Source organism: Phyllobates terribilis, unplaced genomic scaffold (assembly GCF_046119375.1).
Source record: "Phyllobates terribilis strain yellow unplaced genomic scaffold, ASM4611937v1 Scaffold_2__4_contigs__length_985480577, whole genome shotgun sequence".
Lineage (NCBI taxonomy): Eukaryota > Metazoa > Chordata > Amphibia > Anura > Dendrobatidae > Phyllobates > Phyllobates terribilis.
Window position 1 is genome coordinate 865232175 of NW_027362762.1, and position 56553 is coordinate 865288727.

Here is a 56553-nt window from a genome sequence, read left to right on the forward strand (position 1 = left end):
CTCCCACAGTCGAAATCCATCTTATCTCTCTGGAATTTGTGTTTCTTCCTATTAATAATCTCCTTCTCAAACTGATCAATGGACACTTTCAGGCGCTCTTTAAACGGGGTAACCAAGTTCTCATTATCAAAGTTCTTCAATTTATCCTCATGTCCTCTAATGTCCTATTTCAATTTATTGAGCACTACCTGATCGTGCTCAATTAGCATGTCGATCAGGATGGTAGAACATTTTAGGAGCCCGGTTTCCCAGATTTTTTGGAAAGGTTCAGTTACCGCCCAAGCAGGGAAGATCTGCACCCGAAGGCCCCGGGGTACCAACCCTAGTCTTTTATATTCCTCCAGACTCCTCACATTCCACCATACTTTAGTTAGAGATTTATGCAGATTAGTCAATTCTTTAGTAAGCGTATGAAAATCTGAGTCACCTGTATCTGTGCCAGAGTTCTGCTGCGGTCCAGCTTCAAACACACCTAACGCCCGGTTACTCCAGGCCGTCTCCCTAGCTGACAGATCCATAAGGCCAAAGATGTGCCAACACTCCAGAAGTTGGAAGGTAAACGGGCCAAAAGAGGGCCCCTTCCCAATAAATCAATTCACAAACTCCAGACTATGGAGGGCACCATCCAATCAATATGGGATCAACATGCAGCATACCAAATATATATAAACATCAACCGAAGGAAAAAGAGGTATGCTAATGTACAGTGATCACCCAATATAAACAATGCACCAATAGTTTACAAAAAATGCACCTATAAATTTTATTTATGTAAATACAAACAATGTCACAAATATATCCAATTCATTAAAACACAAGTAAAAATTATTATAGTGGAATTAACCACTGTTAAAGAACCCACCTTCCATCTGCCTTGATGTCTTTGTTATGTCTTGGTGGAAGCGTTCTTTTTGCTCTTCACTCATAGCTCCAAGACTTGAGGGGAAGTAGTCTAGATGGCTGTGAAGGAAATTCCGCTTGGCCCAACAGAGACTTTTCCTACAGCCTTGAACCCTTTAACTCTGCTGATGACTTTGGTAGATCAAGATCTGGTACAAGATCATTTATCTTAGCTTGAGTCAATGGCTTGTACTTTTCGACATCAACTCATGAGGCCACACAATCATCAACGGTTTCTTCGGGCATATGGAAGGATTCATCCTATTTTGAACTCTCCATTGTAGTGAAGGTGGGTATATGGACTTCATCATGGTGAACAACCGGTCTTAGAGCTAAGGGGAGATTTAAGTACTCCATTTAATGTTTTATCTTTCTTGTGAAGCCAGTGATATTTATTGTGCAAAATTAGCAGTCATCAACATGGTTTTGAGGTTCTCACCAGACCATTGGAGCACAAAAGCTGAGAGTTTTTCTCTAACCTTTTGTCCACTGTTTGATATGTTCAACACATGTCCTGCACTCTTTATGTGGTGCCCATGATGTCCTAATAGTGCTCTTCTTGTACGCAATCAATGAAAGATGAATTTTGAAGTTACCAAAAAATGACCAGCATCTGATTGGAATTATTGGATGTGATATTTAGATTCAGCACCCCAAAATTTATAAAAATCAGGTGTTATTCTACAGTCACCTAAATTGGGGTATATCAGTATTTTTTTTTACTAGGGGCTGTTAGAATAGAACCAATTCTGTTATTTTTTGAATTTTTCAATTTAGGGATAAATTAAGTTTATCGATTATTACTTATTTTGAGGAAAGGTGAGTTGTTAACATGACATCAATTCTGTTATTGTTTCTTTGGGAATTATTATTCTAGTTAAATGACATGTCAACAGTATACAATGGGTTGTTGAAATTAATCTGAAATAAAATATATATTTTTTAATTTGTTCTTTCATGTCACCAGATTCCAGTAGCCACAACTTTTTTTTTTGTTAATATCAGCAATTGTTGTTATTTATTTCACATTTCTTATCTCTGCTACAAGAGAACTTGAACCTAATAGATGGTAAAGAAAATCCTTTAATTAAATGTCTAAAATGCTGAAATATTTTTTTTTAAATGGAAATGGAGAACTAACTCATGTGCATTCTTAGGCTACATTCCCACAACGAGTTTTTGGAGAGTTTTTGATGTTGCACATTTTCTGCACCTTTTATGTAAATTAGGTTACTTTTGCTGCGGAAATGCACTAAAAAGGCATATGCAATTTTTTTCCTGTGGATTTTCCGCACCTAGTAGAAGTCTATGAGAAAAATCTGCACAGAATACTCAGCGTATCGGCATGAGAAATTAACATGTTGCGGAATGGAAACACGCACCGCAGGTCAGTTTACACTGCGTAAAAAAAAGCACAGCGAGCAGGAGATTTTTATAAATCCCATTCACTTTGCTGGAACTGTAAGACGCTGCAATTTTGACGCAGCAAAAATATGCAGCGTCAAAAACTCATCATGGGCACACAGCCTAATGGTACTGAAAGGAGAAAGTAACAACACAATCTTCTACAACTACGGCAACACAAATTATGATTGTTGAATGCAAGTAAGTAAAAGCAAAACAATAAAATCATATGGGCCAAAAAATGTCTATAACTTATTAACAAACTGAATCCAATAAGATTGTGCTCCAAAGTGTGAACTGTATCAAGAAACCAACACAAAAAATTGCTAAATGTAACAGATTTATAACGGCTTGACCAAGAACTGTCATTTAAAAGCCGTTCCTGGTTGGGGAACACACGTGACTATGGATTTTATGTCTTTGATTTTTACTGCTGCACACATGAAATAACGATTTATTACATCATTGATATTAATATATAACAACTAATTTATTCCTTGTCTTGTTTGTACATATATTTGTAGTCTATTACTGTTTTTACTATGAACAGTTGGATTTTATCTTCTTAATGACATGCCACATTATTCCAAATTCTCTCAAATCAAAACAACAACAGAGTGTGGAGGTAATACCGAGTGACTGCAATCTGCCTAAAATAAGACACAGATCTGGAATAACCGGTATTACTGCCTTGTCGTAGCTGTTCCACATCATCTACAGTCACCTGTGCCAGCATTTTCTACATCCATGAGGCTGTCGTTAGGACAGATGTAGGATTCATCCTTATGGAATGAGTTCAAAATGCTACGACTCTTCATTAGTGCCGTGATATGTGCCAGGAGACACGTGTGATGTTCTATAGTACAGTATGTCTGTCCCTGTAATCTACATTGTGTACTGTACAAATGTGGAATGTGCAATTCTCCATTGTGCTGCATACATGTATCACAGAGCCTCAGTCTCCTAAACGGATTTTGTTGTTTTATTATAAAACTAGAATCCAATCTTGCTACTCCAGCACCTCCATTCTGGTGGCCCCCCACTGGTTCTGCAGTAATGACCCACCAATCATCCATCGAAAGGAGTTATTCAGCCTTAGGCTACAAGTCTGCAGCCACTCTTTGACCGCTAGGAGCGGGCAGCCATGTGACCACAAGTATACAATTTGCATATTTCCGGCCACATTCCAACTAGACTGTATTGTGCCCAACTAGTCTGCATGTGACCGTTTGTATGTAAATCACATAGTTGCGATCACGCACCCACCGCTTCAAGGACTGGCAATGGAGAATCGTCACAGTACGCGCGATGTAAGGATTCACAATTCTGCAGTGACATAGAGTGACTGCAGACTTGTAGCCTTAGACTGGAGAACCCCTTTAACCCATGCAGACCTTCACTGGCCTAAACATTAATGCATGTTCTTGTGACCACTAAGTAATTGGTCACATGATTATGGATGGCACGTCATCACCGCATGACCAGTGGGGACTACCAGAGTGACAGTGCTGGAGTAGAGGGGGGTCCATGGAGGGGGTTTCATTACTTTAAAACATTCCCTAAGCTTTGATAACTTTTGAAGAATTCCAGAAAAACCCTATTAATTATAGTAAATTCAAGATGTAAATGAGGACCATTGAATCAAATATCCCCACAAATATTTCCATATTTATTGGGTATTAGTGAACCCAGCAGTTTTGCATTCGTGTGAGATTCAAAGCTTTCCTTACTAAATCAATGGATCAAGCAAACACTTTATAGTCCTATGTACTGAAAGGACAGACAATGGTGTAACTATATTGGGTTAAAGCTGTAGGAGTTACACCTAGGCAAAAGATGTCTCTGTACTATAACTGGAGACCAGTATAATATGATGCATAAAAGAAAAATAATAATAAGAAAAAAGTGACAAGAAGATTCGTAGCACATCTTGTGTATAAAAGAGCTCCTCATTATTAAAGTATAATAGCTATACTCAGGGGGCGTACATAGAAATCATGGGGACATAAAGCAGAAATCCTATTTGAGGCCCCTCTCAAAAAAAAATATTCGGCGTGGTCACAGAAGAGCATATCTCACAACTTGCAGCCCTTACAAAGTAATTTTCCACTTATTGAAGCCCCATAGTTGTTCCACACATTAAGATGCCCCACAAATACAGTATGATACCCCCACAGTGAATTCCTATGGAGTACCCGCCGCACACACAGTAAGATGGCTCTACACTAAACCCCACCCCACAAAGTGTGATACCCCACAGTGACCCCAAAACAGTATGATGGCCCCGACACAGCCTTCATACAGTACAATGGCTCTCCATACAGTTTACAGCCATATAATGGCTTTTACACCACTCCACACAGTATGATGGCCCGTATAGAACCCTATACACTGTATGATGGCCCCAACACAACTCTCCACATTGCATAATGGCTTGCACAGAGCATGATGGAATGCATATAGCCCTCCAAACAGTATAATTGACCCCGCATAGCCCTCCAAACAGTATAATGACCCACACATAGCCCTCCAAACAGTATAATGACCCCCACATAGCCCTGTAAACAGTGTACTGGCCAACAATAGCCCACCAAGCCGTATAATGGCTCCCACATAGTCTTCCAAGCAATATAATGGTCCCCACATAGCCCTCAAAACCGTATAATGGCCCCCACATAGCCCTGCAAACTGTACAATGGCCCACACATATCCCTCCAAACAGTATAATGGCTCCCGCATAGCCGTGTAAATTGTAAAATGGCCCCCAGATAATCATCTAAATTGTATAATGGCCCCTACAAAGCTATACTCACAAGATGGAGCTGTGCTCAGTGGACATAACACATTAGATTTGATGATTTGGGGATTGAAGAAGGAAATGATACAATATTAATGACTGCATAGGATTAAATTGCAATAAGAAGAGAAACACCAAGGATGGAACATTGCTTTATACTTCTTCCACATGACTTTGAATGGAAACTTCATGTAATACCGCTGAGAGAAGATAATATAGTGAAAGGTTAATTAAATTTAACTCAATTATTTAAAAGTTGATTTGCCCATTTGTAAGGGGTGGTGAAGGGAGACAGTTGCAGAGTAGATTAAACAAGAAGATCTTACATTTCTTTTGTACACTAAAGTGGTTTTCTAATTAACTACTTTGGGTAAAATTGTAAAGTGCTTATAAAAACAAGAAACTTTGCCTGTTACTTGGCGATGTCTTGATGACAAGTTAAACCTGTGGGTCCAAAGAACGTACACCAAGTGATCCACTACGCAGTGTTTCCACAGGTTCTCTGTCACTCACTTTGGCCTCCAGTTCACAGTTTTTTCCGATGAACATGCCTCTAATCCACTGCCACTTTCTAAAGAATAGGCCACTCTAGCCTCCCACTTAAGGGACATTTCGGCAGGCCGCTCTTAGGCTATGAAACATCCATCAATTAAATATAAACTTGTCATTCGACGCTCCTTTACTGGCCACATGGCAACAAAAAATGGGAACAGAACGATCGCTAATACGATAGTTCTATCAATATAAAAGATCATGCAATCAGCAGCACATCCACAGTCTATATGGAGTGATGTGCTACCATTAATGATCATTTTTATGCCAGCATAAACTATACAATCTCCCGCTAAACAAGTATTTTGCTCATTCATGTTTATACCGACTGATAATCGGCCACCACAAACGAATGAATGCTGGTTATTGTTTTGCCTAAATGGGTCTTAATGAATGTACCACTGATGCGCAAGACTAACCCTAATCATCGCATAAGTTAATGGCATATTTTTCAGGCACCACATATAGACTATTCCCATCAAACTCCTTGACACCAAACTGCTTTAATTTATTAGCTTCTCTCTGCCCCTCTTACCAACTGCTCAAAAGTTTCTCGCCACTTCATCCCCTATTGTTGCCACACAACTTTCTCTGATGAAAACCTATTGGACATAAAGGGGCAATCAAGCATTCTCCAGATAATCTGAGTGGAGATAACAGAAGGCAAAATGCCAAAGCGGTTTCCTCGTGGCACAGTCACTTTCTTACATCAATCCAATCGATATGCCATCAATGTTTGTTCTAGGACAACTCCTTTAAAGGGAACTTGTCATGTAAAGAAACATTATTAATCTGCAGATATGGGGTTAATCTGTGTGCTAATAGCGTTGTGACACTGTGCAGCCGCCGCACTGAGAGCCCCTCTGCCGGGAGAAAATGAACTTTATTTCCCACGGTAGACTTGGGCTTTCAGTCATACGAGTTCTGCTAGCACTGCTTCAGTCCCCACCTAATCCTGAGCCGGCTGTCAGTCACTGTCGGGCATGGTTACAGCCACTACTCTCTATATACTGAGAGCCCTGGCAGAGGGGCTCTCAGAGCGGTGGCTGCATGGTGTCAGAACGCTATTAACCTGGAGATTAACCCCATAGCTGCAGGTTAATAGCGTTTTGTTTTTTTTACATTTCAGTTTCCCTTTATTACAGGTTTCCATTGTTCTGTAAAGCTGTTGTGAAAATAACAATGATATAATAATAATTTTAATCGTATAGCACCAACATATTCCGTAGCACTTTACAATTAAGCGAAGGACATGTCCAAACAATAAAAACATCACAACAGTTACAGGAGTGAGGACCCTGCTTGCAAGCTTACAATCTATACGTTATGATATAAAATTACCTTAAAAAATATTCTAGTCTTTATTTCATTTATTATTTATATATATATATATATATATATATATATATATATATATATATATATATATATTTTATTTTTCATTTATTCAGCTACTTATACTTACCTATTAAAAAAAAAAATATGTTCCAATAATTTGCTGCCCGATAAGTCTTGTGGGACAACTAAAAGGCCACTTTTGAGATTTGCTGAATTTGGGACACATTGTGTTCAAAAGTATAACCACCAAAAATTTCAGCAGTCTCTACCAGAAAAACAGCATCAGTGTTTTTTTTTGGATGAAATTGCCATAAATTATGATTTATTGACTTGAATAATTCCTGAAATAGAATTATGAGTGAGTCCTGACTGAATAGTACTTCTCTAGTTATTAGTGGTCTACAATTTTTACTCCCTGAATGGCTTAAATCCCTGCAAGATCTGAGACTTAAAGGTTTTTTTTTTAACATGTTCAAAATGACAGAAAATGCCATGAAAAAGGTTGGAAGCCTAACGTATTACTATAATAAATAACAAACACATACCAAATAAACAGTAAGAAGAATTGTAGGAATGGTGTGGGGCTTTGACACACTACATTAGAATCTTAATAAGCACAACCTGCAAGACTAGAAATGGAAAGGATGGATGGGAGGAGCGTGTTTTACTGTTACGCTGCATAAGGTAATAATTATATCATATTTAAGCAGGCCTCTAAGTCACTTGTCATCATTACAAAGAAATATCCTCAGGATCACTGGAGGCAATCATTTGTCCACGGGATATTTGGAAGGAATACATTTCATTCTACTTGCATGGAAACACAACCTGACTTGGTAAGGTTCACAATCTTTCCTAGTCTACTTGTCACAAGCATGGTCATGTCTACTGTATTTTATGAAATGTTAGCTATTGATGATGACCCTTATGTTAGATATAGATGTATAGATATATACACCCATTATCGGGGTGTTGTGACTGTCATTTGGATGGAAAAGTGGTTGAAACTTTTGAGACATATAAGAGCTTTTTGTCTGGCACTAATGGGGCATCGTAGATTTCACTCTTATCTAGAAACTCACCACAATGTGCATGTGTATGTATAGTTGAGTTATACCTATCTTTGGTTTGGAATGTTGGAATCGAGGTACAGGTTGCCATTTTAACAAATTTGGTTATTTTTCACATTGGGGAGGACACTTTTTGGATGACAGGCTTCAAGGATAATTTGTAGACGTGAAAAGTTTTGAATCCTACAAAGTATAAAAATGGCTATAAAATAAATAGGCATTGGGCTTCGTAAGGGACCAAGCATGGTCTGGCTGTTTGATGATATCTCCTTGAATCTCCCAAGAAGGTTTTAAAATGTGATAATCTCCAAATATAGGTTCAAAGCAACAATCTACAGAATTGTGGGAAGTAGAAGAAAAAAAACATTTGATAGAGTGTATGAGCATATACTATAGAAGAGAGAAAAACTGCTGAACATAATTTGGGAAGAGAATAATTATCAGATATTTTCTCTTTGGTCATTATTCATTAATGATGGAAAGTCTTAGAGGCTAAAAAAAACAACTTAAACTCATAAATTATTAGTCTCTTGGAAATCTAAAACTCTGGTTGTACGAATAGACTGACAGGTCATTTAATGTCCAACACAAATTTGATGACTACGATGAGATGAGGATCCAATGTAAACCCTTAATCTTTTCATGGCTGAAAAAGAGTCTGGCTCTTAATATTTTATGAAAATCACTTCCCTAACTGGAAATATCAGATATTTTTTCATACTACCAGGAGCATAACTATAGGGGTAAAGAAGTAGTAATTGCAACTGGATCCTGGTATTAGAGAAGGATTAATACCTCTTTGCCATATAAGAGTCTATGGGCCAGATTCATCAAAACTTTTACCCCAGTATTCTGGTGTAAAAAGCTTTTAAAATTCCCAGATTTTGCACTTTTGGTGTTCTCACGCCATTTTCGCAAAGCTCCGAAAGTAGGTGGACCTGTGGTGGGACTAGGTCATGGCTGGTAAAATTCACGATGAGCAGGGGAGTACGCTACGCCACAAATCTTACACTAGCAGAGACTAGAGTAGGATTTGTGGCGACGTGCACACAGAGGTTTACGCCACTCAGACGCTTCTGAATCATAAAGTGTATGATCTTTCATGAATCAGGAGCATCTGACTCCAGCACAGTTCCTCAAGACTGGTGTGAGCAACACCGGTCTTCATGATTCGGGCCCTGTGCTCACACTGCTCTTCAGGGTTCTGTGTTGAGACTCCATTAGCATTTCTGTCACATTTGATCAAAAGTAAAGTGCAGAATATCAGAGACTACAAAGAAACCATGACAGACCCCATAGTACGTCAATGTGGTCCATCAGGTGCCGATAGAATCCATTCTAGAATAGGTTTGACATAGCAACATGATTTTGGGTATGAAGAGAAAACACAAGACAAATATGCTCAGAGACACCTGGTGGAGGGGGAGTCCAGGAGTATCGAGTTTGTGCTGCTTCCCACTAATCAACACTTTTTATAAGTTGTAAAAAGCTATAAAAATATGGGCCGCATAATGTAAGAGAGTACAATTTATTACCATGTTTGTAAAAGTATCTCCAAATTCTTCTGGAATTCCTCCAGTCTGTATGCAAAAGAACTCTTAATTAGAAAAATAAGCTTGGTAATACTTTGTATTCTGTAAGACACATGGCAGGAATGAAGATAGACATGTGACACAATGACTGCGAGGTGCTGGAGACATGACTGGCACACGAGTGCCACTGTCTGTCATTGTACGCCTATAATTACTCCCATAATTATAGTCCTGTGTATGGCACGATTAACCAGGAAATAAAAGATCACGATTGCAGAGATTTATAATCAGAGATAACATAACCTGAGGGAAATTTACCTGGCAGAGTATTTTCTACTTAAAGAGGACCTGTCACTAGGTCAAAAGTGGCCAGGTTTCGCTCTTATTTTTTTCACGCTGCTCCCCAGAGTATTCCATTGTTTGGTTGTTTGTAAACCCATAATACGGTTCCAGAGATATCGGGCTTTTTAGTTCGTGCTCATATTTCTGGTTTGTACCAAGGGGGCGTGGCTCACAGGATTCTCTGGGGCATGTCTTTAGGCTGAACTGCACTATTATCCTGTGAGCAACGCCCCTTTGGTAGAGACAAGAAAAGTTAGCACTAAATAAAGAGTCCCTCATCTCTGGAATCCTATGACAGATTTAAAAAAAACTAAATATGATATACTCAAGGGAGCAGCTGGAATAATAGAAGAACAGAACCTGGCTACTTTTGACCTGGTGACAGGGTCTCTTTAAGTGATACATGCTTTGTATCCGAGTGTGGTCAGCCACAAAAAAACAGTGGCTTTCACAACTAGAGGCTTCCACTGTTTTTTTTTAACTTTTACCTGTATAATGACAGCTGGATCTAACTGATTGACAAAAAAAAAGTTTTTCTTGTGCATAAAAAAGGACCTATTTTTTTCAGTGTGCTAGATTCATTCTTGGTCAGGGTGACAATTTTTACTATCCCTCTTGCATTCGTTTTTGTTATATGCAATAAAAAAAAAAAAGCACTTGTGAAAAGCACATTAATTGTAATGGGTGCATGATCTTATTGGAAAAAATGGATTAAAAAGAGTTCTTAAGGTAATAAAATTCAGTCAGACAGATAAAAGTTCCTTTAATATCACCTGCATTGAGTTCCTGATATAGTGGTACTTTTTGATTAGTTATTTAGTGATCCAATGAATGCACTCACTGCTCTCATAAAAATTCTAAGTTGTTTTATATGATTTATTTAGTCATTTCCTATTGCTTATATTGCACCAACATATTCCAGATTTGAGATTGTCTTCATATACATGTCCCTGTCCGAAATGAAGCTTACACACACTAGTGTCTATTTCACAGGAAGTAAATTAGTCTGTTAGTATTACTTTTAGAGTATGTAATTAAACCAAAGAACATAGAGGCAACACAGGCAAACTCAAAAAGAAAATACAAATATACTTAATGCAAATGCTGGTGTCAGGCTCACTAGGTGAGGTGGATCTTCTAAGCCCGAGGTCTAGGTGGGCACATGGGCAACGGTTATCGGTCCAGAAGGCAGCAAAAGCACATGGAAAACAAACAGCAGAGGTCCTGGAAGCCGCAGGCAGATAGCAGAGGTCCTGGAAGCCACAGGCGGACAAGTAGCAGAGGTTCTAGAAGACCGGGAACAAGTAGTAGAGTTCATGGAAGTACCAGGTGGACATTAGACGTCCTGGAAGCTGAAGGCGGACACGTAGCACAAGTCCTGGAAGCTGTCGGTTGAACAGGAGATGTCCTAGAAGCTGCAGCCAGACACATACCAGAGGTCCTGAAAGACCGGGAACACTTAGCAGACATCCCAAAAGCTGCAGGCGGACAGGAGATATCTTAAAAGCCACAGGCGAACACGTAGCAGAGGTCCATAAAGACTGAGAACAGGTAGCAGAGGTCCTGAAAGACATCCCAAAAGCTGCAGGCGGACAGGAGATATCTTAAAAGCCACAGGCGAACACGTAGCAGAGGTCCATAAAGACTGAGAACAGGTAGCAGAGGTCCTGAAAGACGGGGAACAAGTAGCAGAGGACCTGGAAGACCGGGAACAGGTAGCAGAGGTCCTGGTAGACCAGGAACAGGTAGCAGAGGTCCGGTAAGATTGGGAACAGGTAACAGAGGTCTTGGAAGTCGTAGGCACACAGGAGACATCCTGGAAGCCACAGGCGGATACATAGTAGAGGTCTTGGAAGGCAGGGAACAGGTAGCAGACAGAACTATGGAGCAAATAGAAAGTCTAAATAGAAAGTCTTGGTAGGCCTTACATAGCCCCAGACAGATGATTATGTCGCGCCCCCAGGGCAATGGGGTACTCGGAGTCTGGGCCGATAGATGCTGGGGGAAAGGGATATGTCACAGTGGCTGGCCCGGTCCGTGGCTTAGGGCGGTCAACTAAAACGGGGGAAAGTTTATATGGGGTTTATAGTTTGATCGTGACGCCACCTGTGGTTTCTGGTAATTTGTACCAGCGCTGCTGCAGACCTCTGAGGCAGTTAATAAGGCAGCTGGGGTGGAACGGCTCCCCACAGGTGGAGCGGGCCTCAGGGCAGGGTAGAGTTTGATGGTGGGTGGTGATGCTGGGGCTTGTAGTGCAGAGGGAGAGATGGCGCAGCTGAAATAATGGACGGAGGCAGTGCAGTGCAGTCATCTGAGTTTTTACTCACAGTTCTTATGTAAGTTCCACAGGTGCACTGTACAGGTGTCAGCCTCCCACGTCGCGCTGCGATCACCAGACCGGGGGTTCAGTTCTTCCTCAGATGTGTCAGGAGTGCCTGACAGAACCCCGCTTTCTTATGTTCCTTTCCTTGACCAACTTCACGCTGGGTCTTCTCCCTCCTGCCCTGCGCTTCCCCACTCACAGTCCCGCTCAGGTGCTCTGAAGTCCCTCTGGGCAACCTGGAGTTCCTGGACCTACTTGACCCTCACGGTGACTAGGATGAGGCTGTGGCAACTGCACTATAAAAGTCAGAAGCCTCCGGTTTTTCCCGCCGAGACCTGGAGTAACACGGCTGGCCCAGGGGCCGGTCCCCTTCTTGCGGCCTGATCCCTCTGACAACTGGCAGATTCAGGGCATACGGGTGCCGTCCTGAAATCGCCGTACCCCCTGGGATCCCTTCTATAGAACGGAGCCTTTCTCCTCTGCTCCCCTCCTGGGCCTCTATCACTAGGCCCCACTTGTGGAGCAGAGCTCCTGACGAAACTCTGCTCCCTGACTGACTGTCCTCTCTCACTCATCTGCCACCCTAAGATGGCCTCCCTTTTTATATACCTCCTACTATGGTGCTCCCCTACTCTAATTCCTCCACCCACACCCACTACTGGTTCCCCCTACCTTAGGTTCCCCTCACTCCAGCCAGGGACAGGGCTCAGCATCTTGCCCTTCCAGCGGGCCTGGAGCAGTGTAGTGTTGAATGCGGGTGTTGGGGTTCTGGGCAGCACTCCCTCCTTACCTGAGAGAAGGAGACAGCACACCTCTGGGTGAGGTGCAGTACCTCTGTGGTGACTGAACCCTCAGGGGCGCCACAATCACATGGGATCACACCATGCCATCTATAAAGCCCGACATGGAGCACAACAGAGTTCAGTGGACCGGGGTGAGGGGAGCAAAGCTGAGACAGGAGCATAACAGTTGGTTAGATTGGAACCCAGAAACTGCAAAGCTTAGCATAAAAGCTAATAATAATAATAATAATAAGAAGAAGAAACATTGACAAGTAATTCTGATTACTTTCATATCTTGCTATAAAATAAATGAAATACTTAAGAAATATTCCTGAAATTGATTTTTTATTTTCATCAAAGGAGTATAATAATTACAAATATTGATCAATAGCAAAGAAAAAACGCAATTCGTTTAGGGGGTCCATTTTTAGATTTTTAGTTTGGTTTGTTGTACAAACAATAATTGTGCTGTCTATTTTTGTGGCTTTGCATAGTGTTGGTGCTTTTTTGGAATTTTTTTTTCATGCTAATTTGTCATAGGTCAAAAGCCAGGAGGGTACGTCATAGATAGAGGGGTAAGACAAAGGCGTAGTTAGGTAACAGTCCTAGGTCAAAATTACAAGAAGGTAGCAGATCACGACAAAAGGGCTAGGCGAACAGATAGTCAAGGCAAATCCAAAGTCAAGTTGCTAGACCTGCAGTTGAATTCAGCTACTACGACAGAATGAACTAGGCAGACAAACCATCACTTTCAGGACGGTGTTATAGACAGAAGGAAGCAAAATATGGTAATGGAGTTTATTACAAAAATTCATAACATTACAAAAGTTGATCAATAATATTTAAAAAAAAAAAAAAGAGTTCCCTCTGAAATTTAACTCTATAGAGATTTACTAACCAAAATGTACAACCGTCCTTGTACAATTTGCACCAAAAAGTATATTTTATGACTTGTACCCTATTTATGTGATTTAAATACTTTCTGCACCTTGTCTGTCAAGGGGGCAGGGCTTTACTGAAAAGGTGGCTTAGAGGAAAGGGGAGTGTTTTAATATGTGACACCATACACAAAAAAAATCGCATAATTTTAGCTAATTTTTCTGGCACAAAGTAAAACAACAATTAAGTTGTGTAAACTTAGACTAGACAGTCTATAGTTATGTCAGATTTATCAAACAGCATAAACTACTATGTTAAAATAATATTAATAAATATGCCCCTATGTTCTTTGCTTAAAGGGGTTTTCCGATTGCAGAAAATTTTTGTCCCCAGGCAAAGTTTGTTGTAAGAAACCAAACTTTTCTTCTTAGCACCCTCCTCGGGTCCAGCGCTCAGTCTCCACCACTTCCCCGATTTATGTTGTTCGCGGTGCTGACATCTCATCAACAGCACAGCAGTCAATCACTGATCTCAACAGCCTGAGAATATAGATGGCATAAATTGATGAGCTCGGACATTAGGTCAGTCCTAAACTTAAAGGGAATCTATCACCAGGTTTTCCCAGTATGGCCACCACCTTTAAGGCCTATTTTACAGTAGCCTGTACATAAGTCCCCAATTCCCTCTGCATAGTACAAAGAATAACTTTTATTATACTCCTTCAAGGTGTGGACAGGCCCGGTGGGCGTCGCTGGTCTTCCTTTGGCACCTCCGCTCTCATCGCAACTGCCATCTTCCTTTCCTGCTTCATGTGGATGACACATCCTAAGTAATCCACACAGTGTCCCCCAATCGCGCTCCTGCGCAGGTGCACTTTGCTCTACCCTTCTGAAAGCATGTTCAACAAATGCAGCTTCCCGCTGCTAGATTTTCCCATGAAGTTACTCTAAAATGACGTGATGATTTCTTAGATCAGCTCACTGTCTGCTCCCTAGTCACAAACTTCAGATCTTTCTAGGAGATTCCCGATTACACCTCTCACCCTAGAGTAGACCTGCTGGCTCCACAGGTCGTTTTCTTCTCACTCTTGCCTCCAGCCCACTAACTTTCTCTTGCAATGAACAATTTACTCCAAAGTTCTGGTACCAAGGAAAAACAAAAAAAAACGAGGGAGCAGATTAAGTCATATATGTAGAAAATAGATATTGACCGCATCCAAATATTATTCATTGATCTACTGAGGCTAAACAAAATTTTGAAACCTGAACGTAAGGTTCTTAGTTAACATTTTTATCAAAATGTATAAGCCCACTGCCATATCAGATAGCAGCAAACCTCTGGAGTGGGTTCCTGCTCTATTAGGTATGGCACTATGCGGCGACCACCACAGCCAGTGCTTTACCGAGCAGCATGGGTGTTGTTGGGCACTCGGGTTGCTCCCCCCCACTGGGGAAGTGTCACAACTGTGGTTGCCGCACAGTGCCATATGTAAAGAGGTACTGTCAACTAGTGTAAAGTGGGCAGTTTTTGCTCATATTTTATTCCTGTTGACCCCCTAAGTATGGCATTTTTTTTTAATCCACCATGATGACCACCTCAAGAGATATGGGCCTTTTAGTGCTATTTTTGCCTATTTTTTTATGGTCTTTGCCAAAGGAGCATTGCTCACAGGATAATAATGCAAACCAGCATAAAGACACGGCCTCTGAGAATCCTGTGAGCCACGCCCACTTAGTAAAGATCATTAAAATGAGCGCTGAATGTAAAGACCTCAAATGCAGGATTTAACAATAAAACAACATTTAGATATTTAGGGAAGCAGTAGAACTACAATAACCAGGGAACCACTACGGAGGTTGGCATGATGTGGCAGTGGGCTCATATACTTTGATGAAAATGTTCCCTAAGAACCTCATGTTCAGTTTTGAAATTTTTTCACGTACATGTTTGCCACTCACTGCTTTGTGGTCATTTAATAAAAAGAGCAAAACTATTCTACACCGCTGTAAAATTAGTAAAAATCTTCCATATCTCCTATAGCAATAAAGCAATAACATTGTTTGGAGAGGAGGAGTTTAGTTTCGTGCAGGATTCTTTACAATCTCGCATGCATGGGCCGTTCTGCCCTGACTACAAGGTGTTTACTGTCTTGTTTGGTTCTTACTCACAACGTGACGATGACGGGGATTTAGCAGTGACACAATGATACTCGATAAACAATTAAATGTCGTACACGTTCGATGAGTAAAATGCAAAAAACTGTAGAAAAACTGCAGCTCTTACTCTGTCACCTTCACACCACGGTCTGAGCACGTCTTTGCTGTGAGATGATGGTGCTAATCACTTCCAATATCTTCCCAGCCCGTAGGTTTTGTTTTGTTACATTCCGCATCATGAGTAGCCTCAGTATCTTTTACGCTTCTACAAACCATTAAGGTGAAAAAAACACAGTTAAAAATGGCAACAGTGTTTTCCTGCCCAGGTCTCAGAACTAATGCACTACCAGGATGCAGCAAACCCATATAATAAAGATGGCGGCAAAACACGTGCAAAATACTGATGAGACAACCACTCACATCCTACCAGTTCATGGAGGGGGTGATTGCTTAGTATTAAAATTGCATACAAAAAAAGGCTCGTATAGGGCGCTGTTCACACATGGGTAGTGCACAGTGTCTGGCTTACAGCCTATTAGTGAAGCCCATACTATTAGATTTAGGCGGGCCGCCCAGTACTATCTGAGTGCACCCCATGAGCACAGACACCGTAGTTTATAATGCCAATACCGATGGGCCTGGCTGCCCCCTGGAATAAAAAGTGCAAAAAAAAAATATATATATATATATATATATATATATATATATATATATATATATATATATATATATATATATATATATATATATATATATATATATATATAAAAGGTATTGGTCACTATTTTTGCCTGGTAGTGCATTAGTTCTGAGATCTGGGCAGATAAACACTGTTGCCCTTTTTTGCTGTGTTTTTTCCTAAATCATCGGGGCTTAAGTCCAAACTTCCGGTATGCTTATACACCTACTGGAGTCAGGCACTCAGACACAGTCTACTACAATTAGCACAATTTATGATTTCATTCAACATATATTTTACTTTGAACATTACATTAAGTGGAAAGTATTCTGGCTGCAGATATAATTGTGGAAATGCTATGGATTTGTTGCAGTGAAAAAATCCAAAGCAGAAATTGACATATTGCAGATTTCCAATCCGCAGCACAGGTCCATTTCCACAGCCGATTTTCTCTACAGATTTTCTTAAACTGACATCCTCTTTGCTGACCTTTTCGCATGCAGAACATTACTGTAAGGCTATGTGCCCACGATGCAGAAATGCTCCGGATTTTTCCTGAGCGTTTCTGCATCTCCCTGGCAGAAAAAAACGCATGCGGATTGTACATGCGGATTGTACATGCAGATTGTACATGCGGATTGTACATGCGGATTGTACATGCGGATTGTACATGCGGATTGTAGATGCGTTTTTCCTGCCAGGGACATGCGGATGTGAAGCGTTCTTCACTTGCATTTCCGCATGCGGGTTGTCAAGCGCTTTCCAAGCGATTTTAGCATCACTTGGAAAGTGCTTGTCAACTTGGTCACACTATATAAATCCATGCAACCGGCATGGATTTATATAGTGTGACCGTAAAAGAATGGTAGAAAATAAATCTATACTTACCTTCTGATGGCCCCCGCAGTCTTGCTTCGCTCCATTCTCCCTTACCGGCAGCTCGCGGTACACTGAAGGACCTGCCGTCACATGACTTTGACGTCAGTGCAGGTCCTTCAGTCCACCACGATCTGCCGGCAAGGGAGGACGAGCGCACCGGGGGCCATCAAAAAGGTAAATATAACATTTATTTTTTATTTATTTATTTTTTTCACAGGTTCTATGGTACCCGGGTCCGGAGGAGAGTCTCCTATCCTCCAGACCCAGGTACCATCCGCACATTGAAACGCATGGAATGCGCATCTACAGATCCAGTGATGCGGATTCCATGCGTTCCAATGCAAGTCAATGGCGGCGAAAACGCAGCACTTCCGCAAAATAATTGGTAGTGCTGTGTTTTTTTCCGCAATGATAATCTGCAGCGGAAATTTCTGCAGCATGTGCACAGCACATGCGGATTATCATTGGGGAACATGGCAGGCCTTCTACCATGCGTTTTTAAACGTTTCTGCAGCGTTTTGCCGCTGCGGAAGCGCTTAAAAAACGCATCGTGGGCACACAGCCTTAGTCACAAGTTTGCATGCTCAGATTATTTATGCAGGTTACAAAACTCTGAAGTTACATCACTATTTTTTGCATTTGCAGTGGTGGTAGAATTTTCCATAGTCGGACTGGGGTGCCTAGAGCCAATGGGTAGAATTGACTCTAGGGGCTGTGACAGAGCCACTGGTATGATTTATGAGGGGAGGTATGTGTCACACAGGTTGCTAGCCTGTGTGAACTGAAACCAATAAACTTTCTGCCAGCCTGTTATATGCTGAGGGGTTAACTCACTTAAAGGGTGTGGTTTTATGGGAATGACGTAGAGATGGGAGGGAAGTTATTCCCCATACCTCCACCTCAGGGTGAGGCTGAGCAAGGTTTAAATGCTCAGTCACCATTTTTTTTCTGTTGTTGTGTTAGGAGAGGCAAGGTCTCCAGACTGGACAGCCATAGCCCAGGAAGGAGCTAAAGTCTGGGCTATAACCGGTGTGGGAGAACCACACACACACATATGGACTGTTCTATCGTTTATCTTTTGTTTGTTGTTTTGCCAGTAAGGCCATGTTTATTTTGCTGGAGCTGCAAGGCTTTACGCCATACAATAAAGCCTGCAGAGTAAACCCGAGTTCCTGAGTCTACTTCCGGAAGCGGCCAAGTGAGTCGTCTTGCCACAGGGCTCACACTACAGCTATATGCATATGTATATTTTCCAAAAAGTGGTTTATTTAATTTGGCCAGGAAGATTCAAATCAGTGGGCAAATACTCAAGGGGACGTTTCCTTTTCGAGGACACACATCGAGCTGAAATTAGCAGTGTCACCGACAGGGTCCCTTCCACCCCAATATGTGTGACAACGATCATTATGCCCTGATCCAAGCCTGATTCCATATACTGTACAACACAGAAGCTACAGAACTTCTTTTTATAGAGTATGTAGGAGAATCCTGCCTACTATTAATTAAAGGGAAACTGGCAGCCCAAACTTACAGTATATACTAAGCACATAAACCTGCAGGAGATATAGTCTCTATAAAAATAGTACCTTTAGTGTTTTAATCTTTGCCTCCGTTATTCAGAAACTGAAGTTTAATCAAATATTCAATTAGAGTACTTGGAGTGCCCAAGATGCTCACAATGGTTTTGCATACCCCGCCTCCCTTACTGGTGATTGACAGCACTGGCCTGAGCTTTTTTTGAAGACATTGCTCACTTTAGGCAAGTTGGCACTGCCAGTCACCAGTGAGAAAGTCAGAATGTACATAGCCAGTGCACTGAGCCTCTTGGCCACACCAAGGGTGCACTGAGCATCCTAAATAAGCTATGGGATTAAACTTCAGTTTCTGCAGAGCAGAGGCAGCGATTAGAACTTGAAAGGTGCCATTTTTTTATAGGGACTATTCTGTACAAGGTTATATGCTTAGTTTATGCTGTCATTTTGGGCTGACAGACTCCTTTAATTGACATAAAAAGTCAGTAGAGGTCATCAGTATTTCAGATATTCTTTAGTGGCTGCAACCCAGAACGGTATAATTCACACTGCTGCTGCTGAAGAACATCTTTTTTTTTTTTTTTTAAATGAGAGGTAATACTTTATGATTGGTTGACACATAAGGACGAAATTATTACCAATGAAATAAATAGGCTGATCCTGTAGGCAGATATAAGTAGTGTCTAGGTAGCACCACTCATCTCTGTATAGTTCAGATCAGGTTCTGACTTCAGAAAGTAATATATATATATATATATATATATATATATATATATATATATATACAGTTATATGAAAAAGTTTGGGCACCCCTATTAATCTTAAGCTTAATGTTTTATAAAAATTGGTGTTTTAGCAACAGCTATTTCAGTTTGATATATGTAATAACTGTTAGACACAGTAATGTTTCTGCCTTGAAATGAGGTTTATTGTACTAACAGAAAATGTGCAATCTGCATTCAAACAAAATTTGACAGGTGCATAAGTATGGGCACCTCACCAGAAAAGTGACATTAATATTTAGTAGATCCTCCTTTTGCAAAAATAACAGCATCTAGTCTCTTCCTGTAGCTTTTAATGATTTCCTGGATCCTGGATGAAGGTATTTTTGACCATTCCTCTTTACAAAACAATTCCAGTTCCGTTAAGTTTGATGGTCGCCGAGCATGGACAGCCCTCTTCAAATGATCCCACAGATGTTCAATGATATTCAGGTCTGGGGACTGGGATGGCCATTCCAGAACATTGTAATTGTTCCTCTGCATGAATGCCTGAGTAGATTTGGAGCGGTGTTTGGATCATTGTCTTGCTGAAAGATCCATCCCCTGCGTAACTTCAACTTTTTCACTGATTCTTGAACATTATTGTCAAGAATCTGCTGATGCTGAGTGGAATCCATGCGTCCCTCAACTTTAACAAGATTCCCGGTGCCGGCATTGGCCACACAGCCCCAAAGCATGATGGAACCTCCACCAAATTTTACTGTGGGTAGCAAGTGTTTTTCTTGGAATGCTGTGTTTTTTTGCCGCCATGCATAACGCCTTTTTGCATGACCAAACAACTCAATCTTGGTTTCATCAGTCCACAGGACCTTCTTCCAAAAAGAAATTGGCTTCTCCAAATGTGCTTTTGCATACCTCAGCCGACTCTGTTTATGGCGTGCTTGCAGAAACGGCTTCTTTCGCATCACTCTCCCATACAGCTTCTCCTTGTGCAAAGTGCGTTGTATAGTTGACCGATGCAGTGACACCATCTGCAGCAAGTTGATGCTGCAGCTCTCTGGAGGTGGTCTGAGGATTGTCCTTGACTGATCTCACCATTCTTCTTCTCTGCCTTTCTGATGTTTTTCTTGGCCTGCCACTTCTGGCCTTAACAAGAACTGTCCCTGTGTTCTTCCATTTCCTTACTATGTTCCTCACAGTGGAAACTGACAGATTAAATCTCTGAGACAGCTTTTTGTATCCTTCCCCTGAACAACTATGTTGAATAATCTTTGTTTTCAGATCATTTGACAGTTGTTTTGAGGAGCCCATGATGCCACTCTTCAAAGGAGATTCAAACAGGAGAACAACTTGCAAGTGGCCACTTTAAGTAGCTTTTCTCATGATTGCATACACCTGGCTATGAAGTTCAAAGCTCAATGAGGTTACAAAACCAAAAAAAGTGCTTTAGTAAGTCAGTAAAAAGTAGGTAGGAGTATTTAAAACAAGAAAATGATAAGGGTGCCCATACTTATGCACCTGTCAAATTTTGTTGGAATGCAGATTGCACATTTTCTGTTAGTACAATAAACCTCATTTCAAGGCAGAAACATTACTGTGTCTAACAGTTATTACATATATCAAACTGAAATAGCTGTTGCAAAAACACCAATTTTTATAAAACATTTAGCTTAAGATTAATAGGGGTGCCCAAACTTTTTCATATAACTGTATATATATATACAAATATTATTAACACACATAAATATTTAAATACTAACACATATGTTCTATCTATCTATCTGTAATCTACGTTGAGTTTTCTGTGTTTAATTTAAAACCCATTATTTCTAAAATAATGCTAGTAGATATCACTATCTGAGCAGTATAATATGCTGCTTAATATGCTTTGTCTCTGGTTCTTGGTATATGTCATGTTGTGACACAGGTTACATCACGCTCAGTAATGTCTAGAATGAATTAGTCACTGCTTTTTTTTTTCAGAACTGTCACAACATCAACATCAATTGTGTACAGCGTGTACTGAAATGTCTGATGCTTTTACCTGTTCAGTGTAGTTACATTCTGCCTCTGTATCAGCTTTTTACATACAGTTCTGACATGCATCAAATCAATATATTAACTAAATTGATAGAATCTATATTTATCCTATTAATGAGATTTGACAAGTTATAGCATCAAAGGTTAGAGGAATTAACAGTGTTAGGGAAGCGAGAGGCATCAAATAGCCTAAAATCCCACTAGGATAAACTACTACTTTTCCCAATGAAAATTAAATCTCATCGCAAGTGCTGATTGGTCACAAATGACCAAATGTACCAATTCCCCTGTAATATGCAAAACATAGGCATTAATTGTACAATCTAATTTGATATAGTATATAGTATAGTCTATAAAAACATATTTCATTTTAATGTAATAATCTACAGTTCTAAACTCAGATTTTAATTTTATATTCTCAAATAAAGCCATCTTTAAGTAGTAAAAATAATATTAATGAATAATAATAAAAAATATATTTCATACAATGTAACTGTATGGTCATTTAGTTGTATAGATATTATGTGTCATTTAACTTATGTGTTTTTTTACTGTTTATTACAGAAAGATGAGTAAAAACGAAGGTGCGCCACTTCTGGCCAAGGACAGGATTCCACCAGGGACTCCTCCCAGGACTCATAAACCTCTAGACAATGGGCTGAAGAAAAGGTAAACTTCTAGTAATATAGATACTGTCACAATGCTGCTCCTGTTCTTCAGTGACGTACTTGTCTCCGTCTACAGCATACGTGTCAAAATCTGGCCCGCGGGGTGATTATATTTGGCCCACAACACCAGAACAACCACCCCTATGTGGGGCCATTATTCTGTATGGAGGACTATGTGGGGCCATTATCCTGTATGGAGGACTATGTGGGGCCCATTATTCTGTATGGAGGACTATGTGGGGCCATTATTCTGTATGGAGGACTATGTGGGGCCATTATCCTGTATGGAGGACTATGTGGGGCCATTATACTGTTTACTGGTTGGCCCGTAACTTTGTCCAAGTTTTTCATTTTGGCCCTCTGTGTGTTTAAATTTAACATCCCTGGTCTACAGCATACATGTCAAACATTGGCCTGCAGGGTGGTTATATTCGGCCCGCGACACCAGAACCATCATCCCTATGTGGGGCCATTATTCTGTATGGAGGACTATGTGGGGCCCATTATTCTGTATGGAGGACTGTGTAGGGCCCATTATACTGTATACTGGTTGGCCCGTGACTTTGTCAAAGTTATTCATTTTGGCCCTCTGTGTGTTTGAGTTTGACATCCCTGCTCTACAGAATAATATGGGAATAATAGTGAGGATACACTTTAGGCTACGCTCAGGCGGCAGTTGGAAAATTTGGACAAGGATGGGTACAGGAGCGTCCTGCTATTTACATACATTAGTTTGGTCCATAAACTGCATGATGCTACGAGGTCCATGTGAAAAATTGCCCATGTGAACGAGCAGATAGGTTAACATTGGGTCTGTGTGTTGTCACATGGACAACACACAGACAAAAAATCAGTTTGTGTTATACCCAAAGATGTAAAACAGTTAAAACTTGAGATTTCTCTATTACTAGCCTATCTAAGGATAGGTTCAAAAGAGCAGCACACAAACCCAGTCAGGCCTTGCCCAAAATTTTCCAGTTGCTCTCTGAAAGTAGCCTAATTTATCAGAGAGGACTCTCAATTCTACATCTGTCAATGTCTTACTCCACTCTTCCTACTGAGAACACATTCACTCAAGGCCAAGCAGAGTGTGCATGTGAATGGAAGGGTGGAAAGAGCTATCTATAATATAACGCTGCAAGCGTCCCTCTGTCTGAAGCCTCTCCATGCGCAGTCTGGCTCCAGACAGAAGAACGCATGGAGCCGTTACAGGTAAGAGGAGTGTATAGCGCCGGAGATCGCGGTATGCGTAGTCACCGAACACATACCGCGATCTCCGGTGCCATACTTACATACTTACCTGACCAGGAGGAACGTTGCCGCGGCGCCTCTCTTCTCGCCGGAGACCGGGGCAGGAGTGAAGGCGTCGGAGTCGGCGCATGCGCTTAGCGCTATCCGGCGCCATTTTACTGAAGACACATTTGCTATGTGTCTTCAGCAAAATGGCGCCGGACAGCACGGTATGGGCACGTGCGTACTCCGGCGCAACACTCCTCCCCCAGCCTCTGGCAGAACAGGACACCGCAGCGCTGGAGCACAGGGAAGAAAGATGAGTATAAGTGGTTTTTTTTTGTATGTGTGCAGCGTGAAAGGGATGAGGGGGCCACACATACCAGGATTGGGGGATGAGGGGCCACACATACAGTACCAGGATTTGGGGATGAGAGGGCCACACATACCAGGATTGGGGGATGAGGGGCTACACATACCAGGATTGGGGGATGAGGGGGCCACATATACCAGGATTGGGGGATGAGGGGTACCATACATACGAGGATTGGGGGACGAGGGGGCCACACATACCAGGATTGGGGGATGAGGGGTACCATACATACCGGGATGAGGGGACCATGCATACCAGGATTGAGGGGTGAGGGGACCATGCATACCAGGATTGGGGGGTGAGGGGACCATGCATAACAGGATTGGGGGATGAGGGGTACCATGCATAGCAGGATTGGGGGATGAGGGGTACCATGCATAGCAGGATTGGAGGATAAGGGGACCATGCATACCAGGATTGAGGGGTGAGGGTACCATGCATACCAGGATTGGGTGATGAGGGGTACCATGCATAGCAGGATTGGGGGATGAGGGGTACCATGCATAGCAGGATTGGGGGATGAGGGGTACCATGCATACCAGGATTGGGTGATGAGGGGTGCCATGCATACCAGGATTGGGGGGTGAGGGGTGCCATGCATACCAGCACTGTGGTTGAGGAGTACCATGCATACCAGGATAGGAATGCAGGGTACCATGCATACCAGAATGATGGATGGGGCGCCATGCATACCAGGATGAGGGGTACCATGCATACCAGGATAGGAATGCGGGGTACCATGCATACCAGGATTGAGGGATGAGGAGGCCATACATACCAGAATAGGGATGAGGGGTGCCATGTACACCAGGATAAAGGGTACCATACATACCAGGATAGGGATGCGGGGTACCATGCATACCAGGATGAGGGATGGGGTGCCATGCATACCAGGATGAGGGGTACCATACATACCAGGATAGGGATGCAGGGTACCATGCATACCAGGATGAGTGATGGGGTGCCATGCATACCAGGATGAGGGGTACCATACATACAAGGATAGGGATGAGGAGTGCCATGCATACCAGGATTGTGGATGAGGGGTACCATGCATACCAGGATTGGGGATAAGGAAGCCATGCCTACCAAGATTGGGATAAGGGGTGCCATGTATATCAAATTTGGGATGAGGGGGCCATGCATACCAGGATTGGGGATGAGGGGTGCCATGCATACCAGGATTGGAGGATGAGGGGTACCATGCATAGCAGGATTGGAGGATGAGGGGACCATGCATACCAGGATTGAGGGGTGAGGGTACCATGCATACCAGGATTGGGTGATGAGGGGTACCATGCATAGCAGGAATGGGGGATGAGGGGTACCATGCATAGCAGGATTGGGGGATGAGGGGTACCATGCATACCAGGATTGGGGGATGAGGGGTACCATGCATAGCAGGATTGGGGGATGAGGTGTGCCATGCATACCAGGATTAGGGGGTGAGGGATGCCATGCATACCAGCACTGGGGATGAGGAGTACCATGCTAACAGGATTGGGGGATGAGGGGTGCCATGCATACCAGGATTGGGGGTGAGGGGTGCCATGCATACCAGCACTGGGGATGAGGAGTACCATGCATGCAAGGATAGGAATGCGGGGTACCATGCATACCAGGATGATGGATGGGGTGCCATGCATACCAGGATGAGGGGTATCATGCATTCCAGAATAGGGATGAGGGGTACCATGCATACCAGAATAGGAATATGTGGTGCCATGCATGCCAGGATTGGGGGATGAGGAGTGCCATGCATACCAGGATTGGGGGATGAGGAGTGCCATGCATAACAGGATAGAGATGAGGGGGCCATACATACCAGGATTGGGGATGAGGGAGACATGCATACCAGGATTGGGGATGAGGAGTGCCATGCATAACAGGATAGAGATGAGGGGGCCATACATACCAGGATTGGGGATGAGGGAAACATGCATACCAGGATGAGGGGTTGGATGCTATGCATATCAGGATTGGGGGATGAGGAGGCCATACATACCAGGATTGGAGGATGAGGGGTGCTATACGTACCAGAATAGGGATGTGGGGTACCATGCATACTAGGATGAGGGATGGGGTGCCATGCATACCAGGATGAGGGATGGGGTGCCAGGCATACCAGGATGAAGGGTACCATGCATACCAGGATAGGAATGCAGGGTACCATGCATACCAGGATTGAGGGATGAGGAGGCCATACATACCAGAATAGGGATGAGGGGTGCTATGTACACCAGGATAAAGGGTACCATATACCAAGATAGGGATGCGGGGTACCATGCATACCAGGATGAGGGATGGGGTGCCATGCATACCAGGATGAGGGGTACCATACATACCAGGATAGGGATGCGGGGTACCATGCATACCTGGATGAGGGATGGAGTGCCATGCATACCAGGATGAGGGGTACCATACATACAAGGATAGGGATGAGGAGTGCCATGCATACCAGGATTGGGGATGAGGGGTACCATGCATACCAGGATTTGGGATAAGGAAGCCATGCATACCAGGATTGGGATAAGGGGTGCCATGTATATCAAATTTGGGATGAGGGGGCCATGCATACCAGGATTGGGGATGAGGGGTGCCATGCATACCAGGATTGGGCATGAGGGGTGCCATGCATACCAGGATCTGGGATGAGGGGTGCCATGCATACCAGGATTTGGGATGAGGGGTACCATGCATACCAGGATAGGGATCTGGGGGGGCCATGCATACCAGGATTCGGATGAGGGGCCATGTATACCAGGATAGGGATGAGGGGTACCATGTACATCAGGATGAGAGATGGGGTGCCATGCATACCAGGATAGGGATGAAGGATGGGGTACCATACATGCCAAGATTAGGTATGAGGGAGCCATGCATACGAGGATGAGGGGCGCCATGCATGCCATGATTGGGGATGAGGGGTGCCATGCATTCCAGGATTGGGGGTGAGGGGTGCCATGCATACCAGGATTGGGGGTGAGGGGTGCCATGCATACCAGGATTGAGGGTGAGGGGTGCCATGCATACCAGGATTGGGGGATGAGGGGTGCCATGCATGCCAGGATTGAGGATGAGGGGTGCCATGCATTCCAGGATTGGGGGTGAGGAGTGCCATGCATACAGGATTGGGTGTGAGGGGTGCCGTGCATACCAGGATTGGGGGTGAGGGGTGCCATGCATACTAGGATTGTGGGATGAGGGGTGCCGTTCATGCCAGGATTGGGGATGAGGGGTGCCATGCATTCCAGGATTGGGGGTGAGGAGTGCCATGCATACAGGATTGGGTGTGAGGGGTGCCATGCATACCAGGATTGGGGGTGAGGGGTGCCATGCATACCAGGATTGGGGGATGAGGGGTGCAATGCATGCCAGGATTGGGGATGAGGGGTGCCATGCAGTCCAGGATTGAGGATGAGGGGGGCCATGCATACCAGGATTGGGGATGAGGGGTGCCAAGCATACCAGTATTGGAGATGAGAGGTGCCATGCATACCAGGATTAGGGATGAGGGGTGCAATGCATGCCAGGATTGAGGATGAAGGGTGCCATGCATTCCAGGATTGGGGGTGAGGAGTGCCATGCATACAGGATTGGGTGTGAGGGGTGCCATGCATACCAGGATTGGGGATGAGAGGTGCCATGCATACCAGGATTGGGGATGAGGGGTGCCATGCATGCCAGGATTGAGGATGAGGGGTGCCATGCACTCCAGGATTGGGGGTGAGGGGTGCCATGCATACCAGGATTGGGGGACGAGGGGTGCCATGCATGTCAGGATTGAGGATGATGGGTGCCATGCATTCCAGGATTGTGGGTGAGAAGTGCTATGCATCCAGGATTGGGTGTGTGGGGTGCCATGCATACCAGGATTGGGGGTGAGGGGTGCCATGCATACCAGGATTGGGGGATGAGGGGTGCCATGCATGCCAGGATTGGGGATGAGGGGTGCCATGCATTCCAGGATTGGGGTTGAGGGGGGGCCATGCATACCAGGATTGGGGATGAGAGGTGCCATGCATACCAGGATTAGGGATGAGGGGTGCCATGCATACCAGGATTGGGGATGAGGGGTGCCATGCATACCAGGATTGGGGATGAGGGGGGCCATGCATACCAGGATTAGGGATGAGGGGTGCCATGCATACCACGATTGAGGATGAGGGGTGCCATGCATACCAGGATTGGGGATGAGGGGTGCCATGCATACCAGGATTGGGGATGAGGGGTGCCATGCATTCCAGGATTGTGGGTGAGGGGGGCCATGCATTCCAGGATTGGGGGTGAGGGGGGCCATGCATACCAGGATTGGGGATGAGAGGTGCCATGCATACCAGGATTAGGGATGAGGGGTGCCATGCATACCAGGATTGGGGATGAGGAGTGCTATGCATACCAGGATTGGGGATGAGGGGTGCCATGCATACCAAGATTGGGGATGAGGGGTGTCATGCATACCAGGATTGGGGATGAGGGGTGCCATGCATACCAGGATTGGGGGTGAGGGGTGCCATGCATACCAGGATTAGGGGTAAGGGGTGCCATGCATACCAGGATATGGATGAGGGCAGCACATAACAGGATGGAGGAACAGGATTGAGGTGCACAAATACCAGGAGGGGGGCAGCACATACCAGCATGGGAGACCATATACCAATAAAAATGCTTGCCACCCGGGCGTAGAACGGGCTCAATAGCTAGTCTAATCTAATGTGCATAGCTAACCTAAGGGTTAATTTATACTTACTGACCGGCCATCGTTTAATAGCCTATTTTTGCAGGTGAACAGTGGCTAATGATGTACCTTGTACGATCTGTAATAGATCTGTAATAGAGCGTTCAGTACCATGCGATGGACAAGAGAATTGCTCTTTCTTTAAGTATGATGTTCAGAAGATAATCCAGGAGAGTAGTCAGGGACTAAATTGGTCATGACAGATGGACATATCAAGGGACAAGTTCAAACTCAAAGTCACTGAGAAATGTACGACCAGCTTTGGAAGTAAATTACCAGCTATAACTACAAGTGAGTAGTTATAGCTGGTAGAACAGATCTGTATCTCTCTGGCTGTTCAAATGGGGTAGCACGTTACAGATTGATACACACCTTTGTGGGGAAATATTCATTTTAAATTGTAATTTATTTGATTAAATATCTGCTCTTTCTTGGCTTAGGAGTCCAGTGGGTGGATCTTAATAATTGATTGACAGCTATTAGTTTATGCTCACTAATATGGGGGAATGCTGTCAATCATTGCTAGGACTGCCTACTGGACTCCTAAGCAAATAAAGAGCAGGGATGTAATGGATAATATACAAGTTATATTGAATTTTTCACCCCGCAATTTTATATCAATCTGATCTCCTTCTGCTTTATAACATACTGCCTATAGATAGCACAGCATTTCCAAGGTGTTAGGTTACCTTTAGGAAAGTAACATGATAAATATTAACAAGGTGCATCATGTACTATACATATCTAGCTCTTATCCCCCAACACATGATACCTTCCAAAAATTTTCTATTTAATTTATATTATGCCATTTTCTTATTAGAAAAAAACACTTATCACCCCCTCCCCCCAGTGTTAAGTGTGGCTCGTGGATCCAGAAATTCAGAAAAGGAATGCACAGATAATGAGATCCCAGATAGTACTGAGAAACAAGAAGACACAGCAATTCCAAAGGAAGGAATTAAAAAAAATCATATTCATTCCATATTCTTTAAATTTATGATGAAAAAATGAAGGAGGGAATGAATAAAATCGCATGGATGATGCGTTTTTAACCATCATCGAAAAGCGTCATCCGTGTGATTTTATTCACCCCAGCCTTTGTTTTTTCATCATGTTTTTAAAGATTTTGGCATAAATATGATTTTTTAATTCATTCTTTTGGAATTGCTGGATTTTCTTATTAACTGGGTCATCCATCTGGGTAACAGTATTGATCACAACCTTAAGCAACTAAAATAACTTAATAATTGCTACATCTATTCTTAGATACATCAATTGTGTGCATCATAAGCGACACAACAGGTTAGGGAAGTAAGATTGGCTCTGCCCTAAATTATATCACTCAAATTCAAAGTGCTTCCTTTATTATCAGCCATTTGAACTGTTTGGTCTTATAGCAGATATCTTGTTCAAGATCTTAGAATATTTTTGTTTTCATATATATATTTTTATATACTATTCTTCCTAAATGTTGCACATACATCTTGAACCCTTAGTAACTAATCCTCTTCTTGGCAGTGACACTACTGATTTCCCAGTGCTAAATAGAACTTCGTTCCCCGTATTTTCCAAGCCGATGGACTCAAATATAAAGCCTTGGTAAGTACCACTATGTGGAAATGTGTATTAATTTTATATTTTTGGACAAGGTTTTTTTTGTGTATACTTGTATTTCTATGTACTGATGTTGTAGAAAAATAATCGGTCTCATGCTATGGTGACATGATGGATGAACGATCTGTAGGTAGGTCAATCTTGTTCAAGCCTAGATAGGTCCACAGGGTCTTCTCCTACGTTATCTTCATAGTATCAAGCCATTGGGTTGCTGTTCTTCCTTTTCGCCTTGTTCCTCCTATTCTCCCGATCATGATAATAATGAGAATAATAATTACATTTTCTTTAATACATTATCCATTGTCTTAAAAAAGGTTTTCCAACAATGGATATTTATCAACTGTGAAAACAGGTGATATATGTCAAATCTGGGGCTAATTCTCTGAGACCTCTACTGATTTGGTGAAAGGATGATAAATGTCCATTTTGGGGAAAAACCTTAAATGAGTTTTACAATTGTACAGTAGAATATGTTGATATGTCAATAAGATATGCCAGGAGGTAACATTGGTAGATGCCAACATCTGGGACGCTATATGTCCTAAAGGATTTCTGACATTTGTGAGGAGATGGTCAAGAATATACAAGACTTTATATGGTTTGTCTAAGTCTAGAAACTGTAGAGAATTAAGTGATTGATAGTGTTCTTACAACAAGGATGGGATATGAAGTCATCATTGGTAATATTTCTAATATGTCAACATTGCTAGCTTTATATCTGCTTTGACTTGAATCTATTTCCGATCAGATTTCCATTTATAGATTCCTTCCTTGATTCTTCAATTACAATATTTAATTTTATTTAGTAATAATGAGGTACATGAAAAAATTCCAGCAGTTCAGATCTGGGTCGATGTTAATGTAGAGGTTTCAGCCCATGGTTAAAAGCTGTATGCTTCTGTATTTATTATCTATAACTTGTTAATTTCCATAACCCCCAAGTGCTGAATACCAATCCCCATTCATTTTAATAGTGTGATGATCCAATAGCTTTAAAGTACTAAAACTGGAGAGCCATTGAAATGCTTTCGGGAGTAAAAAGTATTTCTGAGGATGAGCAGGAGACAATTATCTGATTGTGTAAATGAGGGCAGGGCATCTTCTGACAAGCCACGCAAGAACCTACAGGGTGAAAAACCCGTCAAATATGTTAGATAAATATCGGCCAATCCAGCGAAGCTAGTAGCCCAACTGTCCTCCAATAATCCTATTAATGAGGGATAGTCTGACTGTCTCCCAATATTTATAATTGGTGGGGAAAAAAAGTTGGGATGCTGGATTTAATTAATTATTATCATAAAATAGCAGCTGGTAGAGCAAATTTGGGCATTTTGTAATGTGCATGTCCAGAATTATTATTAACGGCCTTCAGCTCCATATGAAGCCATGGTGACTTGATGGATGAGCACTCTGTAGGAAGATCGATCTTGTGCAAGCCTAGATAGGTCCACCAGGGTCTTCTTGGTCGTTATCTTGATTGTATCAAGCCATCGAGTTACTGATCTTCTTCTTCGACTGGTTTCTTCTATTCCAATGGTGATGTCCTTCTCCAGTGACTGTAGAATTAAATAGTGGAAAAGAACATTATTTTATGCTGACAAAGGAAAGATTTCTTATTGATGCACTATGCATTATGTACAGCTCTATATAAAAGAAATATCAATGTATTGTAATAACCAAGCATTTTGCCATGAATTATGTAATTTAAAGAGGATCTTTCACTGGATTTTTTTAATTTATACTGAGTACTGTACCTCCTCCATTTGCTGCTGTTCCATTGATTATGGAACAGTTTTTCTTTTTTGCTATTCCCCTCCATTCCAAAGTTATGCCTTTGATAATAAAAAAAAAGCATAATATTGAAATTTTATCTTCAATCAACTGGGCATATACCACAGAAATTCTCTGTAGGCATTTGTTTTTTTTTTCCTCTGTAGGCATTTGTAAACGCTTTTTAACGTAAACTGAGCACCTGTCCAATTGTCACTGCCCCACAGATTCTAGAACACGTGAAACAAATCTCATCTGAAGAGAACACGTTGAGTCAGGCTGCAGCTATGACATTATGTCTCGGCCTCTGCACACCCCTGTAGTGTCAATGTGTGCAAGGCTCAGATCAAGAAGCGCTCCAAAGAGAGTGCTGTCAAACATCATAAGGGGAGGAGATGGAGGATGGTAATTGAGGGGATGGAACGGTGATCCAAACACATGGCCACGCAAAGGGTGCAATGAAACCCCCTCATTTACATAAGTGATAAAACTTTTAATATGCAACAATTTTACTAAAATCTACAGTCCCAGTATGATTTTTATAAAAGCTCCCCTGTACAAATGTCTAAAAGAGTTCAAGTTCAGTTTTGGGGGTGACAGACTCTTTAATGTGAGCAGCATGTAGTACGGTAAATGTCTTCCTATTAGTTACCTTCATGTGTATGCAGATTTGGAGCTATTTTAGAAAAACGGCATCAAGCACAATACAAATATATTAGAGAATGAATCAGCACAGAGTTTTGCACTTATGTAGATTGAAAATATAAAATTTTGTTCAGGGGTAAACATTCCCTTTTAGAAGCTTGTTTTGTTTCTTTAATGACAAGTGAATATATCGTCTTTTGTGCACAGTAGTGTGTTGCTAAATTACATATTTCATTTCCAAAATAAATAAATTGTAAATATAAAGTTTAGATTTATTTTGTGAGAGTTTTGAAACTTTCTATATTTTTTCAACCAAATTAGGGATAGCAGAAAAAGTGAGGATATTGATTCTCCGCAAACCCCTCGGGAAGTGACAGAATATTTGTCAAAACAATCTAATAACGGGTAAGAACTTTTTAGATACGATACAAGTTAAAATAGATTTGAATGAGCCAAGAATAGCCGAATGAGCCTGTGTAGGAATGCTCATTTACCAATCTTAGCTCCATGTAAACATGGCCGGCGATCTGCCAACAAATGAGTAATTTGTCCATGGCCACCGAAAAATTTATTGTTTAAAGCTGTATCTGAAGGAGATATGGACTCATTTGTCATTGGTTGCATCTTTTTTATGGGCATGAAAATCAGCATTTGTCGGCAGCCCATCCCCTTTTCTAAACGCAGGATCTACTGCTAAGAATTATGCAAACTGTATGGCAATGAACAATCATACTAATGAATGGTGGTTCCTCCAATCACTCCAAACAGATTACACCTATGTTGGCCGAAAACGCCGATATCTGCAAAAATCGTCCAACAATCTTTTGTGTATGGTGGGCATCCCGACTCTCCACTGATAGATGATATTGGGGAAAGCAGAATCGGCACGTCAGATTTCTAATGTCTCATCTTTTTATTCTCCAAGAGTCTGGCAGCAGGTCTCTCATAGAGAACACAGGAGTGCTCGGCCAGGTCAAGCGTTCTTGTTTATTGTGGAATCAGAAGATATAGCCGTTGGCTGAACGATGCTTCATTTGACAGCTATAAGTTTTATATGGGGGCATACATTTTGAGCAGATTATTTGCCTATGTAAATTGACTCTTAGGAAAATGAATAATAATAATTATTATAATTTATAATAATTAGTATGAGTCATAATAATAATAATACTTATGATTAATAATAATCCATATATATGCTTAAATGTTATTGGAATACTTTGGAATATACATGTATTCATGTTTTTCCAGTTTTTTTTTATTCTAATTACATTTTTATGAATATTAATAATTTTTGTATTTTTTTAAGAAAGTCAAAGAGCCCATATTGCTTCTGAAAGCATTGATCATACAGTAGCTCCCAACATTAGAATCTTACATTCTGAGAAATTTAAGCCTAACCTCCATCCTATCTAGATATACCTCTGATACCTTTAAAACACTATAATTACATTAACCTGTTTTTAGTCCATTTTGAGGGATAATTCCATGCTTTTTTGGGGCATATGTGTAAACACAGATCAACCAACAATACACATACAAGGATACTTAGATTTCATAATATTTTATGTCACAATTCAGCCTCTAAAAAGGTATCCTTGGGTACCCCAGCCATAGGGATGATGTCTATTTCCACATAGGGACATATATCCCTAGATAGATCCCTAGATCGATCCCAAGGATCCGCCTCCATTGGGGTATCTAATAGACAGTGGCATAACTACAATGGATGCAGGGGTTGCAGTAGCACCTCGGTCCTGGGAAGGAGGGACACACAAGGTCTTTTTGGCCCATGCGAGATTACCAATACTATTAAAAGTAATAATTAAGGGTCCTATTGGAGATTTTGCATTGTGGCCCACCAGCTTCTGGTCATGCCGTTGCTTATAGATGACCCCATTTAAATCTGTTATCAGGTCAGATGCCCTTTAATCTTTGTATCTCAAATATATTATAACTCTATGATTTTGATTATTTTTTTTTTCCAGGCCTGACTTATTAAACCCAAAGAAAACTGCAAAACGACCACCGAAAAATTTGTTGTTTAAAGCTGTATCTGAAGGAGATGTGGACTCATTGAACAGACTGCTTCAAGAAGCTAGAGATTCGTCTTCATCATTAAAATTAACATTAAAATCTGCACAAGGTAATAATTGTTCCCTTTCTGAAATGTGTTGTAAACGGGTAACATCAAAGGCCTTATTTATCTGTATAAAAGACCAATTACAGCGCAGCTTTCATTTTACCAGAGCAGTTTAAGAAATGAAAGCAGCTCTGTGATAGGTTGCTACGGGCAACAAAGCCGGCTTTTCCTATAGACAGTCTATATAAATCTGCTACAATCGTTAGCCTTCTTTATTATATTAAAGGAATAGAAATATTATATCATTTGCTTATTTGTTTCTGTTTTTCTTTGTATATCTATGTTATATTTCAGATTTTTTCATGTACAAGCTAACATCCAAAGACACTGGGAAAACTTGTTTGATGAAGGCCTTGCTGAACATCAGTGACCACACCACAGAGATTGTCTGCACCCTGCTGTCGTTTGCTGAGGAAAATGGCTTCCTGGACAGGTTCATTAATGCTGAGTACACAGAAGAAAATTATAAAGGTGAAAAGTAGCGTCAATTTCCGGATTATAATATTATACAAAAAGTGGACTAATTAGTGAATGCAAAATAATAATGAATACTCTTAGTAAGAGTCAGCACCTTAGACCCCTTATGTATGAACAATAATAAAAAATAAATATATTATCTCCTAAGAGCCTGTGCACACGTTGCAGATTTGTCACAAAATTGTCACATTTTTTCTGGCAGATTTGGCACAGAGTTGTTGCGTTTTTTCTGGCATATTTGGCACAGAGTTGTTGCGTTTTTTTCTGCGCAGATTTGCCAGAAAAGTCAATGAGAATCCTGAAGTCTCATGCACACGATGCTTATTTTTGACTTGCAGATTTAGTGCAGATTTAAATCTGCAGCGTGTCATTTCTTCCAGCGTTTTTGCTGCAGATTTTACCCATTCTAATAAGTGGGGAAAAATCTGCATCAAAAACGCATCAAAACGGCGCCTATTGTAGGCTACGTTCACACGTTCCGTTTCTGCTGTGTTTTTTTTCTGCAGGCAAAACCTGCTCTCTTTGCAGTAAAGAAGCTGCCTAAAAAAAGTAGGTTTTGCTGCATTTTTGGTGCGTATTTGCTGTGTTTTATTGTCTCTTGTGCATGCTGATAAAGTTTAGTGCCCCAAAAACACGATACAACTTCCTTAGGTTTTTGCACCAAAAACACAGCAAAACCTGATACCTGCGTTTGTTGCTGAGTTTTTGCACTTGCTCATTGCTTTCTACTGGTGAAAAAACGAGGCAAAAACGCTGAAAGAAGTGACATGCTGCAGTTTGCAAAAACGCAGCAGTTTTCCAAATTAGTCAGGAAAAAAAAAAACAATGTGTGTGCGTGAGATTTCTGATATCTTTTGCTGGTACTGTAAAATGCAGCTTAAAATTTGCATAAAAAAAACATAACGTGTGCGCATACCCCAAGGGAAGTCTTTCTTATCATCAGTGACCCCTGAGGTCCATCTTACAAAGTCTTGCCACAAGAAATGTCTATTCTGTGATTTTATATTATTACCCTATATATAAGTATATCAGACCGAGCCACCTGCCACTGCTAAAACTGAGGCCCTTTTTAAGAAAAAAAAGTTGAGGTTCTCCAAAACAGTTGGATCTCATGAAAATCTTACTAATCTGTAACAAAAGCTAAATTTATAATTCCTGATATGTCCCATAATCGATAATAGAATGGCTGACATATAGTTCGGGAGATATACCCTTTGTATTACTTGATGTCAGCATTGAGATAGGAATCATTTTTAACCAATGTAAAATAAAAGTTCTTACATTGGGAAATAAATAAATCTCATTTTATTACTCAATTACTATATAAAAAAGGTTTTAAAGCAAATATAAAGTAAAAAAATACAAAACAGTTTACATAAAGTGACAATAATTGCATTTTACAATGACATTGGGCTACTATTTAATAAATTATGGGCTATTTCACGCAGTCAGATGATGTAAGCAGAAAGCATGTAGGGGAATCTGTAAGTACAAAATGACTGTGCAAACCAAGCACACATGATCGGAGAACTCTTGAGATGGTAAAACAGTTCAGTGCACCTTCCCACCTACTAGTTTCCCATTTATCTTTGCCCTTAATCGGATTCTGTAAAGCCAGAGCTGTCAATATAGGAAGACTAGATATATTCATGACAAGTAGATGGGAAGGTGCACTGTAATTCTCTGCCACACCAAGGGTACACCAAGCGCCTGTGCTTGGTTTGAACAGTCATTTTGTGCTGACAGATTCATTTTATACATTGAGAATGCAAAACTGGTGGATGAGGCTAGGACATTATATATTATATATATTGGGGACTAACAATGTAATTATTTTCTCCAGGTCAAACCGCATTGAATATAGCAATTGAGAGGCGACAAAGTGACCTGGTGAAGTGCCTAATCAAAAAAGGGGCAAATATCAATGTACGGGCACAAGGGCGATTCTTTAATCCAAAACGTAAACATGAAGGATTTTATTTTGGTAAGTTGTCGTAATTTAATGGAAAAATGTAAAAAATTTAAACAATAAGATTTTCTACAATATTTCTAGAGAACCAGTACTGTAATTCAATTGCTTTGGTTAATTCATTTCATGGCTGACTATTATTAACAAATTCTTCGAAAAAAGAAAGGGTGCATCATGATATATTACTGGATAACAATAGTTTCATCTACTATTCTTACACGGGGGCCATCATTTGTTTCTTTCCACCACTATATTGATCCATTAAGTTCCTATTGAGGAACAGGAGGATCTGATCTTTGTTTGCTCGTCATTTCTGTTTTTTATCTGAGGGAAGGAAGGCTGTTCCCCAATGTTTATTTGGCTATGGTGCTGTGCCTAAAAAAAAAAAAAAAGAGTTTCTCAGCTTATATCAGGAAAGCACCATAGACTTCACAGCAGCAATATGCTTGCACATGAATATTCTTAACATTTCATAATTAAAAGGGTATTCCCATCTCCAAGATCCTATCCAAATACGTAGCAGGTGTAATAATAATAATAATAATAATAATAATAATAATAGCAAATAGCTCCAATTAGAAATGTAGTATAGTTATTTTGATTAGCTATGTCGCTTACCCCAATGTGCGGGGCATTGCAGTAGCTTAGGTATCCATGGTTATGACCATATAGTACCAGTTAGATGTTAGTGGTCATAACCATGGATGCCTAAGCTACTTGAATACCCCATTCATGGAGTAAGCTACATAGTGAATCAGAAGATCTATACTACATTTCTAATTGAAGGTATTTGCTAATATTATTGTTATTATTATTATTATTACAAATACTACGTATTGGGATAGGGTCTTAGAGATGGGAATGAAGTCTGGTAACTCCGATCTCTATTGCGTTCTGCTTAGAAAAAGAGTCATCAGGAATTCTAAAGCTATTATTTAGTGAGTTCACAGCAGCTTTATGAGTTTCATTATTCTGTTTGAAAGTAGGAACAGAATAAGAAAGTTCATGCCAAGGATGGATCCCTTATATGAGCTCACTGACTTATAATGGGGTTGGTTAGACTTCACGGTTAGGTTTCATCATGGTATCCATCATTTTTCTGGAAAGAAAATGCTTTTTAAGGTATAAATAATGGAATCTATGATCAATAAAAATCGCAGAATCTCTGTTAGAAGAGAACCTGGAATAAGTGTGAACAGAGCCTTATCAAGATGGCTGTATGGTAGCAAGAACAAGCAAACATAACACTTATGTTGTAGCAATTTTTAATATCTTTCCTCTGTTCTTTAAGGTGAAACGCCACTAGCTCTTGCTGCATGCACTAACCAACCAGATGTGGTGCAGCTCCTCATGGAGAACAGTCGAACAAATGTAACTATCCAAGACTCTTTGGGTAACACTGTCCTTCATGCCTTGGTGACCGTTGCAGAGAATTCAGAAGCACAAAATGCCTTCATAATACGCATGTATGATACAATCCTGAGAACGTGTAAGAACAAGTCTTTGGAAAGTATTGAGAATAATGAAGGCCTCACTCCAATGCAACTGGCAGCTAAAACAGGAAAGACTGAGGTAAGACTTACCGTAAGTCTCTCAAGAAAAAAAAATCATGATAAAGTAAAACCTCTCCAAAATACCGATTCTTTGAGAAGCCACCCCTTTATCCAGACCAGTGGCAGATTTTCAGTGCCACCACATCTTATGTATACTGGTTTACTGGTCATATTGCATGAGAAGAAAACTCCTGTGTCTAGACGTTTTCTGTGAAAGATTTCCAGTATGTATCTTCAATGAGATGACCATCCCTATAAAAGACCTCTTTTCACTGCAATTTTGTATGGTCATCGTCTCACTGTATACACTCCATCAGCCTTTAGTTTCCTTTCTTAGATAAATCTTATGAGATGTTCGGTTACTTACATTTTTATGTTTTCTCTTAGATTCTTCATTACATACTCAGCCGAGAAATAAAGGAAAAAGAGAATCGGGTGCTCTCCAGAAAGTTTACAGATTGGGCTTATGGACCGGTTTCATCTTCCTTGTATGACCTGCAAGACATAGATACTTGTTCCCGGAACTCAATACTTGAAATTGTGGTTTACAATACTAGTATTGATGTAAGTAACGTGATTGTTAGGATCAGTCAGTAAGAATTATAGCAATACATCTGAGAAGTAATGTTAGAAACCTTAGTTTAAAGGATACGTACACCTTTGTACAATTTTTTTTTTATTAATTGTTGCCTAAATACAAAGTTAAGCTACTTTCTATATAGTTTTGATTATTTTTTCTATTACTTTGCTGCTGGAGAGCGTCTGTAAGTCATTTTCTAGCTGAAAGCTTTAGCAAAACTGTTACAAATCCGTCAGAGCTTCTACTACTCATAGCTCTTTCTGCTATTCCCCTCCCTTCTCTCAGTGTTAGAAATAGCCAAAGAGAGGGGAATGGAGTGGAGTTTCAAGAAAACATGTACAATCTCAGGGAAGGGAAAACAGTATATACACTGCTCAAAAAAATAAAGGGAACACTCAAATAACACATCCTAGATCTGAATGAATGAAATATTCTCATTGAATACTTTGTTCTGTACAAAGCTGAATGTGCTGACAACAAAATCACACAAAAATCATCGATGGAAATCAAATTTATTAACCAATGGAGGCCTGGATTTGGAGTCACCCCCAAAATTAAAGTGGAAAAACACACTACAGGCTGATCCAACTTTGATGTAATGTCCTTAAAACAAGTCAAAATGAGGCTCAGTATTGTGTGTGGCCTCCAGGTGCCTGTATGACCTCCCTGCAACACCTGGGCATGCTCCTGATGAGGTTGCGGATGGTCTCCTGTGGGATCTCCTCCCAGATCTGGACTAAAGCATCCGCCAACTCCTGGACAGTCTGTGGTGCAACGTGACGTTGGTGGATGGAGCGAGACATGATGTCCCAGATGTGCTCAATCGCTTCAGGTCTGGGGAACGGGCGGGCCAGTCCATAGCTTTAATGCCTTCATCTTGCAAGAACTGCTGACACACTCCAGCCACATGAGGTCTGGCATTGTCTTGCATTAGGAGGAACCCAGGGCCAACCGCACCAGCATATGGTCTCACAAGAGGTCTAAGGATCTCATCGCAGTACCGTACTTAATGGCAGTCAGGCTACTTCTGGCGAGCACATGGAGGGCTGTGCGGCCCTCCAAAGAAATGCCACCCCACACCATTACTGACCACTTCCAAACCGGTCATGCTGAAGGATGTTGCAGGCAGCAGATCGCTCTCCACGGCGTCTCCAGACTCTGTCACGTCTGTCACATGTGCTCAGTGTGAACCTGCTTTCATCTGTGAAGAACACAGGGTGCCAGTGGCGACTCTACCAATCCTGGTGTTCGGTGGCAAATGCCAAGCGTCCTGCACGGTATTGGGCTGTGAGCACAACCCCCATCTGTGGACATCGGGCTCTCATACCACCCTCATGGAGTCGGTTTCTAACAGTTTGTGCAGACACATGCACATTTGAGGCCTGCTGGAGGTCATTTTGCAGGGCTCTGGCAGTGCTCCTCCTGTTCCTCCTTGCACAAAGGTGGAGGTAGCGGTCTTGCTGCTGGGTTGTTGCCCTCCTACGGCCCCCTCCATGTCTCCTGGTGCACTGGCATGTCACCTGGTAGACCCTCCGGTCTCTGGACACTACGCTGACAGACACAGCAAACCTTCTTGCCACAGCTCGCATTGATGTGCCATCCTGGATGAGCTGCACTACCTGAGCAACTTCTGTGGATTGTAGAGTCCGTCTCATGCTACCACGAGTGTGAAAGCACAACCAACATTCAAAAGTGACCAAAACATCAGCCAGAAAGCATTGGTACTGAGATGTGGTCTGTGGTCCCCACCTGCAGAACCACTCCTTTATTGAGGGTGTCCTGATAATTGCCAATAATTTCCATCTATTGTCTATTCCATTTGCACAACAGCAGGTGAAATTGATTGTCAATCAGTGTTGCTTCCTAAGTGGACAGTTTGATTTCACAGAAGTTTGATTTACTTGGAGTTATATTCTGTTGTTTAAGTGTTCCCTTTATTTTTTTTGAGCAGTGTAGATAAGGTGGAAAACAGGTAAAAAGGGAATAAGTGCAAGATAGAAGCTTTGCTGATGTGTGAGCTAATTAAGTATATTATTGGGAAAGAAACTCTCATGAGACAAAAAAAACGAAAATTGGACCAGGCTGAAAATTGCATATCAAGTGGCCTGAAAATGAGTAAAGTAATATAGATTACTATAGACTTAAACTTAAGACTTTTTTATTAACTAAAGGTAACATGTAAAAATGATTTAGGGTGCATGTACACAACACTGCATGTTTGGTTTTCTGCACTGAACCACCTTTCAAAGAGACTTAATACGGCATATGATGAAGAATACCACAATTTTTCCTTTTAGATTCATGCAGAATCTGTCATATTAAACCGCTGTACGAAAGTAGAGACATTTGCAAATCCAAGACCTGTTTACTGAGGCCTAATATATTATAGTTTAAGATACATTATATTAGTTATTATTATTAAATACATATATTTACATGCTTTTATTTTCTTTTTAGAATCGCCATGAGCTGTTGGCTTTGGAGCCTCTTCATACTCTTCTTCAGATGAAATGGAAAAAGTTTGCCAGATACATGTTCTTTTTGTCTTTTCTTCTGTCATTCATGTACAACGTTGTCCTTACATTAGTCTGTTACTACCGGCCACGTGGAGAACAGGTATGCCTCTCCTATTTAAGTATATAATTAAATATGCAGCCTAAGTGGTGCCTCAATTGACTGTTTCATCAGGACAACCCCATGGTCATATTCCATATCATTGCATATGGACATCAGAGAGTGGATCCCTTTGTTCTAGAGCACTCAATTTACTTGAGTTCCAAGACACTGAAAAAAATAAGCAAAAACTCCTACTATTGAAGGCTGAGCACAACTATAAATTATTAAAGAACTGTACACATCATCCATGACAATAATATTCTACTCGATCTAGTTCACATTTCCACTGGTCTAAGCAGGGGTGGGACAAGCGGTAGCCGGAATAGACCTAGTCACCTTTAAAACCATTGAGATGCGGGTCACAATGTTATTAAAAAGAAGGAATGTTGTGCCTTTTAATTTTTTAACATATTAGTGTTTCTCTGTAGTAATAGAAATGGGTGAAATAAAATGCAGCAGGGTATAATTAAATCAAAAAGAAGAGAACCAAGAGTACCCAAGGCTATATTAAAATAATTATTTTTTATTGGAAATACATTTAAAAACATAGATTTTAGTTACATATATGATCACCAGTAGCAGTGGCTATGGGAACTGCTATGAACATATATATGCCCTAAAGTACTTGATATTAATAAGACCAGTAGATAGTCACTTATACAGTATATACTGAATATTCATGTTAAAATCAAAATATCAATGGTTGTAATTATATCCATAGCATGAATACCCTATATATATATATATATATATATATATATATATATATATTTGTGTATAAAATATATAGCTGCAGTCATGTCACATGCATCTAATGGCTATTTGCTAGTGCCATTCAATCGAAATAAGGGCATGCATTCAGATACATAGTTAAATTGAATATATCACAATTTTAAGTACTAATCAGATATCAATAATTATACTGTGTGTATGTTAAAGAAAACACATATTGCTATATAATGTAGTTAAAATATCCAAATTTACCTATACTGTAAATCACAAATTGCTGCCATGTACCATATATCAAATGTAGATCACTATCAGTATAAATGGTCAAATACCAACATTGATTACATAATTGACAGATTCACAGAGACACAGTAAATCTAGAAGTAATAAATATCCATACTCAGTTCCAGCAATACACCGGCCACTGACCCCAACGCGCGTTTCTCATGTGTAGTTTCCTCAGGAGACATTCCTGGCACCCCTCCTGATTAGTAGGCCCAAAATGACATAATTTGTGCACCACGCCCCAATGATGATTTTGCGACACACCTAAAACTCAGAAAAGGCGCCAGGGATGTAGGTAGGAGGCGTTTTGTAGGACTCTGAACTACTGGAATAGCCGCTGGACTAGGGTCACGCATATTTATTTGATCATCTCTAAAATATAATGAAAATCTGAAATAGATATAAATAGACATTACCCTTAAAGTGATGTCAAATAGTATTCAATAATGAAAAAGGTGCAATACACATTTACAGCTAATAATATATAAATAATGCAGTATCAAGAGAATGGAACACTGATTGTAAAACTGTGCAATAAAGTGTTACAAGAAGTGCATAGTCACGCCAGGGGAATTGATTCACTTAGAAAGTGACATGTGGGATTCAGGATCCCACACGTATCAGTTTAGGGTACTTTGGACTCTATACCTATTTCAGATATTCATTATATTTACATGGCTCTACTGATTGTCATGCAGGGAAATATGGGTTATATACCAGTGCCAAATTTTAGTCTAGGAAACACATTCTGGGACAATATGCATACTTTCACATGTTTTATTTGTTTTGTGTAGGTTCTAGTTTTTTTTTTTTTTTTTATAATATTCATATTATTAAAATTTTAGAAAACAGAACTGATTCATTTACAATGGGATTTTTTGGTCTTTGCATAATATTGTTAATTAGATAGATTATACCATTATTGTACACATAGAATGAACACTAACACGTCTCTTCCACAACCACAGGCTCAGTATCCACTAAGTCTGACATATGATCGAGGGTGGCTACAGCTAGTCGGACAAATGTTTATTATTGTTTGTGCTACATACCTAATGATCAAAGAGGTGAGTAATGACAGAGTTATTGCATTACTATGTGTTATTATGTAGATGAATCACATTTATGTATGTCATTTTATTGTACTTCCCAATTATGTGCATATTTCCTAGTTTGATGTGGCATAGACATATCCTCCTTATTCTATATGCTGAGCAATTAGATGGGTGTATAAACCAGAGTAAAAACCTGCTTCACATTTTGGCTTTAATTTTCAATATTTATTACTCATTATATATATTTTTTTCTGGTAGCAAACAACTGTGAAAATTTTATTGGAAATTATTCCTTAAAGGGGACCTGTCACGATTCATGCTACTCGCACCACCGGCTCCTGTGTTCCAAACATCAGAAAAAAAACAAGTTTAAAACCAACTGGGGGCTAGGTGACTAGTCCAGGAGGTCCGTCCTCACCAGCTTTTCCCCACCTGCTCAGCTACACTGACACATACAGTGAGACCTGATTGTGCAGCTCTTGGGCACACCTCTTGGACTAGTCACCTCATCCCCGGCTACAACCATGTTGTTCTCTGAAACACCACAACATTTACAATGCAGGAGCCGGTCTCTGATTCATGCTGCCTTTGGTTCAAGGAGCATGCATGAATCATGTGGCAGGTTAGCATTACTTTAGCAGGGTACTTTTAGGAATTGTCCAAAATTTGAAAAAATTTGAAGGAATAAATCTAACAGGACGAAATGCGATAAAATAAAAAACAACATCAGAAGAAATGCGATATAAATGTTTTAAAAAAATAACCATTGCTGTAACTTTACAGTCAAAGCTCTAGTGGTCCCTGCCAGCCTTTGTTAATTTTCTGCAATGTGTCCACCTGACCAGTGCAGTCAATCACTGGCCTTAGCTGTATAATGCCACACGTGCTCACCTCACTGCTGAGGCAACTAATTGGCTGCAGCAGTCATGTAGATGATTGGCACATCATCTTTTGTTTTCTTTGTTGTTTTTCATCTTGTTGCATTTCATTTCAATTGGAAACCAATTTACTACAATACATTGGTAAATTAACTACGGATGAGCAGAAAGATTAACTACCCTTGTCTGGCGTCCAGTTTGGTCCTGCACGACAGCCGTACCAGGGCAGTGTTCACTTCTGTGTTGGTAATTCTTTGCTCAGCATCTTGGGCGTCTGTGTCACTTACTAGATCCCACAACCTCACAACATGAAGAACTGGACGCCGGACCAAATTAGTTGAAATCTTTTTACTCATATCATGAATTAACACTAAATCACTACTCTGTTTTGTTCATAGGGTGTGGTCATTTTCTTAGTGAGGTCTTCAGATCTTCGTTCAGTTCTGTCCGACGCCTGGTTTCATGTTCTCTTGTAAGTAATAAAGCTAGACTTATGACTTAAAAATATCCTTTCTTGGATCAATTTGGCTTAAAACATAAGCAACTGTTTCAATTAACCATATCATCATATGCTGGGGCTTTAATTGATAACATTGTACCCTATGGATAGCCCCAAGGAGGCGTAAGGAGACTTATAGGCCATCAATGCTCCTCTGCGAATTTAAGTATGTAAATAGCTTCTTCAGAGAGTAAGAAAGAACAAGAATCCTAGTGCCATCTATTGGTGGTAGCAATCCTAAAAGTCAATATTGACTCTTTAAAGGGTCTTGTAACAAGACAAGACTTAAGATAAGAAGCCAAACCAGAAATTCCATTTGCAGATAGATGTTTCGGGGTTTTCCCCCTCATTAATGCAAAGCAGGAGAACAAGCTTGGCTTGGTAAGAGGCCTTGGCAGGAGGTCTAAGGGGTAAAGATTCTTCTTGTGGAGGGTGCCTCTGAAGATGCTACTTGAGTATCATATGGTGGAGAATAGTTGGGGGTACAGAAGTGGCAGTATCATCTGGTTCCTGTCTGAGAAGGCTTACTGACACTATCAGTATAAATGGCACATAGTGCATGGGGGGCATTGTTACGGGTTTCACATTGGAGCCCAGAAGCTTTAGGTTACACCTGTAAGCATTTTCAGGCTGATCCATGGAGTAATAGCTTTATTATGATGCTTAATTTATCTTGATCTACTATATATAGTGTTTTGCCAGTCATAATATATCTGTAAATGGCACCATACCAATATGTAGGCTTTAGTTTGCATTAGAAACAAATGACTATAATGTAGATCTTAACATAATCTTGCTTCATGATGTCTTTTTCCCCTTCTAGTTTCATCCAAGCGATCCTGGTTATAACATCAGTTTTTTGTTACCTTTTTGGTGTCAAAGAATATTTGGCTTTTCTTGTATTAGCCATGGCACTTGGATGGGCAAACATGTTGTATTACACAAGAGGATTTCAGTCCCTGGGAATCTACAGTGTTATGATCCAAAAGGTAAGTAGCAGATTGTCGCTTTATGAGGGTGATCAATACGGATATATCAACCACCTACAGCACGTAAAATAGTTACAGTATATCATTTTATGCTTTCTTATGCCACCAAATATATTCTCTTACTAATAATCCATGAAAATTTGTGGCAACTTGATATTTCTTGGCACACCTCATGCTGGGCCCTCAGGCAAAAGTAGTAAGACATTGAGCAACCTGTCTTCCTATGCATTTGACATGTCAAAAGATTTTAGAGTAATCCTTGTTTATATTGGTTGTTAATGTGGTTTTGCAAAATGAGGATACAATTCTGAACACTATTGCAAATGGAAAAAACGTAGTGCTACATCTCATTTATTATGGCCTTTTGTCATGGCCAACATTCCAATTTCCAATTTTTTTTAGATGCCTATAGTATGACCAGCTTTTCAGTGCTCAAAATTTGTAGTCCTGTACCAATAGCGTTATTATGCCACAGTTGATGACAATGGTTTTGTTATTTTGACATAATGGATAGGTTGTTATATTTTAATAGTATCCCTCATTTCTTCTAGGTCATCTTGAATGATGTTCTCAAGTTCCTCTTTGTGTACATTTTATTTCTTTTTGGATTTGGAGTGGGTACGTATCCTTTATTTAGCCTCAAGGTTTTCATCTAACTTTGGCTATGACTAGCAAAATATATAGATCTGGTTTATACTCATATTACTCTTAGTTAGAATGGACTGAGTGGTTTGGCAGTGCCTAAGTTACAAGATGTTGTATAGTCCTCACTCTACGGTCCTCCTTTCCACCTCATGAAGACAAAGGTCCAGACATGGATAGATAGATAGATAGATAGATAGATAGACAGACAGACAATCATCAAGATGCCTGGTTGCAATGGACTTTACTTAGTCCATTCCCCTTGGACATTTAGCTGTAGACATATCCAAAATAATCTCTTCAAAGCAGCTTTAAATCAAATGTCTCATCAGAAATTGACTTATTTGTAAAAATGATATCTTTATATTAAATACATTTTTAAAAAAATTGCAATAAATCTTGCAATTCTCACATTAACGCCTAGTAATAGACTCCCTACTTCCTGTTGGGCACATGGCCTTTAGCAGCAATAGACTGACTCAGACCCCATTTGTTTGTATAGTAGAGCATTAGCTGAACATGCTCTAATCTAAGCAAAGGTTATTGTGAAAGGAAGGGAGAGAAGGTGAGTTATGACCACCACCTTTTATGAATCGTGTATCCTCTGTATATAAAGGTTTATTGTTATCCTGTCTGTGATGATAATGAGACTGCTGCAAAGTCTTCTGTCCAGAACAGGAAGTGTGTGTCTCCAGTATAAGACCTAGAGATCTGTAGGAAAATCAGAAGGCTTTCAATGTCGATAATGATATGAAAGATCAAAAATTATAAAAAAACAAACAAAACAATACATTCAACATAAAAGCTTAATTTGTATGATAGGCCATTTACTGATGACAAATTCCCTTTAAGTGATATATAACTGTTGCCTGTTGAATCAATAATAAGTGACTACATTAATCTGAAATAAAATTTAAAGGGAATCTGTCAGCACAGAATGACTGGTCAAACTAAGTCTAGATATAGAGATAGATGGAAACCAAGCAGGTGGGAAGGTGTATTTAAATGATTGGCCGTGAAGCATCGGGCTTAGTTTGAACAGTCATTCTGTGCTGACAGTCCCTTTAAGGAAATATTTAATTAAGAACTTAGGAGTGATACAAAAGATAATAAACTTTTTTTTCTACTTGGAACAGCTCTTGCTTCTCTGATTGAAAACTGCGCTGCTGATGATGATGAATGCAGCGCCTACAAGAGCTTCAGCACGGCCATTGTGGAGCTTTTCAAGCTGACGATCGGGCTCGGAGATCTGGAGATGCAACATGACTCTAAATTCCCCGTCTTGTCCCTTCTTCTTCTCATTGCTTACGTTATACTTACATTTGTGCTTCTTCTAAACATGCTAATTGCTTTGATGGGAGAAACTGTGGAAAAGATTTCCAAAGAAAGTGAGCACATATGGAGAATACAGGTGAGTGTAGAGTTCTGCTGGATCGCTTTCTTCTAGCTTTTCACTAGTTAAGACTTTTTCAATGTTCACATATGTACACATCAGCTCCACATGGGATACAAAACCCTGAGACTTTGGCTGTGAAGTATCACTCAGCAGAAAACTATGGGAAGCTGGATTTTTAAACAGAATCAATCACCAGGTTTTTGCTTCTTCATCTGAAAGCAGCATAATGTAGAGATAATTTCAGTGATGTGTCACTTACTGGGCTACTTGCGATTGTTTTGATAAACCAGTGCTTTATCATCTGCAACTTTGCTAGTCCTCACAATGATGAGCTCTGGCCATCTCTGCCTCACTTCACTGAATGGCAGCATTCTGCCTATGCACAGTGTAAACATGGAGAATTTGTGGATTTTTTCCGCGCTGCCGATTATTAAACACGTCAGTTGCCAAGAATTTATTAAACATGCGGTTTTTATTCAACGCGTTTCGAAGTGACATACACTTCTTCCTCAGGAAACAACCACAGATATTTCCTGAGGAAGAAGTGTACGCCACTTTGAAACGCATTGAATAAAACCCGCATGTTTATTAAATTCTTGGCAACTGACGTGTTTAATAATCGGCAGCGCGGAAAAAATCCACAAATTCTCCATATTTTCATTTCATTGGTTTGACAACCCGTGGATCCGCAGCAGTTGAACAATGTCTCAAAACACATAAATCTATGGCTCAGATTATCATAATCTGATAATTATTTTAATTGTTTGTCAGATAAGACCCTATTTGAGCTATTTTCTCCCCAGTTTTTTAGCTCTATGAACAGTGTAGGCAGAAAGCTGTTAAATGATGGCAAGGACAGTGTTAGACACTGATCATCTACGAGAAGACTAGCAGAGCTGCAGAAGATAAAATCATGATTTTATCAAAACTAAAGCAAGAAGTCCAGCAATTGAAACAGCACTGGAATCAGGATCTCTAGGATCCCAATTGCCTTTACATTAGTTCTCATTTGGTTTATGATTTTTACTAGTAGTATAATATCTACAAAATAAGATTGTGGGAAAAGATAAAGTTGCTAATGGCATGCAACATTTTCCTTAACTGTCATAATAATAGAAAAACAAATATGAAAATGTGAAAAACTATCAGCATTCTAAATTAGGGGCCCAGGGCCCATATCATCTCCCTTCCTAAGCTCTCATGACAACCCTATCCTGTGCTTTAATCATGTTTACCATAGGGATGACCTTGCTTTATAGTAGAGATGTGTGAACCCTACTCCACATCATACAACTCAGTACATCAATGTTCAAATTAGTGAAGAACATACCGGTAGATATGAAGGGGCCCCATAGAGATTAGGAAGAGGCTCCTTTCTGATGGCGATTAACACTACCACAACCTTAGACACCTGGCATAGGAGAACTTTGTGCTTTTTTACCACTCTCTCCTTTCCATAATCTCGGGTTTGTAGGACCTGCAGAGAAGGGATCGTTACACAATGCCCACCACCCACAGGAAATGCAATCAATCTGGTCTGGTCTTCTTTTTTCTAGGAGCTACATAGCAATGGTCTGCTTCTATTCTAGTAACCCCCTTGGTTTATATAACTGGGAATAAAACAATAATTTGCCTTTTGATTCTGTACTCGCAGAGAGCTCGGACAATTCTGGAGTTTGAGAAGAGTTTACCAACGTGGTTAAAGGTTAAATTTCAGCTCGGAGAATCATGCACCGTCTCCAAAAATGACAACAGAGCGTGTCTAAGGTGAGTGTTAATGGATGACTTAATTCCTTTGGACAGGATGTTTGCGCTTCTCTGGGGGGCTTGCCATGTATGTGATCAGCTAACCTCTTGTTACTATATGGAAAATGCACTTATTGCAGAGGAAATTATTATAGAACAAAAAAATTTAAAAAGACAAAATTGAGGCATGAAGTGATTCTGTTGTTACTGTATGTGACGTACACTCCACTCACTATTTATAAATTATTAATATCTTGTTGCTTCCTCAACAGGATAAATGAGGTGAAATGGACAGAATGGCATAATCATGTCACCTGCATAAATGAAGAACCCGGATCTGAAATGTATTCTGGTATGTACATGAGATTTTTATAAAGAGAAATATGTTTGGGTCAAGCAAAACATGAAGAGGCGGGAGGGGGTATGCTACAGCAGGTGCCAAGGTAGCAGTCGCTCTTTTGGACACCATTCGCTCAGAAAGTCCCTAGGCACCTCTGCCACATAAGAAGACAACAGTATTATAAATTTCACATGGTAAGTTGGAAAGCTGGATACCAATTTAGCATTGAGGCTCAAAAACTTCAAGTTTCACCTCTGAATGAAGTGAACTCCTTTTCTGCGGCAGATGTAGTCAAGGAGTTAATTACATTCAGAGGCGAAACTTGAAGTTTTTGAGCCCCAGTGCTAAATTGCTGTGCCCCGCACATATGGACAGGGCCAGGTTTCCCTAAAAGTTGAGCAATCTGGAAAGGAAAAAAACAATACAGCCTAATAAAAAAAAGTTAATGAACTCAATTACAGCTATAACATTCTGTAGAGTCTGGTATTCTGTAAAAGTTATATCCACGACTTTCTTAAAAACAAAAAAATGTGCTTAAGCATTAACAGGCAGGTAGTTGCTACTTCCCCGGGACAGAACAGTCACAGTCTGAACCTGACAGGAATTCCTCTGCCTCTGCTAATGCCCCTGTTTATGGAGCGGGACTTTCCGACGTCATCCTGATTGACAGCCGGATTCCCACTGCCTAACTGGGGGACATCAGAAGTCCTGCCCCGTTAACAGAGCAGGGCGGAAAAGAAACCTCCGCTCTGTTGATGTGCCGTCAGCAGAGGCAGCGAAATCGCTGGCAGGAGCGGTCTGTGCCGGGGAAGAATGGCGCCGGGCATAACAGGCAGGTAGGTAGCATATTTTTTGTTTTTCAGAAAGTCTCTTTAACGCTATGATTTCCATAGCAGCCAGCTTAGAGGCAATAGTGAAAAGTGCTCAGGCGGTTATACAGCCAGCCGCCGAGAGTAACAGCTGTGATCATAGCTAGCTCAGATCGCAAAAGTTTAACCTCTTAGAGGTCACTGTCTATTTGGCACATGAATGCAAGTATTAAATTGCATCGTGACAACCAATCAAACCGGAAAGCAGAGTCCAATCCTAATAGTGTGTACATTGCACACTGTTAGCATTCAGCAAGCTGCACTCTTAGCCAAAAGTTTGCCCAAAGGTGGAAAATCCCTTTATGATTTCTATTTTTTCTAAGTAATAAAATAAAAAAACTATCCTATATAGTTTGGTAGCACCATAACCATACTGACGAGTACTTCACTGGATTAAGACTTATTTTTATTATATATACACTACATAGAATTATAAAAAAGTACATAAGAAACAATACAAGTATCATGATGTGTTTCTCTTCTTCAAGGGACAAGCTATGCCAACTTGTTAACGGATGATGAAGCGGATACTTATGAAAGAGACCGACCTGTTACCATCGATGTTAGAGATACCGCGGAGGAATCCCTGGAAACCACAGTTTAAAATGTGGAAATAACCCAGAAGACTCTGTCCATCTCTGACTTCCTAGAACTGTTCTGCCACAAAGAACTCTGAAGCTTCATAGCATTGTGAAGTAAAACACAAACTACCTCTGCCCTGTGGAGTGCCTGGCAACTTAAAAAATGTGAAAAGTTTTTAACAAAAAAATGTAATTTCCCCAAAATGTTGTTAAAGGGAAAGGAAGATTATACATCTTCCGTTGTAACTTTATTTTTTCATTACACTACATTTCTTTTAAAGTTTTTTTGCACTAAATGTAATTGCTTAATCGTAAGGAGTCCTCGGTATACAATGAGCACGTTCCATAACTTATTGATCCATGAGTCAAGTTTTCCATTTACACAGGTTCAGTCACTACTCGTAGACAAATAGGGAAGATAATACATATATTTAAAAAAGCTATTGATTTTGGATAATATTTACATGGTAATAAGATTAAACAAATTTAAGTAAAATCCATGAAGATTTTCTGAGAAAATAGTGAATGCTTTATATAAAATAATTGAAAATAGATTTTTTTGGACCCAATAATTTTTTTTCAAATAGCTGCTAATGGTCTAAAATAACAAAGAGGAGTTAGTACGCACCTTTCCAAATTCCCTGCCGCTCACAAAACGTTGCAAATTCTCTGCCGCTTCCTCCTCTGTGAACTGGGCTCTAGTGATGATTTGACATGGGACTAGTGCAGCCAATCACTAGCTGTATGTGGTGTTGGGTCAAGATCACGGAGGTCATTGATTGGTGTCAGCTCCGGAGCCGGAAGGTCAGGGACCGGTGAGTGAGCAGGGAAGCTTTGCCACAAGGGCTGGGAATTGATAAGATTTTTTAAAATTTTGTTTTTACGAACAGCTAATAATTGTATGAACTAAGTTTTATATGTTTAGACAACCACTTTCAAAATGAACCGGTCAACAATTTTGACATTTTAATAAAACGTGCATCCCCCATAAATTAATAATGCTGGAGCATCTTTGGACAGACTTCTGCATTATACAATTCCTTGACTATTCTTCTTACAAAATGTACAATAAATTAACATCTGGGCTTTACCATGCCGATAGGGTATGCTCCTACATAATCTGATACTGTCCCATCAAACAGTCAAAGCTAAATTATTTTTGTTTACTTCTTACTATACATTTTTCATTTAAGTTAGGAGTATTATTGAAACTATAATGTAAATCTTGATTGATAAGAAATTGTTTTGCCAATAATAGATATAACAGTACCATAAGAGTATAAACATTTCTGTGTGAAGAGTAAAAGTTGATGCCTTCTTAGGATGAGATTCACAGGTTTGTAACCCTTGTGCTAGTTAAATCTAAAACTACATAGGTGATTATTTCTCATTAGGCGGAATTAAGAATTCTGTGAATTATTGTCTTAATATGGATCATGACAACGGACGATCCGCAGGTCTCCTGACCCAAACTCAACCGCTTCCAAGGCATATACAAAACTGTTGAGGTCGCGTAAGGAGAGATGCTGCCATTCTGGACCTTACAGTTTGCATTCAGACTGTGTTCTGTGGACATCTGAATTCAGACTTATTTCTCACCATAAATCCCATAAAGAGTCTGACTAATCTAGCAAAATTCCAGATGATCCTCCAGTAGGCCCAGGATCTAATAATGGGCCCCAACGTTCACAGAAGACAGTACCACTTGTTGTTAGGGTCTATTTTCTATAGGTTCACTAATTAAAAACCTATCAGACATGATTGATGATATGGTCTGTGTGTACAATTACAAAGACTACAATATAACTAAATGTAGATGTGCACATATTCTGTATAAATGGAGGGTGGATCCTTGATTTCCTTCATTGAACCCCAGTCCAATACTGATTTTATATGAAGAGGACATACTGCAACATGTAGTTCAGCAGAAGAGCCACCATCTTCAGGCCAAATGCCGCCAAAGAGTAAAAACCTCCAATACTAGCCTGTGAAAATCTCTGACCTAAAGGCCTGTATTTCTCATGCATCTGATAAGCACATATATTTATTTCATTTTATTTTGCACTTTTACTATATGAAACTTGAAGGTGATTAATTCTTTGCCGCATTTTAATAAAAAGGTTTTTTTATATAATACATAGTCATTTTTTGTCAGAATTATTACCCATACTAAAAGCAAAATGCTTGGAACAAGAGTTTTGTAATCTCAGGGATGTGCAAAATTTATTCCTGAACAGATGTGGTTTCTCAAGTTAGCTTTATCTGATTTTTACCTTGTGTTTATATATTTTTTATATTAATTAATATTATTTATATCAGAATATTTGTAGAAGTTTGTATTTTAAGTGTACATGTTTTTGATATATTTATTATAATTTTATGCTTTTTCACTGATTTAATTTTACGTTATATTTCATAATTGAATCCTACCTCTAATGTCTGAATTATGGCTTTTGGGAGATAAAATATTAACTGCAAGTCAATAACTGCACTCATTTCTCGATCAAATATATTTATTAAAAATATATATTATTGTAAGGCATTGTGAAAAACTACAATAATAATAAAAAAAAAAAACAATAAAGATATATATTTTATATGAAACCAATACTTGATCTTGTGTTTTATTGCTCTTTATGGGATGATATGGCTAGAAAGATGCCAACAAAAACTCCTGCAATGTGACATATTAGTTATTCAGGCAAAGCTTCAAGGGGAGAAACTCTAAGGGCGCAGTCAGACAGCCGTATAAATCGAAGTGAGATAGGAACGCAGTGCATGGACTGGCCAGCGGCTCTCCCTGCCCGAGCGTGATAGCTGCATAGAAATACATGAAGGTGTCACGCTAGGGTCGGGAGAGCTATCGGCCAGTCCGTGTCTCAATCTTGGAGTTATTCGGCTGTCTGACTATACCATAAAGCCAAGTTCAGGCAGCTTTGTGAGTTTATCCGAATAGGTTAAATCCATGAATTGGATAATACAGTGGGTACGGAAAGTATTCAGACCCCTTTAAATTTTTCACTCTTTGTTTCATTGCAGCCATTTGGTAAATTCTAAAAAGTTCATTTTTTTCTCATTAATATACACTCTGCACCCCATCTTGACTGAAAAAAAAACAGAAATGTAGACATTTTTGCAAATTTATTAAAAAAGAAAAACTGAAACATCACATGGTCATAAGTATTCAGACCCTTTGCTCAGTATTGAGTAGAAGCCCCCTTTTGAGCTGGTACAGCCACGAGTCTTCTTGAGAATGATGCAACAAGTTTTACACACCTGGATTTGAGGATCCTCTGCCATTCTTCCTTGCAGATCCTCTCCAGTTCCGTCAGGTTGGATGGTGAACATTGGTGGACAGCCATTTTCAGGTCTCTCTACAAATGCTCAATTGGGTTTAGGTCAGGGCTCTGGCTGGGCCGTCAAGAATGGTCACAGAGTTGTTCTGAAGCCACTCCTTTGTTATTTTAGCTGTGTGCTTAGGGTCATTGTCTTGTTGGAAGGTGAACCTTCGGCCAAGTCTGAGGTCCAGAGCACTCTGGAAGAGGTTTTCATCCAGGATCTCTCTGTACTTGACCACATTCATGTTTCCTTCCATTGCAACCAGTTGTCCTGTCCCTGCAGCTGAAAAACACCCCCATAGCATGATGCTGCAACCACCATGTTTCACTGTTGGGATTGTATTGGGCAGGTGATAAGTAGTGCCTGGTTTTCTCCACACATACCACTTAGAACTTTTTGGTGATAATTCTATCTTTGTCTCATCAGACCAGAGAACATTATTTCTCATAGTCTGGGAGTCCTTCATGTGCTTTTCTGCAAACTCTATGCGGGCTTTCATGTCTTGCACTGAGGAGAGGCTTCTGTCGGGCCTCTCTGCCATAAAGGCCCGACTGGTGGAGGGCTGCAGTGACTTTGTGGAAATTTCTCCCATCTCCCTACTGCATCTCGGGGGCTCAGCCACAGTGATCTTGGGGTTCTTCCTTACCTCTCTCACCAAGGCTCTTCTCCCACGATTGCTCATTTTGGCTGGACGGCCAGGTCTAGGAAGACTTCTGGTGGTCCCAAACTTCTTCCATTTAAGGATTATGGAGGCCACTGTGCTCTTAGGAACCTTGAGTAATGCAGAAATTCTTTTGTAACCTTGGCCAGATCTGTGCCTTGCCACAATTCTGTCTCTAAGCTCCTTGCGCAGTTCCTTTGAGCTCATGATTCTCATTTGGTCTGATATGCACTGTGAGATC

At 40.5% G+C, this 56553-nt stretch overlaps 1 protein-coding gene across 1 annotated transcript; it reads left to right on the forward strand.

Moving 5' to 3' along the window:
• The first annotated feature begins 7699 nt into the window (after positions 1-7699).
• Positions 7700-54446, forward strand: TRPV3 (transient receptor potential cation channel subfamily V member 3). The gene is made up of 18 exons (XM_073668033.1): positions 7700-7827; positions 22492-22596; positions 30455-30535; positions 33287-33370; positions 34954-35111; positions 35403-35579; positions 37429-37569; positions 38846-39126; positions 39495-39671; positions 42145-42303; positions 44286-44384; positions 45649-45722; positions 46573-46738; positions 47290-47356; positions 48517-48791; positions 50431-50543; positions 50795-50874; positions 52220-54446. The coding sequence occupies exons 2-18, from the start codon at positions 22496-22498 to the stop codon at positions 52333-52335; spliced, it is 2349 nt and encodes a 782-aa protein (XP_073524134.1). The 5' UTR covers positions 7700-7827; positions 22492-22495; the 3' UTR covers positions 52336-54446.
• Positions 54447-56553: the final 2107 nt, after the last annotated feature.

Excerpts from the sequence above, each read along its gene's own strand:
- TRPV3 (XM_073668033.1), top strand. The coding sequence starts at position 22,496 with ATGAGTAAAAACGAAGGTGCGCCACTTCTGGCCAAGGACAGGATTCCA. Across the intron at positions 50,544-50,794 it reads GACAACAGAGCGTGTCTAAG|GATAAATGAGGTGAAATGGA; the intron begins GTGAGTGTTAAT and ends CTTCCTCAACAG. Across the intron at positions 50,875-52,219 it reads CGGATCTGAAATGTATTCTG|GGACAAGCTATGCCAACTTG; the intron begins GTATGTACATGA and ends CTCTTCTTCAAG.